The following is a 72,089-nucleotide window of genomic DNA, read 5'->3' on the forward strand; positions in this document are numbered from 1 at the left end:
GCAATGTTAATGATTTTGTCTAGGTCTATTTGTTCTGCAATTGTACATGTAAATTATCCTTTACTTGAAAAAAACAAAGACAAAAAAATATGTAATCACTCCTTGGGTTTAAAAAAATGTTAATCTTGGTGATGTTTCACACTCAAATTATAGTAGTGCAGAGAAATTACATACAAACTACTTACATAAAGCACGCTTACTTATCCAGCAAGATCATGCTCCTTCTCAGATTTCAACAGTGACTGAAACATGAGAGACTCCCGTTGTTTTAAAGGGGAGGAGTTGGGAGTAGTAAGTGTGCCTCTCCCATTCACACACGTCTCACACCAGCATACACAGATGGAGGCTACTCGGTCTTGACAGTTGAGACCGTGGAAGCTTTGCTGGACACAAGGACCTGAAGGAAGAGAAGGAGAAGAAAGGAGAGAAGGAGAGGGGGATAATAATGGAGTGCAAGGAGAATGTGATCCACTACCTCAGCTGGGGCTTCATCGTCGGTGCGGTGGCGTATCTTCTTCAGCAGACCAGGACCCAGACCCCGTACGGACGCTACGTGACCTTGGATGGGACCCCAGGGAGGACCTGCCCTGCCAAGCTGGCCTGGTTCCTTCAGGAACTGCCTTCTTTCTTGGTGCCCATGCTCCTTCTGCTCTCCACCGACACACAGCCCAGCCTGGGAAAAGACCTGCTTCTCTGGACCTTCTGTCTGCACTACTTCCAAAGGTATGTGTACACATTAGATTGGTCCCCGATCTGTAAGTATTGTCTAGCCAGCAGAATTAGATCTGTGATGGTGGGACCAGACTATGTCCACATACCAACTTTCAATGGAGTCTTGGATCTTTTAACTCATAAATCAGCTGAAACATATGGACACATTTTTTAGGGCAACAGCAGATATATTTCACTTAAAAGGTGTTGAACATACAGTTGAAGTCGGAAGTTTACATACACTTTGGTTGGTGTCATTAAAACTCATTTTTCAACCACTCCACAAATTTCTTGTTAACAAACTATAGTTTTGGCAAGTCGGTTAGGACATCTACTTTGTGCATGACACAAGTAATTTTTCTAACAATTGTTTACAGACAGATTATTTCACTTATCATTCACTGTATCACAATTCCAGTGGGTCAGAAGTTTACATACACTAAGTTGACTGTGCCTTTAAACATTTTGGAAAATTCCAGAAAATGATGTAATGGCTTTAGAAGGTTCTGAGAGGCTAATTGACATCATTTGAGTCAATTGTACGTGTACCTGTGGATGTATTTCAAGGCCTACCTTCAATCCCAGTGCCTCTTTGCTTGACATCATGGGAAAATCTGAAGAAATCAGCCAAGACCTCAGAAAGAAAATTGTAGACCTCCACAAGTCTGGTTCATCCTTGGGAGCAATTTCCAAACACCTGAAGGTACCCCGTTCATCTGTACAAACAATAGTACGCAAGTATTAACACCATGGGACCACGCAGCCGTCATACCGCTCAGGAAGGAGACGCGTTCTGTCTCCTAGAGAAAAGTGCAAATCAATCCCAGAGCAACAGCAAAGGACCTTGTGAAGATGCTGGAGGAAACAGGTACAAAAGTATCTATACCCACAGTAAAACGAGTCCTATATCGACATAACCTGAAAGGCCTCTCAGCAAGGAAGAAGCCACTGCTCCTAAACCGCCATAAAAAAGCCAGACTGCGGTTTGCAACTGCACATGGGGACAAAGATCGTACTTTTTGGAGAAATGTCCTCTGGTCTGATGAAACAAAAATTGAACTTTTTGGCCGTAATGACCATCGTTATGTTTGGAGGACAAAGGGGGATGCTTGCAACCCGAAGAACACCATCCCAACCGTGAAGCACATGGGTGGCAGCAGACTTTAATGCAAGGACACTTAAATCAGTTCTACCAAATTTCCATCAACATGTTAAATGTGCAACCAGAGGGAAAGCAATTCTAGATCACTTGTACTCCACACACAGAGATGCGTACAAAGCTCTCCCTCGCCCTCCATTTGGTAAATCTGACCACAACTCTATCCTCCTGATTCCTGCTTACAAGCAGAAAAAATAAGCAGGAAGCAGCAGTGACTCGGTCTATAAAAAAGTGGTCAGATGAAGCAGATGCTAAACTACAGGACTGTTTTGCTATCACAGACTGGAAAATGTTCCGGGATTCTTCCGATGGCATTGAGGAGTACACCACATCAGTCACTGGCTTTATCAATAAGTGCATCGAGGACGTCGTCCCCACAGTGACTGTACGTACATATCCCAACCAGAAGCCATGGAGTACAGGCAACATTCGCACAGAGCTAAAGGGTAGAGCTGCCACTTTCAAGGTACGGAACTTTAACCCGGAAGCTTACAAGAAATCCTGCTATGCCCTGCGACGGACCATCAAACAGGCAAAGCGTCAATACAGGGCTAAGATTGAATCATACTACACGGGCTCCGACGCTCGTCTTATGTGGTAGGGCTTGCAAACTATTACAGACTACAAAGGGAAGCACAGCCGCGAGCTGCCCAGTGACACGAGCCTACCAGACGAGCTAAATCACTTCTATGCTCGCATCGAGGCAAGCAACACTGAGGCATGCATGAGAGCATCAGCTGTTCCAGGTGACTGTGTGATCACGCTCTCCGTAGCTGACGTGAGTAAGAGCTTTAACTTCATACGGGTACCTGAGTCAATCACCACCTTCCGGAGACACCTGAAACCCCACCTCTTTAAGGAATACCTGGGATAGGATAAAGTAATCCTTCTAACCCCCCCCAAAAAAGATTTAGACGCACTATTGTAAAGTGGTTGTTCCACTGGATATCATAAGGTGAATGCACCAATTTGTAAGTCGCTCTGGATAAGAGCGTCTGCTAAATGACTTAAATGTAAAAATGTTAAATGTGAGACGGTAGCGTCCCACCTGGCCAACATCAAGTGAAATTGCAGAGCGCGAAATTCAAAAATACTCAATTCAAATATTTAACATTCTTGATAATATATGTGTTATACATCAAAATAAAGCTTAACTTCTTGTTAATACAGCCGCCATGTCAGATTTCAAAAAGGCTTTACGGCAAAAGCAAACCATACGATTATCTGAGGACAGCGCTCAGCACACAAAACATTACGTACAGTTACCAGCCAAGTAGATTAGTCACGAAAGTCAGAAATAGCAATAAAATGAATCACTTACCTTTGATGATCTTCATATGGTTGCACTCACAAGACTCCATGTTCCACAATAAATGTTTATTTTGTTTGATAAAGTCCCTCTTTATATCCAAAAACCTCCATTTTGTTGGCGTGTTTTGTTCAGTAATCCAATGGCTCAAATGCGGTCACAAGAGGCAGACGAAAATTCCAAATAGTATCCGTAAAGTTCGTAGAAACATGTCAAACAATGTTTATAATCAATCCTCAGGTTGTTTTTAGCATAAATAATCGATAATATTTCAACCGGACAAAAGCTTTGTCAATATAAAAGGAAAACAAGAAAGGCGTGCTCTCGGTTGCGCACAGTAACCAGCTCTGAGGACATCCCAGGGTCCACTCACTCAATGTTGTCATTCTCCCTCATTTTTCAGAATAAAAGCCTGAAACAATGTCTAAAGACTGTTCACAACTAGTGGAAGCCATAGGGAATGGAATCTGGGTCCTATCCCTTTAAATGGTGGATAGACTTTCATTGGAAAAACAGCCATTTCAAAGTAATGGCACTTCCTGGATGGATATTCCTCAGGTTTTCGCCTGCCATTTCAGTTCTGTTATACTCACATATATTATAATCTACTAATTATATGCATATCCTAGCTTCTGAGCCTGAGTAGCAGGCAGTTTACTTTGGGTACGCTTTTCATCCGGATGTGAAAATAGTGCCCCCTACCCTAGTGAGGTTAAACAGGTCAACATAAACAAGGCTGCGGGGCCAGACGGATTACCAAGATGTGTGCTCCGGGCATGTGCTGACCAACTGGCAGGTGTCTTCACTGACATTTTCAACATGTCCCTGATTAAGTCTATAATACCAGCATGTTTCAAGCAGACCACCATAGTCCCTGTGCCCAAGAACACAAAGGCAACCTGCCTAAATGACTACAGACCTGTAGCACTCACATCTGTAGCCATGAAGTGCTTTGAAATGTTGGTAATGGCTCACATCAACACCCTTATCCCAGAAATCCTAGACCCACTCCAATTTGCATACCGCCCAAACAGATCCACAGATGATGCAATCTCTATTGCACTCCACACTGCCCTTTCCCACCTGGACAAAAGGAACACTTACGTGAGAATGCTATTCATTGACTACAGCTCAGCGTTCAACACCATAGTACCCTCGAAGCTCATCACTAAGCTAAGGATCCTGGGACTAAACACCTCCCTCTGCAACTGGATCCTGGACTTCCTGACGGGCCGCCCCCAGGTGGTGAGGGTAGGTATAAACACATCTGCCATGCTGATCCTCAACACTGGAGCTCCCCAGGGGTGCGTGCTCAGTCCCCTCCTGTACTCCCTGTTCACTCATGACTGCATGGCCAGGCACGACTCCAACACCATCATTAAGTTTGCAGACGACACAACAGTGGTAGGCCTGATCAACGACGAGACAGCCTATATGGAGGAAGTCAGAGACCTGACTTGGTGCCAGAACAACAACCTCTCCCTCAACGTAACCAAGACTAAGGAGATTATTGTGGACTACAGGAAAAGGAGGACCGAGCACGCCCCCATTCTCATTGACGGGGCTGTAGTGGAGCAGTTTGAGAGCTTCAAGTTCCTTGGTGTCCACATCAACAACAAACTAGAATGGTCCAAACACACCAAGACAGTCGTGAAGAGGGCACGACAAAGCCTATTCCCCCTCAGGAAACTAAAAAGATTTGACATGGGTCCTCAGATCCTCAAAAGGTTCTATAGCTGCAACATCGAGAGCATCCTGACTGGTTGCATCACTGCCTGGTACGGCAACTGCTCGGCCTCTGACCACAAGGCACTACAAAGGGTAGTGCGTACGGCCGTGTACATCACTGGGGCTAAGCTGCCTGCCATCCAGGACCTCTACACCAGGCGGTGTCAGAGGAAGGCCCTAAAAATTGTCAAAGACCCCAGCCACCCCAGTCATAGACTGTTCTCTCTAATACCGCATGGCAAGCGGTACCAGAGTGCCAAGTCTAGGACAAAAAGGCTTCTCAAAAGTTTTTACCCCCAAGCCATAAGACTCCTGAACAACCCCTCTTTTTATGCTGCTGCTACTCTCTGTTTATCATATATGCATAGTCACTTTAGCTATACATTTATGTACATACTACCTCAATTGGGCCGACCAACCAGTGCCCCCGCACAGTGGCTAACCGGGCTATCTGCATTGTGTCCCACCCACCACCCACCACCCGCCAACCCCTCTTTTACGCTACTGCTACTCTCTGTTCATCATATATGCATAGTCACTTTAACCATATCTACATGTACATACTACCTCAATCAGCCTGACTAACCGGTGTCTGTATGTAGCCTCGCTACTTTTATAGCCTCACTACTGTATATAGCCTGTCTTTTTACTGTTGTTTTATTTCTTTACCTACCTGTTGTTCACCTAATACATTCTTTGCACTATTGGTTAGAGCCTGTAAGTAAGCATTTCACTGTAAGGTCTACACCTGTTGTATTCAGCACACGTGACAAATACACTTTGATTTGATTTTATCATGTTGTGGGGGTGCTTTGCTGCAGGAGGGACTGGTGCACTTCACAAAATAGATGGCATCATGAGGGAGGAAAACTATGTGGATATATTGAAGCAACATCAAGACATCAGTCAGGAAGTTGAAGCTTGGTCGCAAATGGGTCTTCCAAATGGACAATGACCCCAAGCATACTTCTAAAGTTGTGGCAAAATGGCTTAAGGACAACAAAGTCAAGGTATTGGAGTGGCCATCACAAAGCCCTGACCTCAATCCCATAGAACATTTGTGGGCAGAACTGAAAAAGCGTGTGTGTTACACCAGCTCTGTCTGGAGGAATGGGCCAAAATTCACCCAATTTATTGTGGGAAGCTTGTGGAAGGCTCCCCAAAATGTTTGACCCAAGTTAAACAATTTAAAGGCAATGCTACCAAATACTAATTGAGTGTATGTAAACTTCTGACTCACTAGGAATGTGATGAAAGAAATAAAAGCTGAAATAAATCATTATCTCTACTATTATTCTGACATTTCACATTCTTAAAATAAAGTGGTGATCCTAACTGACCTAAGACAGGGAATTTTTACTAGGATTAAATGTCAGGAATTGTGAAAACTGAGTTTAAATGTATTTGGCTAAGGTGTATGTAAACTTCTGACTTCAACTATATAGCATTCTGTTGGTGGCGAGAATTTGATATCATTTAAATTGAAAAACTCTAAGTGTTGGGTCAAGTGTAGTTTTTTGTACCAGTTTATAAACCATGTGCCATGGAATTGGTACATCGAAAATCTCCTCCCATTTATTTTGCAGCCTGTATGGTGCAGCTGTCCAAATTTTTGTCCTCAGATGAAACTGGTATATTTTTCTATTTATGCCAGTTCCTTTCAGCCAATTTGATATAAAGCAGGCAAACAACTTCCCTACCTTCTCCCTTTTCCAATTGCCTCCTCCATTTGTGTGGTAGTGCTGCAATCAGTTGGTTGTAAATTTGGATTGAGCAGATATTCCCATATATTTTCGATAACTGCATATGTGACATAACTCCTCCATTTCTATTCATAATATAATTAATAAATATTTTAAATGTAAATAATTTTCCATAATGTTTTTTTATTAATCAATGTATTTGAGTTTAACCATAACATTTGTTGTATTATTTGTTTTATCTTTTCTGGAGGATAAAACTCAAATTGTAACCAGCTTTGTATGGCTTGTTTAAGAAAGTGTAACGAGTGCGCTGAGAGTCGGGAAGCAAGTTCAGGGAGTGAGAGTTTTAATAACAAACAAAAAAAACCCCCACAAAACACCAACATGAAAACAAAGTCAATAACACCTGAGGAAAGAACCAAGGGGATTGACAGATATAGGGAAGATAATCAAGGTGGTGATGAAGTCCAGGTGAGTGTCATGAGGCGCATGTGCGCGAGACGATGGTGACAGGTGTGTGGGATAATCAGCAGCCTGATGACCTAGAGGCCGGAGAGGGAGTATACATGACAGAAAGGGCAATACTTTAAACAAAATGTTATTTTAAATTCGTCGGAAATGAGAAGTTGTAATCTATATGAAGGCTAAAAAAACATTTTTGAACAAAGGATGAACTTTTCTTAATAATCTACTGGAGAATCATTTTGGTTTAAGTATAGTTTATGTATGAGTGAACCTTTTAGTGAGAGGTTTAAAGCTTTAATATTTTATAATTTTAGCACCCAAAACTGGGGCGGCAGGTAGCCTAGTGGTTAGAGCGTTGGACTAGTAACCGAAAGGTTGCCAGATCGAATCCCCAAGCTGACAAGGTAAAAATCTGTCGTTCTGCCCCTGAACAAGGCAGTTAACCCACTATTCCTAGGCTGTCATTGAAAATAAGAATTTGTTCTTAACTGACTTGCCTAGTTAAAAAGGAAAAATATAAATAGGCACGTTTAATTTTGTCTGGCTTAACATTCCAAATAAAATGAAATATTTTTTGCTCATATGATTTTAAAAATGAATCATCTGGAGTAGGCAATGCCATCAGTAAGAAATAAACTGTAATAGGACCAAAGAGTTAATCAATGTAATTTTTCCATAAATAGACAAGTATTTACCTCTATTTTTGCTAACTTTCGATTGAAATTAATTGTAGTAAGTTCAGCACAAGAGCTAGCTAGTTAGCGAAACATGCTAACAATTTAGCACATTTTTGCCAGCTAGCTAAAATGTATCTATGGGCTGTATGCAATTATGGAGTGTCAATCAAATAGTTTCTTTGTCATCTTGCTAGTTAGTTATATTGCTATTTATTATCAGCAAGGGCTTTCTACAACAATAGTAACAATAGCGCAGCTAGCTAACATTGACTCGACCATAAAGCAACACACATGGACATGGCTTGCCAAACATTGCAACTGCCACCTTCTGGTTTGCAGTATTTTTACAAGGCTGAGTGGCCCATGACTTCAAGGTCTTTGCTGTATGAACACAAAAGAGATTGACTACCAACACTGGTCAAAGGTGTTAAGCACTGTCGGCAGGCAAACATTTGACAATCCTACTGTTGTCTGATCTCTTACATAGTCAAAACCTGTGGAGAACTCTCAAAAGTGACCAGGTGTGAACATATTTACATAGTAGGGAATTGAACGTGCGTCAATCTGACAACTGCCCTTAAACCAGGTCAGCACACTTCCATGAATGTATGTTAGTCACCGCATTTCTTCTCGTCACCATATCTGCTGCCATATCAAACTTCACTCAACAGGGTCATGTCCAGTATGGAGAAAATGTTTCGAAACGGGGAGGTAATACCTGAACTTGTCCAATAAGAAACTATATTTTTAGTTCTGTTGCAATATTGTGTGCCCCACTGAACATGAGCCACCAATCACATAAGCCCTTACCTTGAGTTCACTCATAACAGTTGAGGAAGGAGCAGAAGTCAGAACAGAAGTGCCCCAGGATGTAACTAAAATCATGTTCCATTGTTTACTAGTGTTACAGGGAATGGGAAGTATGTATGTAGATTGACTAGAGGCCCAGGGTGTAAGGAGAAGGGAGGGGAACCGTTCGTTAAACAGTACCCACTCGATCAGTATAGGGCACAACTTTGTAGAACTTCGCAGATACAAATGTAATGAAGAGATGACGTGATCCCTTATTCTTCTTGTTACAAGGGACTGTTTGTTCTACAAAATCTATTTCTATCTACGTTAAGAAACACAGCCCTGCATGGCTTCCAGGTACTCACAGTTTGTACACAGCAGTGCTATATAGACCCATCTTTGACTTGATTTCTTAAATCAATATTTTTCTATTTTTTGCAAGAACGTTCATCTACTCCTTGCTGACCAAAGGCCGCCCTTCCCCTCTCTACATTGTCTTCTCTGCGGTAGTCTTCTGTTCCGTCAACGGTTTTCTCCAAGGCCACTACATGCTCCACTGTGCCACGTACGATGACGCGTGGCAGACCGACATTCGTCTAGGCACCGGTAAGTGAGATCTGAGATCCAAGCGGAAATGGTTTAGCAGTCTTTTCCCAGCCCTTATTCAGAATATTACAGTGCATGGATGATGTTCACGGACATTTGGCAGTCATTTGGTATCCTATGTCGAAGCCCTAAATAAATGCTATAGATTTATTTACAAAGTAATGTAATTTCAACCTTTAAAGGGTAACATTTGATAACTGCTAGAGCTACTGTAGATTAAGTCTGAGATCAATTAACATTTTTTTAAATTGGTTAGGAAAACACATAACAGGAAAACCAGCCATGCAGTCTGGGAGACTCTAATCTGGCCAGAGAACTTTGAGGCTTTCAGCCTGGAACTGTGAAGTTGGCATTTGTTGGCATTTGCTTCCTCCTTGCCAATATTCTGTGTTTATTGGTCAGTTAATGAGGCTAGATTCTTCAGAACATGCATTTTTTGGTCCCAGCAGGATATGGGACGACTATTTTGACAACATTCTTCCACAAGAATAGAAATAATGATTTGTTGACAAAGTCTGAGTTTGGGGTCGCATTGTACAAGCTTCTGCCAGCATGAAAGCTTTTAACAGCTCATACATTTGAGTTTTTTTATAGAACTAGAATGTGGTTTGCATTAAGCACCTGTATTGTTTTTTTTCAGGTTTGCTGATGTTTTTCCTGGGAATGGCCATCAACATTCACAGCGATCACATTCTTCTAAATTTGAGAAAACCCGGAGAGGTTGTTTACAAGATTCCAAAAGGTATCAGATGGAATTCTGGATAACAGATGTCCAGCAGTGTTTCGGCATATGTTCCAGTCTTGTGAAACGATAGCAAAAACGTGGATCTTTAGCCAAATAACCATGTTACAGTTTTACATTTGTTTGACATTTTAGTCATTTTAGCAGACGCTCTTATTCAGAGCGACTTACAGTAGTGAATGCATACATTTCATACATTTTTTTTTTCTCCGTTCGATATGTTCTTTACTTAGTCACTGTCTGCACAGCCATGTGATGATAAACGGAACACGCAGAGCATATTCAGAACATTCTGGTGTCAATGTGACCTTTTGCATTTATCTCTACTTCCTTTTGCTTTGCTGATCGAAAGATGTTTAAAGGCCCAGTGCAGTCAACATTTTTTCCTGTGTTTTAGATCATACTGTACAACAGCTAATGACACTAATATTGTAAATGTGTGAAAAAACTATTTCCTGATAATTGCTGGTTTTGGCTTTCCATGGTGACATCGCCTTGTGGTAAATTGGTTAATAGACCAATAACAGAGTTCCAAACCTCTCTGCCAATAACAGCTATTTTTCAGTTTCCCCCTCCTCACTCAGACCACTCACAGATGGTCCTGGGAAAATTCTAGCTTGAAAGAGTTTTTGTTGCTAAAAAGCTGTTTTTGCCCATTTTAATAGAAATCTATTACAGTAAGGTACTTAATTGTTACCCAGAAATGATTTGATATTGATATAAAAAACTTCTGCATTGGGCCTTTAATTGCTAATGTAATCACCAGGGTCATAGAAGATTGAATGCCTTGTGTACGTTGCTCACAAAGTTTGGCAAAGAAACTTCAGACACAGGAAGCAAACATTCCAGCTTTCTGGGCCATTACCTCATGGAAAGGTTCAAAAGGAACATCTTGCAACTATTATCAGAACCATGCGGAAAAAGCTGGAGAAAAATTAAACAGAGATGAAGGCTACAGCAGATCTGTTTTCACCCACCTTCGGGTTGAATTAACTATCCAAGTAGTATATTCAAACATGGATCCCTTGACATGGGGTGCTGGGTCAAAAAAATGTAGCAGATATGAAGTAGGGTCTGAAAGGTCAGGGATTGAAATGTTGTGAACTACTTTTAAGGTATTTGTGTACAGACTCTACTTCATTACTACTGTACTGAATTAACTGTCTGACACTTTATATTCCAGGGGGAATGTTTGAGTATGTCTCCGGAGCAAACTTCTTTGGAGAGATTCTGGAGTGGTGCGGGTATGCCCTAGCAACGTGGTCCCTGACAACGTTCTCCTTTGCCCTTTTCACTATGTGCTCGATTGGACCGCGGGCCTACCACCACCACAGGTACTGACAGTTACAACCTCAAGAGCCTTCTGTAATCTCTTCATGCTCATACACTCATGTTCACTGGTATTGATACAACTATAGATCTTTCAGCAAAGCACTAAGCATGGACTGTCTTGTTTGCATGGTAGTAGGATTCCTTCAATCTGACACTCTTCTCTTTCAGGTACTACCAAGAGAAGTTTGAAGACTACCCTCGGTCGAGGAAAGCTGTGATACCTTTCATATTATAAGAACAGCAAACCAGAGAAGCCTTAATAAATGGACTGACCTAGCTAAAATCATTAGTCATGATATTGGCATTTACTGAACTCTGAAATGCTTGTCCTATATTGCTCTTTTCTATGGAGCCCATTTGACCAGGCTTTAGCTTTCATTAACTAGATATATTGAACCTATCATCTCATTGTACTCAGAGCTATCATATTCCACACTTGCAGCAACATATCTGTAATGCCATACTCCAAAATGCTTGGAGGAATGAATTATGTGGCAGCATTCATCCTGATCAAAGCTCAATGAAGGATAAAGAATTCAAGATGAAGAGAAAGGGGAGTGGTGGGTAGGTCTTCAAAGAATAACATATTTTATGTCGAAGGGATGACGGACAGCCTTTTCTTCTTTGTGCAAAAATGTATCTCTTGGACAGACTAACTACTTCACTTTTGGAAAGGCTCATTAAATCTCTGCTTATTTACCTTGGGTCTGAAAAAAACCTTGGTCTGTTTTTCTTATTCAGTTTATCAAATATGTGATTAATAACTGCTGCATATGTTATTATACTTTTTAATTTCATGCTTGCTTGGTTGATTAGATAAGTCCAAAGGCAATGTCATCCTTCATTAGGTGGGACAAAGGCTCAGCTTACTGGAAATCATGTAACTTGAATATCTGGCTACGCAGTGACATTCATCAATCAAGTTCCAGAGAGATGCCAAACATTGCCACCCTCGGCAACTAGTCGAGCTAGTGCATCACTGAGGTTCTTGACAGACAAGCTTAACAGTACGTGTTATGACACGACAGTAGTTGTAATTCTCCTATTCTACCCCTAGAGGGTAGTATAAGCTTTTTCATGTGGGTATCATGTTTTAGAGAGCGCAACAACATGATAGTCCACTAAAAGCAGACATTGGCCACATCAATATTTCAATCCAAGGTGGCTTTCTAATTTCCTTCATTGGCACTGATCTGGAGAAAGAGCAGTGCCTATGACGGAAAAGATGAAACGCTTTCCACCTTACTGAGCCAGCCGAGCTGTATTGCGCTGGCCTGGTTATGCATTCACCATCGTTTCTGGAACCATGCTGGAAAGGAGCATGTGAAAATAAAATCCCTGAACCAGCACAGCACAGTTTGGGTCAGCACGATAAAGTGAAAAAGGCTTTAGAGATGTTTAAGATGGAACATGTTAAGAATGGAGGTCCCAATATTTACTTGCTTAGTTAAAGGTTAAATAAAAAATGTTGCACTCAATTGCGATGGTACTTAAGCCCACTCCTTGGTCTAATTGAAACAAAACTTGAGATTATATTAAATGGAAAGAATCAAACGTTTGCTTTCATGACCGACATTTTAAATGTAATCGATTATGTGATGTCTGTAAAGTGTCTTGAAATGCAGCCCTGGTCTTCCCTGGGTGAAATATGTTCATACTCCGCACACCTGTTAGCAAGTTACTCTGCAGTTTGACTTATTGTGAAATTCATCGTTTAATTTGATCTCTAACAGAGGAATAACATTTACAGCTAATCAAGCACAGGTAATTACATCATCTTGAGTTCAGAATTCAATTCCATTTTCTCCACACGTGAGTCGTTAAATAGATAGTAGTCCACTGGCAAAACGCCTCACCACCAGTCACTCCTGGGAATCCTTCTCTTTCAGTGCCATCTCAGAGCGAGCAACACTTCTCATAGCCCTCTGCATGAGCCAGGTGGTTAAATGGATGCCAAGAAAGGACCCCCCAACCACCCACAGCCAGTTCTTCCTCAACCAGCTCTGGGGCTTCATAGTCTCAGTCCACTATATAGCTTAGTAGGTGTTGTCCTTTCTGAAGGATGTGTACGTCACTGGAACAAATGAGAGAAAAATTAAGATACAAGATACTCGTGGTTCCCTACCATGTCAACTCAGAAAGAAGGTGATCTACACAACTGAAGGATGTGTCACTTTAAATATGTTTAGGCTACTACAAGACCTTGACATGCCTTTGATTAGAGTACAGAGATAAATTGTTACAGACTACATCAAGATTGATAGGATGATAATCATGATTCATGACATAACAATAATAAAAAGCTCCAACATGCTTACCTCACTCTCCTTCACCAGCTACTTTGCCTTGGCAGGGGCTTGAGATGGTGAAACATATGCCACAATGCCTGGTTCGGGAACATAGTCCTGTTTATTCTTGTGTAGTGCAGGGTGAGACTTGACATTGTACCAACCCCAGTGTATGAGTCCAAGGCTCGTGCCCATAACAATCAAGACTTTGTAATTATTCCAGATAGTCTGCAATCCCATGATTGAAAGGCACTTGGCTCAACTATAACCACAAGCATAAGGAAAACATGTATGTCAAGAAGCATTGATTTGTTAATGCATTATAACCTGCTATTCAGTCAAACTGTAGACTTTTTTAAAAAGGGTGTCATGTCCCATGCATTTATTTTCTCTTGACAGTTTTCAATTGTTCAACCGGTCAGTCATCAAATTGCAATATAGCACGAATTACTGTCTTGCTTGAGTTAGACTTGCCATTTGAGTCATTTAAGCACAAGGCTATTCTCTTCCATAGCACAGCTAGCTAGCTAGCTAGCTAAGTTATGTTTAGCTTTTGCTAGTGAAACAGCTGACTTTATGATACATTCAGAGATCATTAATTCATAATGCTTCATACATACAATGACACACATTTTTCCTGTTGTGACCTTCAGTAATGTCGTATTTCACCAAATGTAAAAGCTAGCAGGCTAACTGAAAGTTTGGTATCAAGTGGCTTGGTTTAGCTAGCTAGCTAGTTCTCACCTTCAGAATCAGCTCTTTCTCGTACGTCCACCATTTCTGGGTCCTCGCAATATTGTCGACTTGAAGATTCCTGAAATGAGCTAATTGTGCAATGTGGATAATATCAGCAAAGAGAATCAACCTCTCTTATATACATATTAGTAAATGATTTGTTTTCACTGAAAACTAATTTTCCACTCAATATTTGAAACAAACGTTTTTAAAAACGAACTAATAATTAAGTAGGCAATATTTTAGCCACCTAGTGGTTAAGAGCTTTGGGCCCATAGAGAATGATAGAGGCCTCTAGCGGCCAAAAGGCAGTTTTCGCATAGGCAATAACACTGAGGGCTGCCATCATTTTAATGAGGTCTACTGTGTGGGACTTCCAACTTCATTGGCTGATCCCTCCTGGTGACCTTGTTGGAGTCATGTGCACCTGGGTCATCAGGAGGGATCAGCCAATCGTGAAGAAGAAAATAGACTACTTCAAAATGGAGTTAGTCTCAATGGCACTGCCCATGCTGTCACAGATGCCATAATGGTACGGATACAATGATGAGGCCTCTTTCCATCTCTATGGGTGGGCCAGTAACTGAAAGCTCACTGGTTTATGTGAAAAATCTGTTGATGTTCCCTTGAGCAAGGCACTTTACCGTATTTGCTCCTGTAAGTCGCTCTGGATAAGAGCGTCAGCTAAATGACTACAATTTTAATGTAAAGAACATTTGTTTGCAACTTTGCCAGGACGAGAAACTGTGTTCACAATGTCATGTTGAAGTGGTAAGCAGAAGCTATGTTCATTTGGCTGGTTAAATGTTGACAATTCATCGTTGTTACATTAATAAACACTTCTCTCTGAAGCTCTATAAAATTGATTAGAGGTTTGGGACACACCCCAATTCTCCAAATAGCTTACCAACAATCTCTCTCTCTCTCTCTCTCTCTCTCTCTCTCTCTCTCTCTCTCCAAAAAATAGAGTGGAATCTACTACTACTGTCTACTACTATCCAGTCTGAACACAAAATGTAGTGTAAAGAGAAGAGGTGTAGCTATACAGAAGATGCTGCATTGTGGTCAGCCATCATTGGACAGGAATGTAGAAGGCTCAAGGCTGTGCAGCACAACAGTTCTACCCCATGTGACACGGGGTAGAAAGATAAGGTTCGGTGGTGGCTCGAACCGCAGATGATGCAGACCAGATACTGACAGAGGATTAGTGTGGAATGAATGAGGAGGCATCTGCTATAGCCTGAACTTGGCCGAGGATGAGTGAAGAGGAGAAGGAGTCACTCGAAGTTGACGACTCCCCCATTCTTTTTGGATCAGATTCAAGATTGCAGACTCACAGAATTGTTCTGATTATTTCTCTGACTGGGACAGTTGGAAACGTGGGGGTACAAGCACAACAACTTATGACTTCAAAGCATTATATATGATCTCATAATAATGCGTATACAGTACCTGTTGGCCTTATTTTAAGTGTTACCAAATAACCTGTTCAGTTAGACCTAAAGCTAACAATATGTGAAAAAAGCTAAGTATATGCTAAATCAGAGATGGGCAACTCCAGTCCTTGGGGGCCTGATTGGTGTCACACTTTTACCCCAGCCCCAGCTAACACACCTTACTCCAGTAATCAACAAATCATGATCTTTTGTTTAGAATGCAATTAGTTTCATCAGTTGTTTTGATTTGGGTTGTGGAAAAAGTGTGACACCACTCCCGCCCCTGAGGACTGGAGTTGCCCATACATGTTCTAAATGCTAACTTTTTTTTGTTATCCGAAAAAATGTCACCTAGGGACACTGCATCAAGTGGGGTTCTGGTTAGTTACAATGTGGTTGGGAACAAAAGGTGCAGCAGTACAATGAAGAAGTTGGCCTTAAGTGGGCAGTGATAGCTGAGCCTCTATCAGTCATAATAGTCCCAACTCCCTGTGCACCACAGTATACATCACTTCTTATGAGAACCAGGAACTAAAGCCACGTTGGCCCATTTAAAGGCTGTGAGAAATGGGAGCTTCTTTCAAACCGGTCCTTTTCAGATGTCTTGGGTGGGACACACTGACGTGTTCTCTCTATTGAAGGAGAAGCTTATCTAGATCTATCTGCCCTGTGGGGCAAGCTACCGACAGTTTTCTAAAGCCATGAAAATATACTTTACTGAATAGCAAGCAACCTCAGGGTGTGAAGAAAATCAAAGTTGTGACTGCACTTCAGTTGGCCTCAATAAATGGACTATTATGCACAAATGTTGTTTGTTTAAACAAACAATGACAACATTTAAAGCCACAACTACATCAAATCAAAAATCTTCGTAAACAACAGGTGTGGACTAATTGCTTACTTACGGGGCCTTCCCAAAAATGCGGAGAGAAATAAAATAGTAGAAAGTACAGGGTCTTGGTCCAGTTACATCGGTTTGGTTTGGTCTTGTTCTAGGCTGTGATGGTCCAGGTTATGACTGATTAAACTTGATATAGCGAATCCCAGACTTCATTTATGGAATACCTATGTTGCCCAAAGCAGCTGTGGCTACTCAAAGAGTTCCTATGGGTGTAGGGAAAAGGGGGGCTTTTCTGGACTGGCCAGACTCTAGCAGTCACATCAGTCTGGCCAACATCCATGTGAGTGTGTGTGAGAGAGAGAGAGTGAGTGAAAGAAAGAGATAGAGAAGGGGGGCTTTAGTGGGGAATTTCATCTGTGCAATGTCAGCCCTTACACCAGAGGAGTCTGGTGGGAGGAGCTATAGGAGGATGTGCTCATTGTAATGGCTGAAAGGGAATCAATGGAACGGAGTCAAACGGGGTTTCCATATTTTTGATGTGTTTACCGTTCCATTTATTCCATTCCAGCCATTACAATGAGCCCATCCTCCTCTGCTCCTCCCACCAGCCTCCTCTGCCCTACACCCCTTTTTGGGTCACCAAGGCGTTTGTCACAAGACGACTATCACTGTACACACACCCACACGTACACACTTTGACACACCCCAATTCTCCAAATAGCTCCCATCTCTCTCTCTCTCTCTCTCTCCCTCTCTCTCTCTCTCACACACACACACACACACACACACACACACACACACACACACACACACACACACACACACACACACACACACACACACACACACACACACACACACACACACACACACACAACCCACTTAGAAATCAAGGAATGTCTTGGGTTCATCATGTCCTGGTATGAATGAGGGATATAAAGAGAGGGAAGAGGGATGGCTGAAAATAACCATTCACTTAGGGCCATGCGATGTTGTAAGCCTAATGGTGTTTGAAGGGCCACTGAGCTCTCCAATACTAACCACTCACCTTTAATCGTTCAAAAATGATTTTAGGTGGTTCAAACTGAACCATCAAAGCCCCATCAATGATGTGACCCATGATGATCCTAGCCTGGTCCCAGATCTGTTTGTGTCTTGCCAACTCCTATGGTCAATGTCACATGCAGAGTTGTGTGACAGCACAAACAGATCTGGGACCCGTTTTGGATGTCAGTGCAATATCAAGAAATGACAAACAACGTTTGTGCGCGAAGTGTGGAGTCAGTCAGTCAGTGCTGATGTTTATGGTTAGCGTGCAAATGGGTCTCTCCACGATCTTGCCGAGAGTAATTCGATAAAAGGGGAGATATTCCAAGCATGGCCCGCAACCTGGATCCCGGCCAAAGGCGAAGCAATGCGGTTTCTTAAACTCGCCACTTATTTCGCTCCCACACGCATTACACATAGTAATGGAGGGAGGCATTTCAGCAACATTCCCGTTGTGTTCCAGTTCTAATATTAGTATTAATTTCAAGAACGCAGGGCATGGCGATGGAGAAAATACTATTAGTGTCACTAGTTGTTTATTAGAATTCATTCATATATTAATTGCTGAGGCTATTCGTGGTTTGAAATGTAACATACATTTGTAATGTGCTGTAACTACATTCTGAAACCACAGCTGCTATTCCTGAAACTTCACTGAATATAGGCTAATATATGTCAATATGAACAAGTCTGGAGAAAATACTTGAAAAGTTCAGTCATTGGCCAGAAATAAAAATAAAAGTATCTCTGTTCTATGGAACTAACTATACCATCATTCATTCCAACGAGCAAGAGAAGAGAGGCATAGAAAAATATCTTCTCTGCATCAATTTGTTGATTTACCACCCAGCCGTATGGCCAAATAGCTCTTATATCCATGACCCACCCATGAAATTCTGTGTCTAACAAGGTTCGCTACGTATCGCATTACATAGACAGTTCATTTTTTTCAATGCAATTCCAGTGGAATATTTTTTATAAAACCACTTACTCAACATTGCATCTGGGGGCTTTTCGGAGAGGGGCTTGACCTTGTTCTGGCTTGTCTTAATGAAAATGAATGTGTGTAAGAAGTTTCAAGACGAGACAGTGGTCTGTGTGGGTGTGCACGGTCTTGCAGGAGAGACTTGGTCTTCCACAAGATGGCGCTGTTCCTTTCATTGGCATGTGACAAGACTGTTCATGGGCTCTCTTTGCATCTTTGTTTACAGGAGGTTGGCAAATTAGCCAAACTTGGTGCAAACTGCCCCTAAATGATAGAATTTTGCCTTTTCGTTGTTTTGAAGACTTGGAAGCACATTTCATTAATTTGATTAGTATTAACTAGTGGAGGCTGCTCATAAAAATGTCTGGAATGGAGCAAATGGAATGGCATGTATTTGATACCATTCCGCAAATTCCGCTCCAGCCATTACCACAAACCCGTCCTTCCCAGTTAAGTTGCCACCAACCTCCTGTGGTCTTATCTGGGCCTTTAGCCTGGTAAAAGTGTCTTGACAAGTGTCTTTCTGCGGAAATCTGCCTACTCTCACATTTGTTCCCACGGTGGATTCCAGTCTAAAATACAGTCATCATTCATACTAACCAGCCAAATGTCAAGGGATTAACTACAAGGTTTGGCCGCACCAAGAAAGTCTTCCACCAATGTAAATGCCCTCATAATTTAGAGTAGATCAATCTTAAATCTAATAGGTTATTTTGCCACAGCTACACCTATTCTCGAAAAGACAAAAATCTAAGAGAGCCATTGCCATTGGTGAATCATCAGAAAATCAGTTATTATCGTTTTACTAGACTCATGAAGCGAAGTTTCCCAGAGATATTATATTTTGCAGTGAGAAGTCTGCAGAGAGTGGGCGGCAACTATTCATCCTTGAAAGAGAAGACAAATCACCTGATCTCATCTCCTTTCTTAATTTCTTTCTTTTTGCCTTTTTAATGGCGTAAATGTTGGTTTTGAGGAGGGGTTTCTTGTAGGGCTGGGAATTGCCAGGAACATCACGATACAATATTATCACGATACTTAGGTGCTGTTACGATATGTATTGTGATTCTCAATGTATTGAAATTCGATACTGCGATTTTCTTGCGATTTGATGTTCCAAACATATTTCTCCCTATATGCCTGCTGCAGAGAGACAAGAAAGAGCCATAATAAAAACTAGTTCTGGTGCCAGTTCAGTCAACTAGCTTCAGCTAACGCTACCAAAAAATAAATCATATTGAGATATGTAACTGGGAAAGGAGAAGGACATAAAGAAAGTGTAACTATGGAAGATGGATGGACAGGTCGTGCGATAAAGATGATGAAAGATGGAGCGAGATGGGGGAGGCAACAGAGAGATTCAAAGAGCAAAACAGACAGAAAGAGAGAGAGAGAGGATAAAAGTGAAATGAATAGAAGAGAGAATAGAGACAGAGAAAGAGTGTGTAAACTATATACAAAGTGGAAATTGAAGAGTATCACAGCCCTGCCTGCTTAGCGGTAGGATATAATCTTGCTCCTATCATTTACGTCTCGCTCTCTTATCCTTGCCACTTATCCCTGTGTGGTGTGTTGTGTGGTGTGTCTTTGTTGTCTGCGGGGGTCGTGCGCATCGCTAACCCGTGGCAGGTCACCCCTCATTGTCTGACAGTGTGGGAACCCTGTAAACTGGTGCATCTTCAGGTTCCACCCCCAGGGGAATAGGCTAAAGACACCAGCTGGTTATCTGAATGGGGTTAGGTAGGAAGATACCATCACCGGGATGGGGGGAGGAGAGTTGCTAACTGCTTGAAAGTTTTCTATTTTCTCCAAAGTGAGAATCTATGAATGTGATAGACTTTGAGGTTGAGTTTCATATGTGTGTTCATTCTGCATTTATAAATTCCATTGCATTTATCATTATGTAGCAAATAAATAGTATTGACTGACTATTGTTTGAATCAGGGTCTGGGTCAATTCCATCTCAACTCCAGTTATATAGTGAATTGAAGTATATCATATTCTTATGGAGAAATTCAATGTCACAATCCACAGACAGGAATTGAACTGGAATTGACTCTAACTCTGGAATTAATCTAAACTTGGGTGACCTAACTATCAGGATTTGATCAACCCAAAAAAGCATGCATACACAAAAACTGTTGCTTGCTCAGACAGAGCAGACAACCGATAGACAGCTTCGAGAGAGAGGTAATGTCTGTGCAGGTATCCACATGGTGACAGGATCATTTTTGTTCCAGCCCAGCACTAACACACATAATTTAGCCGAGGGCTGGATGATCACCTAGTTGAATCATCTAGTTGTATTAGTGCTGGGGGAAAAACTGTGCGGTCCTGGCTGTACACCCCCAGGACTGTCTGGAGTTGATAAACACTGTCTGGCACCGACCCATTCAAAGAAAGAGATAACGGGAGACCAGACCAAAAAATTGGCTGGAAACTCATTAGTAAGTCTAGGTCTAGGTCATCGTTTAACACGACCCCCGTTGTGATAAGTACTCATAAGTAGAGAGAGGAACAGGAAGCGAGGTTCCATTGTCATTAGCATCATTTTGTTTTTAGATTACAGGACACAAAGACTTCATTCCCATCCAATCAAAAAGCCACTTTGTTAGAGACTCGCAGTAGAGACACATGGCAGTTCCACTTAGCAGCCTTGAGGCTATAATGTGTGTGTTTGTGTGTGTGTGTGTGTGTGCCTTTTCAGAGATTGTCATTTAAGCCCCATTTCCTGTTATCTGTGATAAAATCAGCAAGGGACAGAGCTGAGGTTGAAGAAACTTTACACTGTGTGTGTATGTCTGTGCGTGCGTGAGGGCAAGCACACACACATGAAAAAGGGAGACAAAAAGAGATGAGAGAGAAAGAAAGTAGGGAGGGAGGAAGGGAAACATGGTGAAAGCATTTTATTGATGGCCTGGGGGCAGCTTGCTGGTGTTGAGTTCTTGTCTACTGTTGGCATGAATACCATTACACAGAGAGAGACCGGACAACAGTGGCAGACAGCAAAAGATGACTCAGTCAAACACTTAGGACTTGTGTTCCCAGACACAGATTGAGCCTAGTCGTGGACTAAAAGGCATGTTCAATGGAAAATCTCCCTTGAGCATTATTCTTAAGACTAGGTTTAATCTGTGACTCCAACAATCGACAAGTGTCCTAGTCAGATCGCTATGTATTATGTTTGTTCAGATCGGCATGCATGTTACGTCAATGTGATATGACCGAAGGCTACAGTTGCCATTTTGTGTTTAAAGTTAGTAAATAGTGTGTTGAGTTAGAGTTCAAATCCCTTCCCTCAAAGTTGTAGCATTGATGCCTAGGCTACATTAGCTATTTCCCGTCACATTTTGTACAACCGCCCTGAATATGTCACGGGCATTATGAACGTCGTAACAATTTGCTAAATCTTATAATACGAAGCTCAATCTACAACATGGGTAGGGGAACCCTGCGGGCTCACGTGGATGTATGGGCCAATGTTTTGACTGGTCTTTTTCACAAGTGTACACTGTTTGTTTAAACGCTGTGATGGAAGTGAATGAATTCCATAGAGGGAGACTGAGCTCTGTGTGGTTGCTGCTGGTGATTATAGTATAGCGGGCAGCTCACATGCACGTGCGTGCACATGCAACATACACACACACACACACACACACACACACACACACACACACACACACACACACACACACACACACACACACACACACACACACACACACACACACACACACACACACACACACACACACACACACACACACACACACACACACACACACACACACACACAAAAAAACACACAGACAGGCACAAACCACACACACATACCAACAAACTCTCTCTCTCTCTCTCTGTCTGTCTGTCTCTCTCTCTCTCTCTCACGCACACCATTCCAGATGTGTTATTTCCAAGGATTTGGGTTCCATTACATGGTCTCTGCCATGGTCTATATCTCCAAATTGAGAAGGGACTCTTTTTTCCCCCTGTAGATTGACAACTCGGGATCTGTGCAAAAGTGGATGTTCAAAAATGCTTAATGATTTGGTGTAATTAGTGGCTATGATGCAATTATTAGTTGCCTGTAGCAGTCTAGACCATTATTAACATTATTAATGATCAAGCTCCTCTTTAGCAGACTTGCATTTTAATTGCTTTTATTGCATGTTTTGCACAAGGAAGTCACTCTGGATCCAATACTTTTAATTCATATTTTATCAGCATAGAACATCCTGCTGGGCCATAGAGAAAGGTGAAAACACAATACTACGGCATCCATATTAGGAAGTTGTCAGTTGTCAGAGTTTTGTCTGACAACTACCTAATATGGATGCCGTACAATATGTACATTTTGTACATAAAGCATAATTAAGGCCAGAGGTGACTGACTATGTGTTGATATCATGGACATCAAATTGATCCCCTAAAGGGGCAAAAAGAAAAAGTACTGACCAGAAAGCCAGAGATGTATCTGTCCAATCCAAGCTGATTGACTCCCTAAAACTCCCCGAGACTGTGTAAAGGTTTCCCTCTGGTATGTAAACTTGGAGTTCCCATGGATTTAGAAAAGCGAGCAGAAGCTCAATGACCTTAGTGCACCAGCAGCACATGCATACGTTTCCACTCACATCAATTATTATCACAACTTATCTATATGGGAAGCAGAACTTTCAGGGCCTAAAGAGCTCGGTTGCGGTCAATTCCATTTGAACTGAGTCAATACAGCAAATTAATTGAAATTCAATATGTTTGAACTGAGAAATAAAACCTTATTGTTAAAAAATATTATTGAGAGGAATACATCTTATTGTTAAGCATAAATCCTATTCTTAAAGTTATGGGCAATTTCCAATTAGTGTATTAATGTCTTGCATTAAATGGGTTGAAATGGATCTCACTCAACCCTGTTCAAGAGTGAGAAAGAGGTTAAGAAAGGGTGAGGAGGGTGAGGGTGAGAGACGGTAAGGGTAGGTGATTAAATGGGCAGAAAGTCCGGGCTTGACTTCAGCCCTGACCAGAGAGCTACACCCACCCCTTGCCTGATAGGCTGATCTACTGAGTCCTTTGCTGGCAATCACTCACCATGCTTCAAGGGACATACTCTTCTCACTTCGCCAGGTGGGCGGTGCTATACGTCACGGTGGGCGTGGGTTTCAAAGTGCAAGGACTGCCACGTTCTCCTGTGAACCCTCCGCCTGAGATCACATTCATGAATGGGTGGTGGGTTTATACTTTATAGTTTACAATTGCACTTTCACATTAGTTCATAATTTTGCTTTATTTGAACTAAAAACTGTCTGGACCACTTTCCCCAACCAACAACGTCAATGCCGCTATCAAGCCAATCTACTAAATTTAACTGAATAAAATATATGAAACTGATCATGACTAGATTTCAACTAATTTCAATGTGATTGGTTAGTAATACCTATATACTGTGATGCAATAATACCTATATACTGTCAATCAGTCAGATTAATGAATTGCGTTGCTGGCTTCATTAAAAACTGTTAATCTGATTGATTTTGGGTATCCTTGGTCTTATTTATTTGTTCGAGGGCCTATACATGAGGCTAGCTTTACCATGTTATCCTGGAGGCATACTTACACACCCAGTTTCAATACTTTGAGTGAATGATATTCAACGATTACATTTGTTTACTTCATCTTTGTGGCTCCCTGATGAAACAGTAACATCCATTACTGTAATTAGGTTCAGCCAACCTGTACTCTATGGTTTAGCGGTTGTGTGCTTGGCTTGTTCTCAACACTGTGTGCACTCATATGCACGTCTGAAAATCTACACCCATAGTGACGTATAGCACCGGCCACTGGGCGAAATGGCGTGAAAAGAGTGTGTCCTCATGTTTGAAAGGACAAAAAGCGGCAAAAAAAACTCAAGGAAGCAAATGGCTGAAACAGGGAGGGACCTACCTACATTTGTCCAATAAGAAAATCTTGTTTCGTTTTTTAATGCAAACTGTTTTGCTACGGTGCAAACTCATGAATACAACCCTGGTGAGCTACTTGGCCAACTACCTTCCAAAAAAAAAAAACTTTTTAGCAAGACCAGATAGCAACACCTGACCCAACCGTCCTTTGCAGGGATTGATCATCTGACTGACCAGCGCCTAAGGCTTGGGACTAGTCACCAGGTGCCAATGGGGGGGGGGGATCACTGCTTGGGACTGGGGAGTGGAACACCTGCCAGGGCCCTCGGCTGGTCCCTGATAGAGGCACGACTCGCAGCCACTTTCCCAGGCTCCTGGATGAATGGTCACTAATATCCGTGGGAGACGGCTTTTCCCTCAGAGCAGCCCCAGTATTCAGCACAGCACGGTGCGGCACTGCTGACTCCCAGCTTGGCAGTCTTGTGAGGGCTTAAGCCATTCCCTTGGCTGTAACCCCTGGTGGAAAATAACAAGCGGTCCTCGATAGGTTTAAATTAGACAGAGAGAAAGAGAGAGAGAGAGGTTTGCAGAGTTGAATGTAAGGGTTCAAGTGTTAAAGTATTAAAGTGAGTAAGTGTTTATAGAGCTAACGTGAAATAGGTGATAAAACAATTTAAGAAGTACATAAGTTCCAAGAATTTCAGTGCCCTCTTACATTCGCACTTTCTTTTTTTATCTAAGGCTCATATCGAAAGCCCTGCATGTCAATTGCAAACACAGCTCTTGATCCCCAGTGCAACTACAACAACATGAGCGAGTTCATTTTCTTTGGTCGAAAAGAAAGCAAAACACACAAAACGAGCTAATGACATTCAAGTATGCTCCCCCCCGCACCGAAAAAATTCTTCTCTCAATTCAAATCAGATGAAGATATTAGTCTCACGTAGTTGGAACACTAATGTTCCGTAAAAATCGGAGCACATTTTCCAATTTGGATAATTCGATATCGACAGGCTCTTCAGGTCTCGCCAGAGGTTTGGATTTCAAAATGCGGGGAGGGAGAGAGCAGAGCGTGGAAATCGAGGAAAGAGCAACTCCACCGTGACAACACTGCTTCTGCTGCTAATGGTCAAAAGTATTGGCTTTGAATCACTTTAGCCTCCTGCCTCTCTACTGTGGTTCCCCAAGGTCATTTAACTCATTTCCACACCGCCCAGCACTGGGGCTCACCCCAGCCTCACGACCTGGAGCTGTTTGGATAGAGTCATGTTTACAAAATGCCACCAGACACACACAGAAGTGTTTACTTTGCACCCACCCATGCACGCACCCCCCCCCCCCCCCCCCACACACACACACACACACACACACACACACACACACACACACACACACACACACACACACACACACACACACACACACACACACACACACACACACACACACACACACACACACACACACACACACACACCACCCCTACTTCCGGAAGTAATCATTCCCTGTAGCAGGGGGATCTAGCATAGCTGTTGGGGTGGTCAGAGAAGGGAAATGGATACCTCCTATTCAAGTTATTTTTACCTCGTGTTCAGAGACAGCTGTACCATACTTTACCACACAATACCTCAGACCAAACCATGTCATGTCATACCATGCCATGCAGTGGTGGTTCTAGCTTGTATGGCTCCCTGGGCGAACCCCCCATTCAGCTGTTTTGCAAAAGAAAATGAAAAGCATACGTATCCAAGTCTTCATAAAAGCAGCTTATAGTATGTAAACTGAACATATCCCTCCCACGACTAAACTCAGTACCACAAATTCTTAGCATGCTTCAATGTTTTTATTGCAGTTAAATGTCAACACTGCTTATGAGTATAGTATGATGACTGGGCTATATTATGCATGCAGTGGCTTGGTGGCCACGCCAACTACGTTTCCCAGAATTCTGCGACACTTAGCTCCAGGTTTAGCGGCCCCGAGGCCCTGGGCAGACGACCACAGAAGCGCCCGCTGGTGTCACACCATACTGTTTACATACAACCAGACTCTTCCAGAGTAGAGAAAGTGCAGTAGAAAGCAATAGTTTTGAGGTGTTTTCACTCAGCAGCAGCACCTAGTCAGGCAGGCTGGCAAGCAGATACACATACACACGTACGTACGTACGTACGTACGCACGCACGCACGCACGCACGCACGCACGCACGCACACTCTCACACACTCTCACACTCTCACACACACACACACACACACACACACACACACACACACACACACACACACACACACACACACACACACACACACACACACACACACACACACACACACACACACACACACACACACACACACACACACACACACACACACACACACACACAAACTTGTATAAACCTGGTTTGGGTGACTCAGCTAGCACAAGGTAGGTCCTTTCATTTTAGAGTGACGGACCACACAACTGGACAGGTCCAGAGTACAGCAAGCGACATATGGTAGTTGTTAGGAGTGGAATCTTGACTTGGGAAGTTGGGATAAAGACAAGGACTGTTACTTGAATTTACGTGCAAATATCCTGCTGACATCAATGCATGATTCCAGTTAATGTAGGGATTTTACATTTGCAGTTCAAGCCCAACTTTCACTGGAGATTATCCATTGAGCACCCTTTTTTTTGTCAGGGACTAAATCAAATCAAGCTTTGTTTATACAGCACATTTCAGACATGGAATGCAACACAATGTGCTACACAGGAAAAAACTAATGAAAACAATGAAAATAAAAACTGAAATATTTACTACACAACAAACAAAAGAGAGAAAAAAGAAAAGAATAACAATAAAAACAGAATGACTAAAAAGCATGCTAAGGAAATGCAAAGCTACAAAGGTGTGTTTTAAGATCTCTTTTCAAATGTCCAGAGTTTCGGCCCCCCTCGGGTTCTCTGGCAGGCTTAATCTGTGTCTGCGAAATCAGTCCATAGTGTTATATGCTACACTATCTGCTACTCCTTTTAGACACTGTAAAGTTGTTCATACATGCTTATGACAAGTCTTATAATGCATTATGATTGTATCATTGTGAATTATACCTGTTGGGGTTAGACACAGTAAATTCATCTTAAATTATTAAATTATTCTGTGCATTTTATATTTCTAGCAACCAAACAGAGAAATGTTACTCAGATAGGTTCCCAGTCTTTTGTCTGCTCACACAGGTTACACCCATATACTTGTACTGGCAGGTAAAGCATTATACTAACAGCTGTGCCATGACGGATACATGGGAAATGGTGTGTGTGTGTATGTCTCGAAATGTGTGCGTGCACTTGCATGTTTGTCTAGTTGTCTGTGTCTGTGTGTATGTGTCCAACTAAGGTGTGTGTAGGTGGGTGTCTGAGGCTGCAGACGTGGTTGGGTGTGTCAGTGTGTGTCAGTGTGTGTGTGATCTTCTTCCAGTAAAGCCCAAGTAGCTCCTTAAATGGAGGTAATAGATGCAGATGATGACATCCCGAATCCTGCCACACCTGACGGGCGGTGTTCCCGGAAACAAATGACTCGGAATGACTTGGGAATGATTCATTATTTAGGATTCTCAGAGACTTTTGATTCGATTTATTTGACAATTAAAAATATAGACTCAGTGGCAGTCCTGTCAGAGGCAGTCCTGTGGGCGAGAACAGCGCTTTGATGAGAGGTCGAGGGAGAATGGCAAGAATTGTGCAAGCTAACAGGCAAATAACGGCGCAGTGCAACAGTGGTGTGCAGAAGGGCATCTTGGAATGCACAACTCATCAGTCCTTGTCACGGATGGGCTATTGCAGCAGACGACCACACCGGGTTCCACTCCTGTCAGTTAAAAACAAGAAGCGGCTCCATTGGGCACATGATCACAAACACTGGACAATTGACGAGTGGAAAAACATTGCCTGGTCCGAATCACGGTTCCTATTGCGTCATGATGATGGCAGAGTCAGGACTTGGGCCCATCCTGCCTGGTGTCAACGGTACAGGCTGGTGGCGGTGGTGTAATGGTGTGGGGAATGTTTTCCTGGCACACATTAGGTCCCTTGATACCAATTGAGCAACGTTTAAACGCCAAACCTTGTAGAATCCATGCCCAGAATAATTCCTGCTGTTCTGGAGGCAAACGGGGTCCGACCCGGTACTAGATGGGTGTACCTAATAAACTGGCCATTGAGTGTATATAAAACTGCTCCGGCAGGAAGCAAAAATACATCAAAACTTATTGAGGATAAAGCACAATAAAGCACAAAGACTTATTTCTGTTGTAGTCTTCTGACTCCTAGAATAATTTGAAATACCTCCACCCATTCCGAGGTTACGTTCATTCAACGCATTGCTAACGTTGCTAATACACTCCTCTAACGTTCCTTTGAGTCTTCCTCCTGCATGACCTTGCATGCACGTACGGTCAATTAGGGTGCGGTCTCACAATCTACGTATGTACCAGGATTTCCTGTGGCTTAGCAACCTGTGCGGTTAGCCTTCATTAGATAGGGGTTTTGAGAAAAAGTGTTCCATCACCAAGTTCCATGTCAGGATGTTTACATAATAAGAAGTTTAATTATGAGATGGTCATCAGACCTTATGAGGGGGTCATACATCTTCATGGCAATTCTAACTCTACATTATAACGCATCATAATGCATTTTACCTACAGGCTTTAAAAGGATAGTTCACTCAAAAACAATATTCGAGTATTTTGTTCAGTATTCCAAAGTGTGCATGTCATCAGTCAAGTTTTCAAGATAGAGCATGTTTACTGCAGAGCAAACACTGTGGTGATGCGTTTTAGTGAAATTATTCATTAAATTTCAGTGTTACAGGAATGTTAACAGGTTTATAAACACCGTTTTAGGACGTTATAAATACTCATAGTTTTAACAAGCTAAGCGCAGGAAAAATCCTAGAGGAAAACCTGGTTCAGTCTGCTTTCCACCAGACACTGGGAGATTCACCTTTCAGCGGGACAATAACCTAAAATACCAAATCTTGCGGCCGAGTTACAGTTTTGACTTAAATCTACTTGAAAACCTATGGTAAAGACCTGAAAATGGTTGTCTAGCAATGATCAACAACCAATTTGATAGAGCTTGAAGGATTTTGAAAAGAATAATGGGCAAATGTTGCACAATCCAGGTGTGGAAAGCTCTTAGTGACTTACCCAGAAAGACTCACAGCTGTTATTGCTGCCAAAGGTGCTTCTACAAGGTATTGACTCAGGAGTGTGAATACTTACTTATGTATATTTCTGTATTTCATTTTTGATAAATTTGCACACATTTCGAAAAACATGTTTTCACTTTTTCATTAAGGGGTATTGTGTGTATATGGGTGAATTTTTTTTTTTAAATCAATTTTGAATTCAGACTGTAACAATGCGGAATAAGTCAAGGGGTATGAACACTTTCTGAAGGCACTGAATGTAAGGTAACTCTAAGGTGAAACTGTCTCCTCTCAATTAATCTTTCTTCAATGCCTCACATCCTCAACTCCTTCTTAAAACATATTGGAGGAGAAGGTTCAAGGGGAGACCCCTGGACCTTCTCCTCCAATATGGTTGAGAAGGAGGTGAGGAGATAAGACGCGAGGACTTGCCAAAAGATGAATTGAGACTGTGAAAGGAGGAGTGGATTGACATCATGCAGGTCAGAGGTTACGCCTTGAATGATAGGGCAAAATGTAGATTTCCACTTAAATAGACATACCCAAACGTAATACTTTTTCATAAGATGGCCATAAACAATAACTGGTAATGTTACATAGTTTTAGAAAGGTCAGGAACTCACCTTTCTGGTAAAAATAGTTATACATTGCTGAGGTGTACTCATTTTTGAGGACATAGTACAAATATTATAAAAATATGAATAATCATACAGTATATATAGATTTTTTAAAATAAAAAATAAATACAATTCTATTCAACAAAAGGTGGGCAATAGGGCTTGAAATGACTGAAATGCTTTCTAAATATAGCAACAATAAAATTATAAACAATTTACTATAAGATTTCACCTTATAACTGTAAAATAAATATGACCAGACGCGTTTTGGTTCGTGAACACCACTTTCAAAACTACTGGCTGAAATTATACAAAAGTTGTGGAGTGCATCTTTAAGTCGTTTTTTTGGGGGGTATCTGAACTTCACTATTTTATTTATTTATATTTTACTTCAGTCATTTTCTATTAAGTTATCTATAATTTCGGGATTTTTTCCCCCACCACTGCCTGTGTGGCTACCATGTTTTAAAAGCGAGAAGAGAACTCGTGCACATGCGCAGATACTGTGTGTGACTGTGTGGGAGCGAAGTCTTGCATCTTGCTCATTGCAATATCTGCTGGTTTCCTGGACACAGATTAAGACAAATACTGGTCTAAAAAGCAGTGGAGATTCTCCTTTGAAAGTCCAGGACTAAACTTAATCTGAGTCTGTATACTTTAGATTCACTGGCCCCCTAGATGTATAATACGTTAAAAACAAATATTTAAGATTTTCTCGGAAGTCTATAGCTTTGATGTTGTGTGTAGGTTCTCATCTCCGTAACCAAAGCTCTCATTTTCACTTGAAAGAGATCTTATGAGCCATGACTGCCTGATGTATTTTCCCTTTCTGTCTGTTGATTTAGCTGTAATACTTTCTATGGTGATGACATATATTCTTTTATAGTTTTTTCTAAATGTCCTTTGATTTCACATCCAGTAGAAAATGAAACTTTTAGAACAGGTTTTATAATCTGAATCATACAACTGAATCATATTAAAATGGTATAATTCACTACATGAAAATAAGTATATTTAAGCAATAAGAAGAAGAAGAATGAAGAATGAAGAAGAAGAAGAAGAAGAAGGGACGTTCTTCCTTGAGACTGGTAGAGGGTTGACTGTTCAGAATCACAATTACATTTAATAGAAGCATCTAACTTCATAGCTAGAAGAAGAATCAAGCTCTGGAGTAACTGATGGGAGATCGTACAGTGGATCAAAATGGTCCTATGCGGGTGTTGGTGACTGGGGGAACTGGTCTGGTGGGCAGGGCCATAGAACATGTGGTCAAAGAGGAGGGAGGGGCCAGGGAGGGAGAGGAGTGGATCTTCCTCTCGTCTAAGGATGCAAACCTCATGGACATGGGTGAGACACGGGCAGTGTTTCAGAAGCACCAGCCCACCCACATCATCCACCTGGCAGCCATGGTGGGAGGGCTCTTCAAGAACATGAGGGCCAACCTAGACTTCTGGAGGAACAATATCTACATCAATGACAACGTTCTTCAGGCAGCACACGAGGTAGATTCTGTCAGGGTGGTCTCTTGTCTCTCCACCTGCATCTTCCCTGACAAGACCACCTACCCCATCGACGAGACCATGATCCACAACGGCCCTCCTCATGAGTCTAATTATGGTTACGCCTACGCTAAGAGAATGATCGATGTCCACAATAGGGCGTATCACCAGAAGCATGGGCGGTGCTACACAGCAGTGATACCAACAAATGTGTTTGGTCCTCATGATAACTTCAACATTGAGGATGGACATGTACTACCAGGTCTCATACACAAAGCCTACATTGCTCAGAAGGAGGGCAGTCCGCTGGTGGTGTGGGGCTCAGGAACTCCCAGAAGGCAGTTCATCTACTCATTGGACCTGGCTCGTCTCTTCCTCTGGGTGCTGAGAGAGTACCATGAGGTGGACCCCATCATACTGTCTGTTGGTGAGGAGGATGAGGTGTCCATCAAGGAGGCAGCCGAGGCCGTCGTCGAGGCGCTGGGGTTCAAAGGTCAAGTGACTTATGACACTACCAAAGCGGACGGTCAGTTCAAGAAGACTGCCAGCAACGCCAAGCTGCTGCGGTACCATCCCAACTTCACCTTTACCCCCTTCAAACAAGCTTTGAAGCAGACGTGTGATTGGTTCGTGGCCAATTACGACAATGCCCGCAAGTGAATATTCCTTCAATATGATTGAGTCATGGGTAACTGCATACATGGAGTGTGTCTGAAAGTGGGAGGATCAACAGAAGCGGGTGTATGGAAAGCGAATCAGCTAATTGGGCAGATTTGTTGCCACTCAAGACCGTTTTGCGTGGCAGATTGGGCTGCATGACGAGTTGATTGTTGACAACTGTAGCATTTTAGCTAACCCTTTTCCTAACCTACCACCAGGGTTGGGTAGGTTACATTCTAAATGTAATGTTAGGTACTAGGTACCTGTCCAAAATTGTAATCAATGTGAGTGTGTTGCTATGGAATACCTAGGATAGGATAAAGTAATCCTTCTAACCCCCCCTAAAAGATTTAGATGCACTATTGTAAAGTGGTTGTTCCACTGGATATCATAAGGTGAATGCACCAATTTGTAAGTCGCTCTGGATAAGAGCGTCTGCTAAATGACTTAAATGTAAATGTAAATGTAAATGTAATAAGGCCCGAGGTGGTGTGATACATGGCCAATATTCCACGTCTAATGGCTTTTCTTATGCACGACGCGGAGTGCCTGGACACAGCCCTTAGCCGTGGTATATTGGCCATATATCACAAACCCCCGATGTGACTTATTGCTATTATAAACTAGTTACCAATGAAATTAGATAATTCAAAATAAATGTTTTTTCATACCCGTGATATATGGTCTGATATTCCACAGCTGTCAGCCAATCAGCCTTCAGGGCTCGAACCACTCCGTTTATAATTAAGTATTTATCTTAATTACAATACTTATTACCATTCAACAACACTGTGGGGCAATATTCAAGTGGTGTTTTGCAGACATGCTGTCACGTCCTGACCATAGAAAGCTTTTATTTTCTATGGTAGAGTAGGTCAGGGCGTGACAGGGGGTTTTGTCTAGTTTATTTCTTTCTATGTTGGTTCTAGTTTCTTTTTTCTATGTTGGGGGTTTTGTCTAGTTTTTGTAATTCTATGTGGGGTTCTAGTTTCTGTATTTCTATGTTGTTTTTTGGGGGGATGATCTCCAATTAGAGGCAGCTGGTCATCGTTGTCTCTAATTGGGGATCATATTTAAGTTGTTGTTTTTCCCACTAGGTTTTGTCAGAGATTATTTTGAGTAAGTGTATGTTGCACCTCTTCGTCATGGTTTGTTTTGTTTATAAGTTTATTTGTACGTCTTGCATAGTTTCACAGTTTAAATAAAATGTGGAACGATACACACGCTGCGCTTTGGTCCCATTCTTCAGACGAATGTGACAGAATCTCCCACCAACACAGGACCAAGCAGTGTACCCAGGAGGTAATGGCATCCTGGTCTTATGAGGAGATTAGGAGGAGTATATCCGGGGCATGGGATGAAATAGTGGCAGGAGACAAGAGCCTGCCAGGGAAGCAGGCGGAAGCAGAGAAGGAGGGACAGCTACGAAGTCGGGAAGGAAGGCCACAGAAACCCCCCAACAAATGTGTGGGGGGGGCACATGGAGCAGTCGGTGGAGCCGAGGAGTGAACCAGAGCCAATCCGGGAGAAGAGGGAGAATTTGGAGAAGAGAGAAATGGGAGAGATGTTGAGTTGGTGAAGGATGCACAAATTTTTCCCAAAGGAACGTGTTGTCAGTTTGGTGCCACCTGAGTCAGCTCCCCGTACTCGTCCTGAGAAGTGTGTTGAAGTTACGGAACGATTGATACTGGCTACACGCACCAGGTCTCCAGTACGTCCTGTGCCTGCTCCTCGCATTCGCTCTGAAATGCGTGTCACCAGTCTGGTGACACCTGTCCCGGCTCCACGCACTAGGCCTTCAGTGCGCCTGCCCAGTCCGGTGTGTCCTGTTCCTGCTCTCCGCACTCACCCTGAGGTGCGTGTTACCAGTCTGGCGCCACCTGTGCCAGCCCCACGCATCAGGCCTCCAGTGCGCCTTCCCAGTCCAGAGCTTTCGGCGACAGTTCCCAGTCCGGAGCTCCCGGCGACAGTTCCCAGTCCGGAGCTTCCGGCGACAGTTCCCAATCCGGAGCTTCCGGCGACAGTTCCCAGTTCGGAACCTCCGGAGACGGCCCACAGTCCGGAACCTCCTGAGACGGCCCACAGTCCGGAGCCTCCAGAGACGGCCCACAGTCCGGAGCCTCCAGAGACGGCCCACAGTCCGGAGCCTCCTGAGACGGCCCACAGTCCGGAGCCTCCTGAGACGGCCCACAGTCCGGAGCCTCCTGTGACGGCCCACAGTCCGGAGCCTCCTGAGACGGCCCACAGTCCGGAGCCTCCGGCTACGGCCCCCAGTCCGGAGCTTCCGGCGACGGCCCCCAGTCCGGAGCCTCCGGCGACGTTCCCCCAGTCCGGAGTCTCCGGCGGCGGTCCCCCAGTCCGGAGCCTCCGGCGGCGGTCCCCCAGTCCGGAGCCTCCGGCGGCGGTCCCGCAGTCCGGAGCCTCCGGCGATGTTCCTCGGTTCGGTGACACAAAAGCGGAGGGATCAGCTGGCGGAGCAGGGGCTACGCCCCAAACCGGAGCCGCCTCCTATGCTGGCGGATAAGAAGGATGTGAGGGTTCTTCGTCCCGCACCAGAACCGCCTCCGATGCAGGAGGCTCCGTGGGATGTGAAGGTTCTTCGTCCTGCACCAGAGCCGCCACCGACATTAGACACCCACCCTAACCCTCCCTGTTTTTTTGTTGTTGTTTAAGGTTGTGCGTTCGGAGTCCACACCTTTGGGGGGGGGGGGTACTGTCACATCCTGACCATAGAAAGCTTTTATTTTCTATGGTAGAGTAGGGGCGTGACGGGGTTTTGTCTAGTTTATTTATTTCTATGTTGGTTCTAGTTTCTTTTTTCTATGTTGGGGGTTTTGTCTAGTTTTTGTATTTCTATGTGGGGTTCTAGTTTCTGTATTTCTATGTTGTTGTTTTTTGGGGGGATAATCTCCAATTAGAGGCAGCTGGTCATCGTTGTCTCTAATTGGGGATCATATTTAAGTTGTTGTTTTTTCCACTAGGTTTTGTGGGAGATTATTTTGAGTAAGTGTATGTCGCACCTCTTCGTCATGGTTTGTTTTGTTTATTTGTATGTCTTGCATAGTTTCACAGTTTAAATAAAATGTGGAACGATACACACGCTTCGCTTTGGTCCCATTCTTCAGACGAACGTGACACATACCCTTTGTTTTGATATTGTTTTGGATACCTTTGCAGGTTTGAAATTGTTACTAAATTGTTACTAAATTGTTACTACTGATTTGTTTAGTGAGCTTTAATTACATTTCAGTAATCCATTTCTGAAATATTTATACCTCACTGTGAGATACAGTCCAGTAATACCACACTTCGAAATGTAGGTCAGTCAAGCCATCATAATATTACATTTTACCATAACAAAACCATAACATAACACCACAACATCCAAGCTTCATTCATTCAACAAAGAAAAGAGTTGCTCGCTTACAAAAATATATGGGGCGTGTTTGTGAAACCATGTGAAATCACGTTTAAAATGCTAACTGGAAGACACAAGCTTTGAAAGCAGTTGTTGGCACCGAGGATGGTCATTGTCTGTTGTTTCTGACTCCCTCCATCTCTTTCTCTCTCCTTTCTTTCTCCTTCCCTCTCTTTCTGGGTTAGTTCCAGCCTGAGGGAGAGTTGACATCATGAGTCTCTCCTCTCTCCGACTCCTGCAGTTCCCACACACTCTGTCCCAGATTGAGTCATACAGTATGTACTGCCACACACGCACAAGCGTGCACACATACTTGCACACATGAATCCATGCACACGCACACAACTGTGTTTTAATAACACAGACTGCTCTATGAGGGGCGCAGTTTTTGTGTGTGTGTATCTTTCTGAGTAGGCATTTTCCTTCAACAACTTCAAACCCACTCTTTTCTCAGCCAAAGCATTGCTAAGAAGAAGTGACTTAGTTTGATGTCCTTATCAAAATGTAAGGAACTAATTTATCATCAAGCCAGATATGTCGAGCATCTTAACATCTTTGCTCTTGTAATTGAGTATACCAGAATCAGGTTTCTGTGACAATTAAAGTATTGTAATATCAGCCTGGTCTCATAGACTAGACGTAACATAGTAAAAGCAAATCCGGAACACTTAAATTAGTATGATATGTTAGGTAAGGTATGGTTACATAAGACAGATGGTTACATATAAGACAAAAAACTAAAGTAGGGTGATTGGTCGGGGTTGAGGGTTAAGCATATAACTCAAAGGTTGTGAGTTCAAATCTCATCAAAGACAACTTTAGCATTTTAGCAACTTTTCAACTACTTACTACATGTTTCCATTTTACATGTTAGCTAACCATCCCTAATCTTAACCCTTTCAGCTAACCCTTCCCCTAACCTTAACCCTTTTAGCTAACCCTTCCCCTAACCTTAACCCTTTAACCTAACTCCTAAACTTAACCCTAACCTTAACCCTAACCCTTCACCTAGCTAACCTTTGCCAGCTAGCTAACGTTATCCACCTAGTCACCTAGCTAGAATTCATAATACATCATACGTTTTGCAAATTCATGACATATAGCATCTTTGAAAATTCGTGACATATTGTATGTTTTGCAATTTCGTAACATATAATACAAATTGTAATTTGTTACATATCATATGAAATGGGTGATGGACATCCACAAATGATGACATACAATACAAAATGTAACCTATCATACTAAATGGAGGGTCTTGGATTTACATACAGAATAAAACGAAATGCTCTGAGACCAGGTTGGTAATACAGCCACAACAGCATTTGCTTCTCACAAACAGTAACCCACCGAGGTAAAACAGACCAGACATTCAGCTGACTTTCACCATTAGCCAATTTAAACGTTGACAACAATTTCCATTCCTCTCTGATTACTAAAAAGGATCTTTCACAAGCCAATGTTTTAGTTCACTGGCATGAAAGTGCAATTGCTATAAGGGCCTTTGAGGCGGATGATTACGTGCGTCAGTTCCATTGAGGGTTTGAATAATTTGGATTGACTTTGATGTTTCTATGACAATCCATGAAAAAGTTATTGCAGATAAGAGATGTAAATGCAATTTTAGATGATTTGATTATTTCTATCAAATCACTTGTTTTGATGTTTCTATGACAATTTATGCTTTTTTTTGCCAACAAGAGATTGAAATGAATTTCTCAAATAAAAACTCAACTTTTATGCAAATCAAAGGTTGTAAAAGTAGGCCGGACATTTTTACAATAATTTGCACTTGTTTTGATGTTTCTTTGACAAGCCATGAAAAATGGATTGAAGATAAGAGATTTAAATGTATTTGATATGATTTGATTATTTATATTAAATCAACACTTAACTGTTTATGCAAATCAAAGGTTGTAAAAGTAGGCCAGGCTATTTGCTTATCATTTAAATTTATTTGAGGTTTTTGTAACAATCAATAAGAAAGTTATTGCAGTTAAAAGATGAATACAAAATAAAAATTAAATTAAATTAACCACATCACTAACCACATTTCCATCCACAGTTGTTTTTATGCGAGTGAAGTCATACATACCATTTATTTTTAAAATCAGACAGCTGTGATGGGAACAAGAAGTTTCGGTAGAATTTTATAAATGCCGACAGATAATTCCTTCGCTCGACATGGTGGAATCTTTTTGTGTCTGGAAACGCCTTTATGCGCAAATATTGATATAATAACCATCATATTGAAATAAAGTTGGAGTCACACAATATGTTGTGTGGTCCTCCCACTATAACTCGGGAAACCATGCAGTTTATTAGGCTACAGATTGGTGAAAGTGAAAGTGCATGGTGATATTGATGCTTATTTCTCTTGACTTGATGATCGATGCTTGACCGACTTTTGACCCCCCCCAAAAGTATCGCTCTAATCCATAATAATCTCATCATGTAGACTACCTGTATCTGTAAAGTACCAAACCCAGAGTAGGCACATTTGCTATTTAATGCAACAGTTTTCGTTACAAAACTATCCGTAGAGTTGAAAATGCGATGGAAACACATTGAACTTTAGATTTTTATTTGGTACATTGAAAACTTAAGCGATAAAGTACATTTTGTGTGCACTACGTGATCACACACTGATTTTTATATGCAACTAGTCCGTTTGATGGAAACACAAAATTTGCACATTTTCTTTATGCAGATTTTTGAATATTTGCATGAAAATGTGTTGCCAATTGAATGGAAACCTACCTACTGAGACATTCATCTCATGACAAACTGAGACCACACTATTTACCAAGATATTTTTCGTAGCTGTCTATTTACCTCCATAAACCGATATTGGCACTTAGACCGCACTCAATGAGCTGAATAAAGCCATAATCAAACAAGAAAATGCTCATCCGGAGGCGGGGCACCTAGTGGCCGGGGACTTTAATGCAGAAAAAAACGTAAATACATTTTACCTCATTTCTACCAGCATGTTACTTGTGCAACGAGATGGGTACAAAGCTGTCCCTCGCCCTCCATTTGGAAAATCTGACCATAATTCTATCCTCCTGATTCCTGCATACAAGCAAAATAAATAAGCAGGAAGTACCAGTGACTTGCTCAATACGGAAGTGGTCAGATGATGCAGATGCTAAGCTAAAGGACTGTTTTGCTAGCACAGACTGGAATATGTTCTGGGACTCATCCGATGGCATTGAGGAGTATACCACATCAGTGGCCGGCTTCATCAATAAGTGCATCGATGACGTGGTCACCACAGTGACCGTACGTACATACCCCAACCAGAAGCCATGGATTACAGGCAACATCTGCACTGAGCTAAAGGTTAGAGCTGCCGCTTTCAAGGAGCGGGACTCTAACCTGGATGCTTATAAGAAATCCCGCTATGCCCTCTGACGAACCATCAAACAGGCAAAGCGTAAATACAGGACTAAGATTGAATCCTACTACACTGGCAACGATGCTCGTCGGATGTGGCAGGGTTTGCAAACTACTACGGACTACAAAGGGACGCCCATCCGCGAGCTGCCAGTGACACAAGCCTACCAGACAAGCTAAATCACTTCTATGCACGCTTCAAGGCAAGCAACACTGAAGCATATGAGAGCACCAGCTGTTCAGGACAACTGTGTGATCACGCTCGCCGTAGCCGATGTGAGACCTTTACACAGGTCAATATTCATAAGGCCGCAGGGCCAGACGGATTACCAGGATTTGTACTCTGAGCATGCGCTGACCAAATGGTAAGTGTCTCCACTGACATTTTCAACCTGTCCCTGGCCGAGTCTGTAATACCTACATGTTTCAAACAGACCACCATAGTTTCTGTGCCCAAGAACACCAAGGTAACCTGCCTAAATGACTACCGACTCGTAGCACTCACGTCTGTAGCCATGAAGTGCTTTGAAAGGCTGGTCATGGCTCACATTAGCACCATCATCCCAGAAACCCTAGAGCCACTCCAATTTGCATACTGCCTTTACAGATCCATAGATGACGCAATCTCTATTGCACTCAACAATGCCCTTTCCCACCTGGACAAAAGGAGCACCTACGTGAGTATGTTGTTCATTGACTAAAGCTCAGCATTCAACACCATACTGCCCTCAAAGTCCATCACTAAGCTAAGGACTCTGGGACTAAACACCTCCATCTGCAACTGGATCCTGGACTTTCTGACGGGCCGCCCCCAGGTGGTAAGAGTAGGCAATAACACATTTGCCTTGCTGATCATCAACACAGGGGGCCCTCAGGGGTGCGTGCTTAGTCCCCTCCTGTACTCTCTGTTCACCCATGACTGCGTGGCCAAGCGCAACTCCAACACCATCATTAAGTTTGCTGACGACATAACGGTGGTAGGCCTGTTCACCGACAATAATGAGACAGCCTATAAGTGTGGTGCCAGGAAAACAACCTGTCCCTCAATGTGATGAAGACAAAGGAGATGATCGTGGACTACAGGAAAAGGAGGGCCAAGCACGCCCCCATTCTCATCGACGGGGCTGTGGTAGAGCAGCTTGAGAGCTCCAATTCCTTGGTGTACACATCACCAACAAATTAGCATGGACCAAACACACCAAGACAGTCGTGAAGAGGGCACAACAATGCTTATTCCCCAACAGGAGACTGAAAATATTTAGCATGGGTCCTCAGATCCTCAAAATGTTATAAAGCTGCACCATCGAGAGCATCCTGACTGGTTGCATCACCGCATGGTATGGCAACTGCTCGGCCTCCGACGCAAGGCGCTACAGAGGCTAGTGCGTACGGCCCAGTACATCACTGGCGCCAAGCTTCCTGCCATCCAGAACCTCTGTATCAGGCAGTGTCGGAGGAAGGCCCTAAAAATTAGCAAAGACTCCAGCCACCCTAGTCATATACTGTTCTCTCTGGTACCGCACGGCAAGCGGTACTGGAGCGCCAAGTCTAGGTCCAAAAGGCTTCTTAACAGCTTCTACCCCCAAGCCATAAGAAAGCTGAACAGCTAATCAAATGGCTACCCGGACTATTTGCATAGACGCCACCCCACTCCACTTTTTTGAAGCTGCTGCTACTCACAGTTTATTATCTATTATGTATGCATAGTCACTTTACCCCTACCTACATGTACATATTACCTCAATTCCCTCGACTAACCTGTACCCCAGCACATTGATTCGGTACTGGTACCCCCTGTATATAGCCTTATTGTTATTTTATTGTTGCTCTTTTATTTTTTACTGAAGTTTATTTATTAAAAACATTTTCTTAACTCTTATTTTTCTTAAAACTGCATTGTTGGTTAAGGGCTTGTAAGTAAGCATTTCACGGTAAGGTCTACACCTTTTGTATTTGGCGCATGTGACAAATAAAATGATTTGAGTCAACGGCCCTTATAGCAATTGCACTTTCACCACAGTCAAAAAAATGTCAAAATAAATAATTTGCCCGTGAAAGATCCGTCATAGTAATCAGAGAGGAATGGAAATAGTTGTCAACGTTTAAATAGGCTAACGGCGAATGTCTGTTGAATGTCTGATATAAAACCTACTTTACCTCGGTAAATGCAGGGGTGTCTCATTTTGCCCCGGGGGACGCATTCAGTCTTCAATGAGGTCCGGAGGGCCGCATTGAGAATTGGTTATATTTCCTCATCAAAATCTATCCATATAAAAAAAAAAAAATTCAATGCTACCTGACTGTCTAGCTTTCATTTGGGTGATTATTAGCGAGTTGGACATAGTCAAGAAACTGTAGGTCCATTATCATTTCTACACAGTTAAAAAAAAACCCTGGTGTAACCTAATGTAGCAAGCATAAAAAGACACCTGAGCGGAGTCCCCACATTGGTTGAAAATCTGTGTCTTTGGTCTTTGAAATGGTTATAGCCGAGCGGTTTTGATTTCATGACCTAGTAGCCATGAAACGGGTTTCCCAATGTCGATATCAGACATGGGATCAATTGGGTTGTCTCGGGTTTTATACAGGACTATAGGGACCGAGGACAAGACAGGGTGTGTCATGAATGTTTTGATAGAGCTTCCGTTCATACATACATACACCAGATGCATAAATAGACACACAAATGCATAAACAAAGACACACATACATACCCAACCACCCACAAACCTCACCCCCTTTAAAGTGAGACAGGGGCAATAAAAGCACATTTTGCTGAGTCTCCCACTGGCTGAGAAACCAGGAAGAGAGGAATTGGCATTCGTTGGCTGGGTGTCAGCTGAGAGACCACAGTGGAGTGTACATCCCAAACGGCACCCTGTTCCCTATAAAGTGCACTACTTAAGTAGACAGAGGCAATACAAACTTAAGTGCACTATATAAGGAATAGCGTGCCATTTGGGACATACTTTGAGAGTTGGGACCGATGAACTCTGAAGTTTTGCATCCCAAAAGAATAAAAACAGGGGAGGCCGAAATCTCGAAAAGACTAAACATCCACATTCTCTGCTTATACCCCAAATAATCTCCAAATCCTGAAGAAAACTCACTAGTGTCTGACTCCATTTTGTATAAGTAGGCTATCCCTCACCTCCCAATGACAAAGTTTGTGTAATTTGTATAATTGTAAACTTGCGGGTTCGAGCCCTGAATGCTGATTGGCTGACAGTCGTGGTATATCAGACTTCATACCACGGGATGACAAAACATTTCTTGTTGCTGCTCTAATTACATTGGAAACCAGTTTATAATAGCAATAAGGCACCTCGGGGGTTTGCGGTTTATGGCCAATATACCACGGCTAATGGCTGTACCCAGGCACGCCGCATTGCCCCTAAGAACAGCCCTTAGCCGTGGTATATTGGCCATATACCACAACCCTTTGTGCCTTATTGCTTAAATAAAAACACACAAATGCTACTTTCCCATTTTTCAACCGCAGCGTAATTGGTAGAGACAAATCTCAGAGTCAAGTGGGAGGAAAAAGCTTGCTTGTTTTTTCCATTTGGAGTGATTCCTCTATAAATGCATTTGCAAGTGTCTCATGCTGTTTATTTAGGTGAAAGACAGGCTTGTTCCCACGCAGGTTAGGGCTGTGTACAGGCCTTTTAAACTCTCTCACGGGTCTGCTGAGACTGTTCGTGCATGTGTGAGAGGACAGGGATGGTCGAGCCTTGGACAAAGTCGTCATTGTTTGACACTCAACAGCAAATGCGGCTCACCCGGCATGTCGTCTAGTCAACACCCGCCGACTTACGCCACCAGACAGACCCTTTGCCTCAGAAAGCAATGGAAAACACACCAAAGACCAATTTGTTTTTGTACAAAATATTTTAATAAATATTACTTTCCAAAACAAAACAAAGACTTGCCAGGAACAACTGCCCCCCCCCAAATACTTTAATTCTCAAGTTAACACACTAAAGTGAAATGTATACAAATACTTTCTCTTATGTCATGATCTTAAGGGCAAACGAAAAATTATATTTAAAGTTTACAGCCTTGTGGTCTCTGATCTAGAAAGGCTGTGTGTCACATGACAGTTCTACAGTGTTCTTATTGGACCTCCTCTCTTCAAGTATCTCATTGGTCGAGTTCATTTTGCATGGCCTGGGGACCCGAGTTTGCTCATTGCAGACCATTCCATTGAAATCGCCACCCACCCAGGGCACGCAAAACCAATTCCACCATATATTAGAGGTCATTACCATATATGCAAATAAGATGCAAAGTAATCACAAATACATCAAAAACAGCTAAATTTTTTCCAAAGTATCTAGGAATATAATTTTTTCCTGTCCTTGACACGTTATTTTATGCTGTACATGCAAACGTCAAGCTAACAAAAAAAAAGTTCTGTTCCCTTAAAAGTATTTAATTGGCAAGCAATGAGTCTGCCAAACTTAGTTGTTTCAAATGACGTTGCAGCAGCAATATCATCCTCCATGTTATTTTGTCCTTTCCCCTGCCATCCCACTTACATTTAAGTACTTACAAAAGAGTCCTGGCAAAACTACCATAGAAATGGTTTCAAACAGACATCGTACAAAAACATGTTTTTTGTATTTTTTTGGGGGACAAAAATGCCCATCCAAATTGTTAAAAAATAAACTATTCTTTCAAGAACACTTTTGGCATTTATGAAACAAACTGAAGGTCCAAAAGTATTTGGACAGTGAAACATTTTGTTGTTTTGGTTCTGTACTCCAGCACTTTAGATTTGAAATTATACAATGACTGAGGTTAAATTACAGACTGTCAGCTTTAATTTGAGGGTATTTCCATCCATTAATGTGGATGCTACCATGATTACAGAAAATCATGAATGAATCGTGAAAAACTGAGTGAGAAAGTTTGAGGCACAAACATCATACCCTCCCAAAAGATGCTATTCTCCCATTATTGGTAATGGTGAAAGGTCTTTATTCCTCCAACTTTCTCACTCATTATTCATTCAGGATTATCTGTAATCATAGTAGCATCCACATTAATGTAGTGTTCAGAAACATTCTATTCTTATTTACAATAAAAGTGACTCCGAAATGACATTACATTAACATTTAATTCATTTAGCAGACGTTCTTAACCAGAGCGACTTACAGTAGTGAGTGCATACATTTTCGTACTATTTTGTACTGGTCCACCCATGGGAATCGAAACCACAACTCTGGCATTGCAAGCACCATACTCTGAGCCACATGGGACATTATTCATCACTCAATTCTATTGGGCACAAAATCTGAAACAAACAGAAACTGTAACCGCATCCAACAAGTTTGTAGAGTCACAACCTTGATGTAGTCATTGCGTGGTAGGAATATCGGATCAAATACTAAACTTTTAACTACTTTAATACACATAAGTGGATTTGTCCAAATGCTTTTGGTTCCTTGAAATGGGTAGACCATGTTCATAAAGTGGTAATTTTTAACATCGATGAAAATATCCTCAAATTAAAGCTGACCGACCATCTGCACTTTAACCTCAGTCATTGTATCATTTCAAATCCAAAACAAAAATATTCAATGTCCAAATACTTTGACCTGACTGCATATATTGAAACAATATTTTCAAAGTTGTAAGCTTACAAAGCTGTCAAACCTTCAAATCTAAACAATGCATATAAATAAAAGGAATGATATTTTAAGGATCTTGATTATTAAGTTAATAAATCAAATATAAACAATGATTAATAAAAAAAAATATTTACAGATCTATACAACATTCTACATTGACACAAATTCTTCATATTGGCAGCAACTGCTGACAGACTCAACCTGCCCCAAACAAAAATAAATAATATTTTTTGATGGTTGCTGTGGTATGGTGATGCGGAAGCGCGTACAAATACAAAACCAGTTATGAGGCTAAACCCACATTAATATTCATCGTACACAAGACTACCGGGAAAAAGCTTGCAAAAAGCCTTCGACAGCAGCTTACCGAACAACATAGAGACGTTCTTACATGTACATCGATATCACCATTTACAGAAGTGCCGCCTCGAAGTTAACTGGTTTTGCAAAAGACTGCAAGCAAACGCAGCACCCGGAAATCCAGCCAAACCACAGCCAACCGTTATTGCCAGTGTGAGCCAGCTTGTCGAAACATAAATTAAACACATGGAAATTTGTCTTCTTTGTGAAGGGTAAATAACAACTTTTTGATTCAAAAATATGACAACAGTGTCAACAACTTTGGAGCGCCCCTCAGTTGACCTTCCAACAATGATAAACCGGTTGAAGTGGTCGGGCCAAGGTCGCCAAGCTGTGCGCTATACAATGAATTCCATTCGGTTTAAGCTCTGCGTCGACTCCAAGTCTCTGTTATCCTGTTTGTTAGTCCAGTTGGGGTGTTTGCCAGCCATGCCGAGTGGCTGTGGGCTCCGCTCCTCCCGGTCCACTAGAGTATACGGCGTCTGCCTGGGGAACCTAGCCTTCTGAAGCCTCTTCTCAGACTCCTCGTCATCCGAATGGTGGCTACCCACGTCTGAGTTGTTTGTTCTAATTTTGGCGTTGATAAGAGAGTTCTTGTCCTCGTAGTGATAGTGGTTGGGTTGTTCTTTAACTGGGGGTAGGCCGTTGGTCGGACCGTGTTTATCGATGGGGTTCTTGATCTGGTTGAGCTGCTCACGCACGTTGTTGACTGCGTTGTTGGTGTCTTCGGCGGTCGCCGCAGGGGACGTCGACTGGGTGTTGACACCCGTGTGGGTGCTGGGCTTCCGCCGCCGCTTGAGGCACCAGATAAACGCAGAGGCCACAGCCAGGAGCCAGATGACGATGACTACGGACACCAGCAGGGGGACCAAGTAGTCCGCTGGAAGGAAAAAGGGGATGGAGGGAAGGCGTCAGTTATCGAAGACTAGAACAAATGAGGGAGACTCGGATATCAAAAACTATACTCCAAGCAGAAGTTGAGAGCAGCAGCAATGTGATATTCTCCCTCTTCCCATTAACAATTTTCAACTGCAAAATTCCCCAAATCCTTCAACCAGGATTTCTGGAAAACGTTCAGGAATTTTTAAAACCTAGGTACATACAACCATCCCACCACTAGTGAAGGTCAATGTCTTTGCAAAAACAATAAAATGGCTGCCTGTGCTCTCACCATTGGGGTTGTGGCTCTGCCTCCTCTGGACACGGACTTCAACGATGGCTGTGATGATAGTGCTGTTGCCGTTTCGCTTGCTGACCAGGTCTATGAATTTGTCCGTGATCTCCTTGATAGGGGCCTTGCCTCTTCTGGGGTCCTCCGTTGACTAAAAAATAAAAACTAATTGAGTTCTAAGTTCTTCGTACAAGCAAAATAACTATGTAAACTAACTTCCTATATCGCATTAAAATAATAGAGTATACTGTGAGAACAGGACAAATTAATCCTTATGCGAATGTAGTTATTCTTAGGATAAGAGTGTCTGCTAAATGACTAATGTTTCAAAATGGCCATTTGCTTGTTCTTGATAATCATGGAATTGAGAGCAAAATTTGAGCCAAAAAGGTACTTACGATGGCTACATTGATCTCGTTGTTGGCGGTGGCCGATGGCTCGCATGTCATGGACACGGAGTACTCCGACGAGAGGTTCCTCACCACATACAGACTCCTTAGCTCACTGCAGATGTGCTCAACAGTCAAGCCCTGCCACACACACAGAGAGGTCAAAAGGTTCAATGTATAAGTTCACAAGTATCAAAATCATTTTATCCAAAACTGCATACTGCTCCTAGTCTTACCAAGGTATAAGAAATACTGCCAAACTGGATGTGACAATGTTTTGCCATTGGCTAAATTGACTTCCTAGTTTAAGTTTGAATAAATGTTTCTATGATGTGGCTTGCACCAACTCACCTGTGGCATGGTGTCCTTGTTGAAGGTGAAGGTGACATTGGCACAGTTGCTCTCAGGGTGGCACTTTGCGTGGGGCGGGAGACTGTGGGAGGCCGACCAGCACTCGCCCTGACTGGGGCATGGCTTGACGAAACAGCGCTCGTCCCGGACGGGCACACACGTCTGACCAACTGGGCACTCGCCACCGCTGTGACTTTTACTGTGGACCCGGCAGAATTTGGGACCGCACCAGATCTGGAGGGAGACAGGAATGTGGTTAACTGTGGTCAGTGGTGGTGATAATTTGTGGTCATTAATTGCATAGTTAGCTCACATCACAATGGGTATTTAATATGGTACAAAGAAAAAAAGCTTGTCATAAAACCTGTGGTTTCGTACCTTTGTACAGGTGACCTTCCCATTGTGGCACTGGCAGGTGTTGCAATCGTCATCCCATTTGGTCCCGTCCACAGCCACCAGAGTGTTGACAACACAGGGTCTCCCAGTAACTGCAAAGCAAGAGGCGGCCATTTTAGTCTCATCAAGATTGAACCTGAAACATTTGCTATAGATGCCCAAAATCATAGATGTATTGTGTTTTATTCAGGTTGACTGTTTACACCTACATTAACTCTTGTTAAGACTTAGGTTCTTGTGATGTTATGGTAATAAAGCTATTGTACCGTGCACTTATACATTGTTTATCTGATGTCCTGTTTATAGTTAGGTAAACAGCACCTAAAGAGCTATAGCACAAGGAACAAAAATTCAGACCAAGTTTCTGACTAAAATACAGTCCATTGTCATGGCAGAATCCAACAGGGATGATTATGATGGAAAATGTATTTATTGAAGACAGTATGAGCCTAGGCTCCAAAGGAACACATGAAGGCTAGCGGTCTTACCTTCTTGGCATCTGGGGCCGGCCCTCCCTGGTGGACACAGGCAGCGGTAGCCGTTGATCTCGTCTACGCAGGTGGAGCCGAACGCGCAGGGCGACGACTGGCACTCGTTGATGTCTGAGGGGACAAGATAAGCAACTGTTAGGGTACTAGTCCATTTCTGTCACTTCATCTGTTCATCAATCTATATGCATCGGTCCATCTATCCTACTGACTAACAGACTGACTGATGTCTTGGAACCATTTTGCTTAGACTGATATTTCCCAGAGCCACAGACCAAACTGTGCGAACTACAAACACATACATACATATATTTTTACCTTTATTTAACTAGGCAAGTCAGTTAAGAACAAATTCTTATTTTCAATGACAGCCTAGGAACAGTGGGTTAACTGCCTTGTTCAGGGGCAGAACGACAGATTTTTTATTTTTTTTACCTTGTCAGCTCGGGGATTCGATCATGCAACCTTCCGGTTACTAGTCCAACGCTCTAACCACTAGGCTACCTGCCACCCCAAACTATGCTAATTATACTACTTTGTAACTTCATTCCAAGAAAACATTCAAAACTATACCCTAGTTTCATTCCTAGTCCTTGGTGCTAGTTAACAGTTGGACTAACTCTGGGTAGTCAAGTTACCATTGGGAATGAGTGCAGGTGATCAACTTCTCCATCTGAGCTCTCTTTAACTGGATCAAAGGGCTAACAGCAGAGTGAACTTATCTTGCCAACTTATAAGCCTCATCCTCCATTGTGTTGTCCTACAAGCATCACCAAATCCAAAAGACTTAAACCCGATTTAGCCCCAACTTAACTCTGACTTTTGTCACAGCTTAAGAATAGTGAACAAAAAAAAAAAGAAAAAAAGAAAAGAAGAGTGAGGGGGATGGGGGGGTGCAAAGGGTTAATACTCACTAATCCTGCAGTCTGGTCCGGCGAATCCCGCGGCACACTCACACCGGTACCAGTTATCTCCATCCACACAGGTTCCACTGTTATAGCTGCAGAGAAAAGGATAGATAGAGAGAGAGAGAGAGAGGTCAGGGGTCATAGCTCTTAACCAATAAAAAAAAATGTACTAAATGGATGGGAAATATAATTCCATGTCTTAGAAAGTATCTAAATAAGCATCCCTCAGAATTCTCTATTAAATGATTTCACCACAAAAATAGTTTCTTCAGATACATTTATATTATTCTTTAAAAAAAATGGCGTTGGGTAGAGGAGGAAGTGGAACAAGGTAAAATATTTGATTGTGAAGTCTTGAGCAAACAATGTTACGTGAGTTGTTTGTGGCTCTTTGTTGACGCGGAGTGTATATGCGAGTCTGTGTGCGTATTATCAGCAGCAGGACATTCCTGCGGGCAGATATGTTTACTGGGCCTAACTTGGCTTGGGAGTGACTTACCAAGGGTGGGGATTGCAGTCGTTGGAATCTGTCAAATTTGAAATAAAAAGAAAGCTGGGTTAGACACAGAGTGCATGTCAGAATACTAACTCAATATGAATTTGTGGCTAGCTGAGTCCACATACCATTAATCTAAGAAATAAAACAAAAAAAGTATATGTTTTCCTATAGTTAAGATTTAGCTTGATACATTCATTACATAAAAGGACGAAGGCCAAACTGTACTTATCTACTATGGCAGGTTAAATGTAGTTCTAGTGAATATTACACTATCAAGTTATGAACAACTAATAGTGCACAAGACTACAATTCTCTACTAAAGATGTATTAGCTACCCCAGTCACTGGGACAAGTGAGGACACACGGGGACACACACACTGGGGTCACTCACTTTGGTTGCAGGTCAGGCCCTCCCAGCCCTCTTTGCAGACGCAGGTGAAAGAGTCTCCACTGACTACACAGGTGCCTCCGTTCTCACAAGGGCTAGGCAGACAGCTGCTGTTCTTAGCTAGAGAAGCAAACACAACCTTTAGCCATCCTGTTAGCCACCCAATGCTACATGGGCAAACACAACTTTTAGCCTACCTGCTAACTAGCAAATGCTACATGGGCAAAAGCAACCTTTGGCCTAGTTTTGGACCAAGCCTTCAGCTATACCACCAGTTAACAGAGGCAGCTACCTCAGAAACCACAGTTTAGCAATTGAAAATTTAAACTAACTGTTTTGTCAGACTCAAAATGTATATTTTTAGGAATTAAAAAAATGGGGGCATTGCATTACTGTCAAATGTTGAGGGAAAACCAAATCATAGTGGTTGTGGTGAATGCTCAGTTGGAATAGCATTAGCTGCAATAATTTAGCACTGCCGGCTACGCTACATACCTATATTACAGGTGGCACCCTCCCATCCGGCGGCACACATGCATTTGAAGGTGTCCCCTTCATCGTAGCACGTTCCGCCATTGTTGCACGTAGCCTCGTCACACTGGCTCTCCCCTGGAAGCGAAAAATACTACATGTTAGAAACTGTTCATAGTCAATGTCAGGAAACCATTGGGCCTTAAAACCCATTATTGCAGGTATGCGTGTTATTTATGCACATAAACACACCCTTTCGAACACATACAAGCATGCACACGCTTACATCCCACCCACACGCATACTTCACACCACAACACACTTCACATGGCCGCCCCAGGGCGAAAATAACAATGTGTGCGATACTGTAGGAAGGGGGGCTTACTTGAGTGACATGTCTTGCCCTTCCATCCGTTCTTACATTCACAGTAGAAGTCGTTCACCAGGTCCCGGCATGTGCCGCGATTGCGACATGGGTTGGTGTTGCAGTCGTCAATGTCTGAGGAGACAAACATGAAATGACAAAAATAAAAATTGCCTGTTCGGCATCTTCAAGGCCATTTTAGTCCTTGGGCGGGCTGCCTAAACGCACCCCCCCTCCCGGGGTCGCATAAGTCAAATTTTCAGGATGGAAAAACGCTTTAAGTGTACAATTCAATGACTAAAACCAGATGTAAAGTACGTAGAAAATATATTTTTTCCATAACATGATCTTTGTTAATTCTCAAAATCACCAAAATAAAAGCTAGACAGTCCGGGAGAAAATAAAATTCCCAAAAGAATGAACTTAGCAGTATTTATTTTGTTATTATGTTTGAGCAAAAGAACACAATGGCAAAATGCATAGAATTCCAGGAAATTAGTTTTAAAAACTGCAACAAAAAAAAGAATCTCTGCTCCATGGAGAAATGTGTAGAATGGCAGGAAATTGGCTTAAAAATCCAAAAATGTCTCTACAGTGACAAGATGGGGACAATTTTCTCTAAAATGTAGCCGCGCCGACGGCCGACCGCGCTTATTGCCACCCCCAACACCTAATCCCTTTCTTGATCCAGAAAAGTTTCAATATGGGCCTAATGATCATCCATATCCCCAGTCACTTGAAGGCTTGAAACAGTTGGGAGAACATTATGTGGTAGCACTTTCTGTATGTTGCCTATGCATTAGGAATGCAATATGGAAAAGTTATGGTTAGCCTACCAGGCGTTATAATGCTGATAACTCTTCAATATCAAGAAGCAAGTCAGATAAAAAAAAGTCAGTGCACTGTTCCACCTGCATGTAATGCATAAGCACATGTATAGACTTGTGTACCACTGTATGAATACTTCTGAAATAATACAAACAAAAGAACCCTTCACTTTTCGAACACTTGTACTACATTGTGGGGTGATATACAAGTTATTTAGTTGCCTATAACTTCAATAACAATGCATTGTCCACCGGTGGTTCAAAGAAAGTGAAAGCCATTATTCATATAAAACAAATATGACAACATAACAGCATTGAGAAGAAAAATGTACTTACTGGTGTCACAGTTGGGTCCCTCCCAGCCCTCGGCACAGATGCACTGGTACAGGCTGACTTTGTCAATACACGTTCCCCCGTTCTGACACGGGCCGCTTTCACAGTCATTTATATCTGAGAGTGAGTGAAAGAGTGGAAAAAAAGAAGCAAAAGTCTGAGAAAATAAACAATATCAAGCCATGTAATCAAGGTGTGCACCATGAAATCCCTTCAAGGACTTATTTACCATTTCCAATTACAATTTTGTGAACAACTCGCATTGTTTCCACATCCAACAGAGGCCTTGCGGTTTCCCTAGTGTCCCATTTATTTTGACTGTCGTCTCCAGTCAAGTAACCTTCCACCAAAAGCCCTTCCCAAAACTCCTTCTGTCACCCAAAACCACAACAGAGAGCTTGGTGTTGGGTGTGTGTGCGTGGGAGAGACAAGGCCAGGCAAGAATAGGCAGACTTCCTGGCTTAAGAGAATGAGAGTTAGGAGTGGGAAGGCATGGAGCCCCCCCCCCCCTCATTTAACAACTTCCCCACCCCCTGACAGGCTAGCGAAGGCTGGGCAGGGTCATTAATCAAGGCCTGTGTCAGAGACAGCATAGGCCTCGCCTGGGGCCTCCATTAGATAACCCAGTGACTGGCGGGGCCAGGGCTAGCCCGTCTGACCTCTCTGAGCTAGGGAGCCAGCGGCTAAAAACAGCCATCCATCAAACAGGGAGCTAATAATTATCGTCAAGGGGGTCACCACTCTCCCCTGAAAGAACTGTCGGTGAGAACAAAGTCGCTAGGTTTGGAGGGAGCGAGAGCACGCTTTGAACCCAAGGATGCATGTGTCGTGACGGAGCGATATCGTCAAGCAACAGGAAAGATTGTTATAACGGGGAGGGAGATTCTTGTGGTGTATTCATGGTCGGAAACTAAGCAGGGTTTGTAAAGAAGATCCGCTTCTCAAGGGCCCATCCCCGTCCTCTACCACCCCTGCAATAACATTCCCTCTCCACCTCACAATTCTGCCACATTTCCCCCTCTATCCATGCCTCCATCACACCCCCAAACATTGACCCCTTAATTCACACATTAGCCATCCATCATCTATCCAAGGCTCCATCCATCCAACTCCCTAGCCATCCTCCATTCATCTACCGTTCTTCACTCCTTGGTGGAACTGGGGGAAGTCACTTACTCTCATGGCAGTATGTCCCGGTGAAGCCCTCCTGGCACTCGCAGCTGAACTGGCCACCAGCCTGGCTCCGGCAGCGCCCGTGGGGCCCGCACACATTGGACGAAATCAGACGCACGCCCCCAGGGGTGCTGTTGGATGCCACGGCAACCGTGCAGCTGTCAATCACTGAGGGAGAGAGAAAGGGCATATATGGCAATAACATAAATAAATGTTGATATCCATTGCACAGAACTGACGTTACCACACATCGTAAAAACCTTCAAACGCTTTGGGTGCTACAGCTTCCAGTAAATAAATATTCAACAGATACAACATATGCCAAGGCCCTCCTAATTTCTTCAATCTGTGGTGTGTATAGATAAAAGTAGTTAAACTAAGTACAAGGGTATAAACCCTTATCAGACTGTCGTAATTACGCTCAAAAATGCGCACAGACACACGCACGCCACAGAGTGAGAAATTTAAGGGGGTCTATTGAGGATTTAGCAGGAAGAACACACACAGAGCACTTCACAGTTTGCCAGATTTTTCTGAGGCGTTTTGGAGAGACGAACAAAGTCTAGTAGGGAGGAGAGGAACATTTTAAGAAGCTGAGGCAATTTGTCAGAAGCAGGAGGGCGGCGTGGGGGGGGTGTTCTTGAAGGGAGTGTCTTGTCAAAAAAAGTAGTCTGGCAGCAGTAGCGACTCAAAAACATGAAACCAAACCTTAACCCTTCCCATGGTAACGAGGCCCTGGGGGACCGGCGGAGAACGGGTTAGTGCCGTGCGGGCTTGCTAACCCTAGGTCTTCACACACAATGGTGTGACACACACCCAGCACAATGGCCTTGAGTTAGCGGATTAGATTACAGACTCTGCGGGCTAAAAAGCCCCCCTCTCAGATTTACAATTGGCTATAAAAAAAAAAGCAAAGGGAGACAAGTGACCTCAAATTTTTGGGGTTAGCTTTCATTAGCATTAGCCAAGCTAGCCGACACTGGCTAGGCTAACACTGAAAACCAACAGACTTCTACAGCACTGTAAAGACTGCACAAGGCTAAATCAAAACGCTAATATGAACCTTTGCATGGTGTGGTACGACAGTGGTCCTTCAAATGGGAACAGTTCTTGCCCTCGTAGTCTTCGGGACATTTGCAGAAGTAATCGGTAGCCAGGTTGAAACACTGGGCCCTGTTTTGACATGGGCTCGGCATGCAGTAGTCGATATCCAACTGAGAAGGCAAGAACAAAAACAAAAGATTGGTTTAGACACAAGTCATGTAAAGTAATACCTGCCATTTTACCTTTTCCATAATAACCCATTGTGGACTTCACCACGGAAACCTGCTAAAGAACCATAAACAAACACTAAGCGGTGGGGAGTTGGAGGAGGCGGGAAAAGAGAAGACAGCCCAGACGGAAGGTTCACAAGTGTTAACAAGCGCGACAAAGCTCCGGTTTAGAGTTGCAAAGAAAAACGATCGCAGAGAGAAACGCAGGTGCGTTTATAGTGGGGGGGAACGAAAGGTAGCAAAAAAAAAAAAATTAATTAAATAAAATTCAGAATGGGGGAAAGAATAGGAGGGAAACAATTGAAGAGGAGGATATCAATGAAAACATATCATGGTGAGGAGATTCACGCAGGAGAGAGGGTGGTAGTCAAGGAAAGTTGGCCCTAACCACCGATCTAGGATCAGATTACCCCATCTCCAATCCTAAAGTTAAACCATTAAAAAAGGTATGGGGAAATATGGTATCTGACCGTGGATCAGTGGTTTGAGGTGACTGCAACTTACTCTGGATTTACTCAAGATAAGTTGGCCCTAACACCATATCTAGGATCAGCTTATACTACCTCCAAGTCTAACCATAAACCATTACAAGGATGGGGCAATATCTGCTCCTGAATCAGTGTCGTGGTTTAAGGTGACTTGGACCAACTCTGGGTGGGCTCTGGGCACAGTGAGGGGGGTGTGGTGCCAATCTCTGCTCACCTGACAGAAGTTGCCAGAGAAACCGGGCAGGCACAGGCACTGGAAGCCATTGACGTCGTCCTTGCAACGGCCGCCGTTCAAGCACGGGCCACTGGCGCACTCGTCTATGTCCTTCTCGCAGTGCTCGCCGCCGAAGCCCGAGGGACAAAAGCAACGGTACCCATTCACCATGTCCTAGGGAGGGGAGGAAAACAAAAGAAAGGGGAAAAAAAATACAGAGAGAACAGGGTGTTGGGGGTGAGTGTGGGAGGTACGGAACAGGGCGGTGAGGAAAACAAGCCATTGTGAAAGGGTTGGAAAAGAATTAAGCAAGATTTATTTTTCCTGGCAGGGGACGAGAATGTTTATGGTAATCTGATCTATTGTAGTCATGAAGACCTTCCGCCTATTCCCTCCCTCCCTCCCATTCTCCCCTCCTACACAAGCATTCATGTCTTTCTGCCCCTCTCTTTGTTAGCATTGCCCGAGCAACTCTGTCATGCCTGTGTTCTTGAAAGCATGTCTCAGCAGTTTGCCATTTTTAAATCCGCCATAAAGGAAAAAGGGGGAGAAAGAGGGGAAGGGCGAGAGAAAGAAGGCAAAAAACAACTCCAATATGCCAGGAAGTGTCCGGAATATGTATATCGACCAGGATCGGTACATTATGGAAAAATAAGAAAACATCTGTGTTCCTAATGGAACCCTATTCCCCATGATAGGGTTCTGGTCAAAAGTAGTGCACTATATAGGGAATAAGATGCCATTTGGGAGACACCCAATAAACATACCTTGCATTTCCCCCCATTTTGACACTGGTCCTGGCAGTCATTGATATCTGCGGAAACAATTTGTAACAATCGAATAAATAATCATTTAAAAAAATGTATACAATTTGAGCTCCGCCGAGGCGAGGCCTTGATAAGGCTTTCTTGTCAAGATTTCTGACAAGCTTCCTCAAGATAACCCTTGTTTGAGAACGAGTGGGGAGGAAAAAAAAGGTGCGATTCATGCAGGCCTCGTGCACTGGGGCTTCACACAATTGTTTGAGCCCCCATGTTATCTGCACATTATCGTCTGCCCGGCTGTGCAAGCAGACAATGACTTGAGATAAAAAATAAAAAAAAGTGGATTATTTTTTCTTTGTCATCTATTTTCAGACTGACCACTCCAGAACTACTTGTCCAGGTTCAGAGCCTTCATTCTCGTGAACTCACTTCCAAAACTGGCCCTACAACAGTTACTCAAAGTTGCTACTGGCACTTGACAGTGCCATTTCTTCATTTTAGAACAGGGGTGTGCAACTTTGGACTCTCGAGATTGAATGGCAGGGTGAGCAGGTTTTTTTCTCCTACCACAGGCACGAACACACTTCAACTAATCATGCTTTCAATTGCCAACCATGATTAGCTGATTAGCTGAATTACCCATGTTAGCGCTGTGCTGGAACAAAAGCCTGCATCCCCCGCTGCTCCCTGGAACCAGACTTGCCCACCCCTGCATTAGAACAAGTGACAGGCCTTTTCATTGAAAACACTCACTGGTGTCGCAGTTTTGGCCCGTCCAACCGGGGAGGCACTCGCAGAAGTACCCTCCAATCAGGTTGCGGCAGGAGTTGGCATTCAGGCAGGGGTCGCCTTCGCACTCATTGGCGTCTGAAATGCATAAAAACAAACAGGTCAGAAAGACAGAAAAATAAACATTTCGTTCCTTCATTCCTGTTAAAGGGGATTGGGATGAGATTGGAGGGGTCGGCAGCCATAGGAATAGATCATTTAAATGGTTTCCCCCCGTCACCCACCCATTGACTTGGGGATGCCTATTCTAGAAATTATATTTCTATGGTCTTTTCTGGTGGTCTGCTGTGGTTTGCATTCAAACCGCGTTGGGGCCTGTCCCCATGGCAAAAGGCAATTGTGGACAAACACAAATATGCCGGGGGGTGAAGGGTAGTGGATCAAGGCAGCAGTGAAGAGTTAGTGGCACCCATTTTCTTGCTCCTCACACTAAGAAGGGGTGAGGGAGAGGAGGCATAAGAGAAGACAAGGGTGAGAATGAGTGGGGGGGGTAGTTAGAGAATTAAGGCAGAAGTGAATAGTGTTAGTGGCACCCATCCCCTCGCTCCTCATTCTAAGCCCTTTAAAACACACTGCCATTCCTCAAAGGATGATCCCCCGGCTTAGGAAACCCCACTTTATCCCTGCCCTGAGGATTCCCAAAAGCAGCCATGGAATGGAATGCCGAAGGAATTTTTCCCCATCCTGGCATGCCCGCTTCCAAATCTTCACACTAGAGCGCCATCAAAAGTCAAGGGTGGTATGATGAAGAGGAATTTGCACTTAGAAGCTTTTCTAAAGGTCAGTTTTGAGATTTCACCCCCTAATGGATAAGGTTCGGATTTGGAGAGTGTAAGCTGGTTCTAGATCTGTGCGCTAAGGAAATCCTCTAATTGTAGCAAGGTGGTTAGAAGTTGCCCTCAACCGCAGATCTAGGAAACTAACTTTAACCATTAGAGAGAGGAGATATTTGACCCTGTATCAGTATATAATCTACCAACTCCATAGTGGGCATAGAGATCAATACCCTCTCTATGGTAGTAGGTTATAGGATATATAGGTGGTAGTGGGATAGAGGACTAGGCTGTTGTGAGATAGAAGGTAGAGGTTTGTAGGATTTACGAGTACTCAGTCGTTTCTGTGTCAAAAGGGATACAATAGGAGTTGGGTTTTGTGGGATATAGGTATACTTTTTTTAGGATAGAGGATGACAGCGAACTAGGTGGTTGTAGATAGAGTAGGTGCAGGGGTTTGTGGGATATATATATATATATATATATATATTTTTTTAGGGGGGTAAATAGAGGACGAATGAGAGCTCAGTGGCTGTATGAGAGGGTGACCGTATGATAGAGGTGGTGCAGGGTGTTACTGGATAGAGGACTGACTGACCAATGAGGCAGGTCTTGCCGCTCCACTGGGAGGGACAGGTGCACTTGAAGCCGTTGACCTGGTCCTGGCAGGTGCCCCCGTGGCCACAGGGGTTGGGGAAACACTCGTCCACATCTGGAGGGAGGGAGGGAGGAAACAAGTGTGTTAGGACTACACGTGGAATGACAAATCAGAAGTCCATGACTATGGCTAGGTCTCCAGCGCTTGAAAGGCTGATGGTGTCTTGATGACCCAAAATAATTAACTTTTTTTTTTTTTTTTAAATGTCCCCGCCGTCATTGACTTTTCCAAAATAAAGTCTATCGAACACACTGTTGTTGTTAGAATCTTAACCCCTATTAATAATCACAAACAGAACTGGAGTTATAACCCGTTTTAGGAGGGCATGTCATGTTTGTATGGTCCCCCCCGTTGCGCCTCTTTCTCCTGATAGTAGGGCCTGCTCCCCTCCTCCTCTCGACAGTTGGGAGGTGCCGTGCCTAGTTGATAATCCCCCTGATAATTGCCTCGAAACTGAACTATAAGGAAACTCATTTCACACATAAGAGCTGAAGAAAATAAAAATGAAGTAAATGATGATGGGGGAGAATGGGTTGATGAGCGAGGGGAAGCGAACTATGCAATCACCAGTTTGTGAATGAAGAACAGAGCTGGCCATTCTATTCATCTACTCAAATGATAATCTCAAAAACGGTTGAGGAGAGAAATGTCAACACGGACAATTTCTTCACGTCACCGTCATTGGCGAACAAGTTGCTGGCAAAGAAAACAAGCCCGGTTGGCACCATGAACAAAGCGAGGCGGGAGCTTAATATCATGCCGTCTGGTTTGCTTAATATAAGGATTTAAAAAAAAAAATGTATAGCATTTACTTGTACTTTTGATCCTTAAGTATATTTAAATATACTTTGATACTTTTACACTAGTAGTATTTTACTGGGTGACTTTCACTTGAGTAATTTTATATAAAAAAAAAGGTATCTTTACTTTTACTCAAATATAACAATTGGGTATTTTTTCTACCACTGTGCGCGTCGCCATAAATAAAATCAACTTATACAATGCATTATGCTCTTCTGTGTCACACGTGTTGTTTTTCCTATGAGAAAAAGATCCTAATGTTTTCTACTTTATTCTATTCCATAGGTTGTTGTGGATTTTTGGGATCAAATGGCACAGCTGTACACAGTGAAAGGAGGAACTTGCCGCTGGCCTGTCACTGTGTTCTACAACACGCTTGACTTGGCTGCCGTCAACACACACGTGTTGTTTAAGCAGTGCATGAACCCCATGAGCAGGAGAGACTTCATCATGAGTCTAGCACACGGGCTACGCGAGTGACATGAGGGTCAAGGCAGCAGCAAAGATTCCACTAGAGGAATTGCGCAAGCCAAGGAGAAACTGCCAGTTGGGCAGATGCGCTCGCAACAAAACCCACGAAACCCGTTTCAGCTGCAAGCGACTTGTTTGTGCCAAGTGCTGCAAGCGGGCGACGGCAGTTTGTGATGACTGTTAGAGCAAGGGATAGCACCCAAATAAGATCCAACTGATGCCATTACGTGAAGATGAGCACCATACCGTAAGCGCGAGCGAGGCCGCAAATAATGTGTTCAATAACTGACCATTTTTGACTGCCGCCATAAAATCGACACATTCATTATAATGCCATCAATGCTTTTGTGCTGATTTTCACTACTATCAAGCAGAAATGGCGCTAATACTGATGTTTATGCAACTGATATATTCTTCAATTGACCGCGCGTCTTCTTGGTTTAGGTATTTTAATTTGTCTTGTCGTTATAAAAAGAAGCAGTACGGTGTTCCAATGCACATGCTTTTTGTTTCATAGATTTAACAAAAGGCACTCTACAAATAAAATCGATTTTATACTTGAAATTCTGTGTTGTGTTCTCCTCCCACCCCAATTTATTTTTTCCATGTTACCTAAGACCTTCATAAACAGCAACCCAATGATTATTTTTCCGATAGCATATATTACATTTATTTGACTGTTAGAATTTTGACGTCCAAAAGATGTCATTGGTACGAAGGGGCCAGGCTTTTCTAGTGCTAGAGGCCGGTGAATGTACAAGGGTAAACCCACTGAGTATAATATTGAATTCAAAATCACCTAAACCTCAGGTATTACATACTATAATGTATTACTTACTGATACTGCAGGAGGGGCCACTCCAGCCGGGGCCACACTGGCACTCGAAGCCCTGACTGGTCTCCACACAGCTCCCTCCGTTGAAACAGGGCTCCGACAGACAGGCATGCTCTGCTGTGGACCGAGAGACGGAGCGAAACGAGACAGAGAGAGAGAGGTAGATCGAGTGGGTAAAAGGAAGAGGGGAAAGGTAACGAACAGAGAAAGGTAGAGAGAGAGAGGGAGAGGAGAGAGAGGGAGAGAGAGTTAAACTCCTAAACTGTTCTCACACTGCAGGAGGGTGGGGTGGGTTTTCCCCTCGCTGCTGTCGGTTCCCAGCGGCTCTCTGGCCCAGCTAGGCTACAGCCAGTGGAGTGGAAAGCCCCTTTGACCTCTCACTAACCAGCTCTGGACCACACCGCAAGACGAGGAGCGAGAGAGTGAGACAGACAAGGGAGGGAGAGATAGGGAAAGATAAAGGCGCTGAGTGCAAGAGAAATAAACAGAACAAGAGAAAGAATTACATTTCCTCACTGAGAAAAAGACAACCAGACAAAGAATAAAATACACAGAGAGAAAGCAAGAGACAGAAAGACAGGGTCCATTCCCCCACTAGGCCTACTTTGTTAGAAAAAAACATCCCCTCTCCCATTTCACTTTCACTAGCCCCCCAGGGCCCTAGCCCTATAGTCTTAGCATTAACTCTAGCCAGCTAGCAGGAAATCGTCTGTCATGGCACACTGACCTGCAGAGCGACGCGCCATGACTTCCACCCGAACGCAAATCATTGTCCATCCCTCCACGGGAGGACGAGAGAAGAAAGGAGGGAAGAGAATAGCAAACTCACAAGTCACGACGGATTCCTCCGCTCAAATCAATTAGTGCTCTGCATTCTTTGGCAGGCAGACTGACCCGCATCACAAATGGTACCCTAGTCACTATATAATGCACTACGTTTGACCAGAGCCCTATTGGCCCTGGTCAAAAGCAGTGCACTGAAAAGGGTGCCATTTGGGACTATCCCCGAGGAGGGAGGCGAGAAGACTGTTGATTGGTGTCAGCGGGCTAGGGGCAGGGGAGGAAGAGAGAGGGATAGAGGGAGGGAGAGGAGCACAGGAGGGGGGGGTTTAATGTTGTTGGGTCTGGCTGGGAGAGAAAAAGAAAAGGAGAATTCAGGCTTGGTTGGAAGCTGGAATCCCCCTATTCTTTCCCTCGTTCTCTCCCTCCTTCCTCCACTCCCTCCCTCGCTCTCAAGATGACCGGCAATAGTTTTCAAACCCTCGCTACAGAGGTGGCAACTGTCCCAGACAAACACAGAGCGGGCGTGTTTGACTGCCAGCGCCTACAGGGAGCTTCCTCCTCAATTAGCTGAGTCATGTCTCCATTGACCCCCATACAAAACGAGGGCCATCTACTTATCCTAATGAGCGAATCCGACCCAACTTCATCGAAACGTCCACAACTCAAAAATAATGACATACACAACTCATTCCTATGATCAAAACTCAAACTTTATAGAAACCAACCTTGATTCAAACAAATGACACATTTAAACAACTTGAAGATGTGAGGTAACTGTTAGATTTGTTGATGAAGGTAGAATACAATCCACCCTCATAGAAAGGTTAGCTCCGTTACTGGGTCTCCTCCCATTCCCGTTTCCCTTGACGACGCCTTAATGAGGTCGTCACCTCCTGGCCGGAGTGACGCAGGAGACCGCCCTACGAACGGAACCTCCCTGGATGGGGTTAAGCACGGGGCTGACCCCCCCCCCCCCCCCAACCCCTGAACTATGACCCCTCGACTTCCCACCCCGTCTCACCACATGACTCGGATCTCACAGACCGGTCTTGGGAAAACAAATACCTTTTTCTCTCAGTCTTCACCACAAAATAAAAAAGATTGAGTGGGAGACAGGAGAGAGACAGAAAAATTTAAAGTATTCTCCAGTGTAGTAGATCAGCTGCGCTTGAGTGTCCAAGACTGACTTCCCTCTGTTTTCGACTCCAATTTCACTCTCATAAGGAAGAAACATTGAGTGGAACCAGACCCTAGACACTACAAGAGACTTAAAAACAAACACAGGCGACTCACCTTTTTCGCAGTTGACACCAGAGTAGCCGTCAGGACAGGCACAGTGGTACTTGTCAGGTCCAGTGTTGCTGCAGGTCCCCATGTTCAGACAGGGCTGGAGTGTACCACATGTGTTCAGGTCTGGAAGACAGGGAGGGAAAAGTGTGAGTGGGTGAGGGCACGCACCAGTTTATCAGCTGTATATGTACAGACCAAGGGGGTATACTACAAAGCAGGATCAATGAGTTAGCCTGCTAACTTGCTCAAATAAATAAATATATTTCTTTAATAAAAGCTTGAAATGGGCATGTCGTGATTGAAACAACAACCAAAAACATAAGTTTAGCTTTCTTAATGAACCAGAAAACCAGTAGGGCCATTTCTGGTTGTTTATCAAAGTTAGCTGGTCAACTCAATGATCACGCTTTGTAGTATACCTCTCTGGTGTGCGTTTGCTATTCTTGCATGCGTATGCTTACCTTTGTCGCAGAGCTGGCCGCCAAAGTTTGTGTCACAGAGGCACTGCCATGGTTCCACGCAGGTTCCGTGCACACAGCCCGGGTGAGGGATGCACTTATCACAGTACTCGCCCTGCCAGCCGTACAGACACCTGCAGGACACACGCACACACTCGATAAGTACTCAATACCCGGGACGACCGATCTTAACAACAAACAAAAAATAACATGTATTCAGTGCTCAACACCATCCTGCTTAAAAACACACAGACAATGTATCAATCTTTTAACACACACAGGAATGGGTTGGGCAGGGCTAAGGCTGCTCCTTGAGTAAGTAAAAATGCTTGTCTGGACAGTGAACTAGCAGGGGTAAGCTTCTCAATGAGTCATAACAGAGCGAATCAAAACACACTCCCCCCCTTATAATTCATCCCTGGTATCCATGCCCAGCCCACCCTTGCCTGAGGCAATGGATAATTATCCCAGCTACCCAATATATACCTCCTACCTAATTCAAGCCTACTGAAAGGCTTGAATAAGAGCTGCAAAATCTAGCAAAAATGGACGACATGTGAAACCCTCAAAAGTACCCATTTCACTCCAGCCTTCCTTAAGAACCAGATGTGTGTTCAAGTTCAGATAAAGCCATAGAAGCTTCTCCAGAATCTCCACAACATGCTAATGTCTCCTAGCGCCGCTTTCGATTGTTTCTTGGCTGCGAGACTAAAAGGCTAACGCAACATCAAAGCGTGGCGCTGAAGGGAGGTGAAAGAGGGAAGGGAAACAGACAGGTGAAAGAAAGAAAAAAATCCTTTGAATTTGACAGAGGTCTTCGAGACCAGATTCCACCGCCGCCATTAAGCTCTCACCACTCTGGGGGCCCCCGGCAGACGTGTGCAAAGGGGGTCGAGAGGGGTCGCGATAATCTCCAACCACCCCACATACACTCCCTTCCCAAAACACGAAGGTTCGGGCCCTTCTCAGCTCTGGATAATGGGAGGGGGATTCATTGGATTGTGTTTATTAGGGCACGCAATGTAAAACTTTTTAAAACAGTCACTTCCTGCTTCTGTCCGTTTTCTTCTGTTTGGTGCCTAATGAGCACATCACAATCAAGGGTTGTGACTGATTGCCACGTATAGTATAGAATGTATAGTGTTATCTAACAAAGACCCTTCCAAAAATGACTATATCTCCATTGAGTCTGGTGCCAATCCAAAGTGGGCAGAACGCATGGTGTTGGGAATTCCCCCCGTCAATGGTGTTATTTCCATATGGTACAAGGATGTTGCTGTGACAACACAAGTTGCAGCAAGATTTTGAGTCTGGCTCTTTCCAGTGAACGTTTTACTAACTTAGGTTAGCTGCAAAAAATTTAAAAAAAAAGTAAAATAATAAAAATCGGTGCTTACTTGCAATCTCCGGGCAATTTACAGGAACCATGTTCAGTGCTGCAGCCTTGCCTGCAAATAGCTGAGAGAGAGAGAGAGAGAGAGAGAGAAGGAAAATGAGGGAGGAAGTAAAGGAGAAAGAGAGAAAGTCCAAGTGGGGTGACAGTGAGAGTCAGCAAGAAATTCACAGGAAAAAAAAGTAAGAGTGACGAGAGGGAGAGAGAGAAAACACAAAGAGTCAGCATGATGATGTCAGACAGCTCCCCCTCCCCTATCTCATCTCCAAACTCGTGGGAATGTCCTAAGCTCCAACCGGGGCAGTAATCCTACAAAATCCAAGACTTATCCCAGAGCTCTGCCATCGCTCCCCGCTAGGATACTAGGGCCTAGGGGGTGCGCTGGTGCGTTGCAAACAGCCCAAATTCCAAACGGCAACGCTAACTATTTGTACAAGCCTGCCGGGCCGGCCATGGCCAAAATCTGCTGCGTTAAGACAATATGCCCTGGTGTCAATGGGTGAAGAAGCCGGCTTGACCCCACCCCTAAATGATATCATTTAGTCTAGTGTTCATTCTCTCTCTGGTCGGATTCACCTCAACACAATTGCAGTCCATTGTCACTTTCGCTCGTTTTGGACTTCCCTTCCTTGCCTTAATGGTGGCATGCTAACAGAGAGGCACTAAAGCACAACTTGCCCTTAAAAAGGCCCACTGTTATTTATAGAACATTTTGATAATTTAAATTATATATTCCAATTGATTCTTGATGAATGTCACTTATCAATGCCTTTTGAGCTTTGTTCAACCTCGAGGAAAAATATTACCTTAGCGTTTGGCTTCACGTTGCTGTAAAATTACAGACAACTACTTTGGTTAAACCCCACTCTTACCAGTGCTGCATTCTAGTCCGGACCACCCTTCAAGGCAGGTCTTGTTGCCGTTGTGGTCGCAGTTGTAGTGGCCAAAGAAGTCATCGCGCGGACGGCAGAACTTGTTGCAGCCGAAACCGTAGTAATGCTCATCGCAGTTGACCCGGATCTGGTACTCGAACTGGCCCACCGGCCCGTTGTGCTTCAGGCTCTGCCACTGGCGGCTGGGGTTGATCATGCCCGACTGAATGGCCTTCTCGATCATCTCGCCTCCCCCACCTGATGGAGGGAAATGGATTGGGGGGGAGAGAGAGAGAGATGAGTCAGAGGGACTGGTAGGAAACACATGGGCATAAGGGGGAGGCAAAGACATAAATGCAGTCAGACACAATATATATATATATATATATATACACAGAAGTCAACACATGAGTATGAGAATGCCCATTCAAGCGTCTTGTTTTGGGACATTTCTCGGCCTTTACTAGTAAAAGGTCTCCAAATATCAGTGGGTAAATGCCCAAACATGAACTGCCATCCAAATCTACTGCTGCCAACAGACATAAGTGATGCCCCCTTCTGTCCCTGCCCACTTCGCCACCCTCTGCTACCCTTGCACCCAAACAAACTCGACCTCACCGGGGTCAGCGCTCGAGGGAGAGAGGACGCCATCCCTACCATACCAGCGCAGCTATGTCACACTGTGTTAGGGCAGTCGCTGCCTCCTAATCCCATTTTCCATGAAAAAAATCCTCTGGTGCTCTAGAAATACAGAAATGCAAACCCCAACGCAATTTTTTTACAGAAATAGTCTGCCCACTTAAATTCCATTCAGCCTCTGCGAGCTTTGACAAGGGGGCACAAAAACGAACAAAAACGTAAGCTTCGAGTTTGTTTACTCCTCTTTTCTTGGAGGGAAAGCTGCTTTGTTACGGCAGTGTTAGTTGTAGTGGCGGGCCGTAGTAGAAATATTCCAGGCCGTTCTAGAATCCTGAGCTCCAATGTGGTATTTCGCCGGTGGAGTGCAAAGTGTGGTCGGGGTGAGGTGACACCCTCTCACTACCTGAGGTCCGGAATAGTTTGACGGCGAGGGGGTTGTGGTTTAGCGAAATAATGGACAAAATGAACCCAGGGTCCTCAAACCAAATATATATATATAAAAAAAACGACCTGGAAGCAAACTGTGACCCACCATATCAAACAGGAAATTCCTAGACGGTTGACGGTGTGACAAATAGAGCTAATGTAGCATATTTTTTAAATATAGCCAACCTCAAGAAAACCGTACTGGACCATCCTGGAGATTTGACCAAACATTCAAACCTCTCAGTTTCATGGTGAATACTGCTCGGGGCAACGAGTCAAGTCGGCACCGACATGATAGTTACCTCGGTAACTTGTAGTTTAAGCTTACGTATGCACAATTTAGAGACGCCAATTCTAGACTAAGGTTAGCCGTAGCAGTGTATTTGGCTAGCATTAACATCACAAATGTGATAGCCTCCAATAAGCAGACTCATTAAAAGCCTAACTGGCCACATGCCCAGGGCACTTAGTTTGTTGACATTGAGTGAGACGGTCAATATTTGGCCTGTCCTCGTTTGGCCCTCTTCCTTGGCAGACGTTTTCATTGATCCAGCTGGCTTGTTGTGTGTGCTTGTCGGTGGGAGGGCTTTTGAAAAATAAAGTCTTCAACCTCACACTAACCTTTTCGCATTTGGCCTTTATTGGCCCGAATGCGATGCTTAGTTTCATGCTCGATGTAGACTTGGCTGTGGTGGAATAACTGCCCTCCCCTCCTTCTGGGCCAAAGCACACCTGGACAGGGGTCAGCGTACCCTGGGGCCGAATTAACACTGGAACTATAATGGTTCCCTGAGGGATGCCAAATGCAACACACAGCCATAACTCCCACTGACTGCCTAACAGTCGGGCTGAAAACAAACGCTTAAATCTGTAGTGTGATGTCTTTCCATCTCCTCCTCACTCACTCCCTTACCAGTCTATAGTACCGTCATTGTTTTCTGAATGAGACCATTGTGTAACATTACAATTGAGAGCCATATCGATAGTAGGGGAGTTCGAGAGACTCATGCTTGATAGTTCTGCCCAACGTTGGTCAGTAATGCCAACCAATGGCTTTTCAAATGGGGGGGGGAGGGTGCAGGCCATCACCTGCCATCAGTCATAAAGCCTTTAAAAACATTTTTATAAGCACAAGTATAATTTCCCTGCCCCCTAAATGTCCCTTACCAATAAATTAAGCCCCCCACCCAACACACACACACACCTCTTCCCCTTTACACACACGCAAGTAACCGCATTACAGGTTCCTTATTTCTGTCCTGGGACCACCACTTCCAGGTCACGGGGTCGTGTTGCTTTTGTAATGTGAAACCAAATGGAGCAGAGAGAGTGAGAGATGTAACATAATGGTGGGGGATAATACTCACTGCCCGTAGAAGAGTCATTGTTGAAGTCCAAGGCCTCCACGATCAATGTATAGGACCTCTGGAGAGAGATAAGATAGATAAGATCGAGAGAGGTGTGAGGTAAAACAAGTCACAGCTGCATTAACTCCTTCACCGCTGGCTAATACGAGTTTACTTTTAGATTCCTTTCTGCATAGTTCCTGCTAACAGAGTTGGCTGTAGGCTACTTCTTACTTAGCCTACTGTTTGAATGGACATAAAATATTAGCAGAAATCTAAAGAATTGGGGGAGAGAAAGTACCATTTGAGGTAATAACTGTTCTTAGATCTGGCATAACATTAACGCAGTGTGTACCTTTATCAATAAAACAATATATATATATTTTTTATAGGCACACAGTCACAGGGAATAGTGTAAATACAGCCAAACTCCTTCCCATTTGTGAGCACAAACACACCAGAGAGCCGCAAGTAAGTGGGTATGGTGGCGTTTAACTCAGTCTGTCCATTGGCCGTTCTCCATATGTTGCAGATTAGAGAGAGCGCAGCAAGTAACCGCATTACAGGTCGTCGTCGTCCCCCCCCCCCCAAGGCGCCAGCAGCCCTCTGATCCGGTCGGGCTAAGCCACTCTCCCTTACAGCAACCCACCCCAAAACAAACCCACCGCTTTCCTACCCCCTCCCCGGATAGGGATAGATAATTCAAGGGTGGCGATAAAGAGAGCAAACCGCTGGCATTGTTTAAAAACATCCTGGGTTCCTTTCCTTTATTTTTCCCTTCCAGTGCACCGTGAGTAGTTGTGTGGAGCGACTTGAGGGCGCTGTAATAGTTAGAATAGAATGGAGATCTCTGCTGTGTGTGTGTGTGTAAAAATACTATTTCAGTGTGTGTATGCTTGTGTGTGCGTCGTGGAGATGGGGGGGGGTCCATTATTTCGGCACCTCTTTGAACCTCTGTCTCTCTTAAGGCCCCCATCGCTCTCACCGGTATCGGATAACGGACAGCGGAGAGCCGTGGAGGGCTGGGCTGATGGAGGAGTGTGTGTGCCAGTGTGTGTATGCGTGCCTTAATTCATTTGAGACGTTTGTGTACAGTATCATGAGTTTTCATCTGGGTGCAAAATATATTGATTTGTGTGCACAAATAAATGTGCGTGCGTGCTTGAATACAAGTGTGTGTGTCCATACTTGGCTCCAGTCAGAGTGCATGGGCCTCTCTCCACTCGCAACACTCACTTGCCAACATTCACACGAGCACTCCTTGTAGCACTTGTCAATGAAGCTCCAAAAATATGAGAGGGGGGAGGAAAGAGTGTGGTGGTGGAAACAGGGTGATGGGAGGGGGTTGGGGAGGTCGGGGCAGACAGCACTCGCTCTTTCCCCTCCCTCTCCCTTGGAGGCATGCCCGGCCTCTTGTGTGGGGCTTATGGCCTTGCCACTTTGTCCCATTTAAACAAACACGACGCTGGTTCGCTGGCACACATAGCGCTGCACAGCCTAGCAGCGGCTGCAGCTAGCTACATTGTTCCATTGAATCACTGATCGCCATCTTATATGGATGTCAGTCTAATTACTGGTTATTACTCACAGGAAATCCAGATGATGTCAAGATTTGGGGAAAACCACCCAGCAGCTCCAGCTGTGTGTGCAGGCATTTTGCATATGACGATTCATGATCATAACCATTGAAATGGAGACGAGCTAAAACAGTGGTAGCCAAGTCAACTCAAGTTTCTTTTACTATCCAAAGCTTGGGAATTTCACTTGGTTAGCTTCACAATTTAAAAGCACGGTCCTTAAAAAAAACAAAAAAAAAACAACTCCCCTCAAAACTGTCCTTTCCTCACAAATATCAAAGAAAGAGACTTTCAAACCATTTCCAGCTCCCAAACCCATTCGGTTAGTACATGCCACCTTCCGACAGTGCCAAAGTAACGTTTACCAAAACGGTAAATAGCAGCCAGGTAAGAAACCAAAGCACACCATCCCTTCTTTCCCCCAGACTAGTGGTGCCTCTCCAAACATTGTCCCACTTTCTCCCCTACGTCACTACATTCTTGCTGCAATTTGATTGAGTATTTTTGGAACGGTGCCTAACTACATGTTCTGTACCCAGTTTTGGTTGAGGACAGAGGCAGGGCCCAGCGCTTTCACTAGGCTGAGATAAGTGTGGGAAAATAGTTCAAAAGCAAGTGAAACAAGCAGACAAGCCTGGGCACGTCCAGGAAGGGAGTCGGCAGGTTGAGTAAGTGCCTGTGTTTTGCAGAGCGGTAGGAGTAGGGCTCACGCAATGGTGGCCTGATTGGTCTCTACCTATAAAGGGAAACTGATATAAATAAGGCTATTCTTTTTGGGGGAAGAAAGGATAAAATCATAGTTGCCCACATTGAATCAAACCACATTAGTGGATTTATTTTTAATCATGCTTTATTCACCTCCCTTTATCAAAGGTCAACTGATATGGGGCCAGTGTCACACACACAGGTTAAGACTAGTCTTGGACTAAAAAGCATTCAACAGAAATTCTCCATTGAAATCCTTTTTTGGTCCAGGACTAGTCTTAAATCGGTGTCTAGGAAACCGGCCCATAGTGTTTTGACATTTACTAGCTTTCAATGCTTCTGAAACCTAAAATGTCCAGTAAACATTTTATTTATTTAACCTTTATTTAACTAGGCAAGTCAGTTAAGAACAAATTCTTATTTTCAATGAAAGCCTTATTTTCAATGAATTGCCTTGTTCAGGGGCTGAACGACAGATTAGTACCTTGTCAGCTCAGGGATTTGAACTTGCAACCTTTCAGTTACTAGTCCAACACTCTAACCACTAGGCTACGCTGAGTTGGGTGAAAATGTCCAGTTTGACATAGAAGTTTATTTTTAGTCTATCTGGACATGTTGTGTTGAATGTCCACCGATGAAATACAGAGAAGATAAAAGCAGGCTGTTCTGATTACCCTCACCTCATAAGTCACTGTGTGCTTATCAGTTCTGTACTGTCGGACCTCTCTCTGCTCATCCCTCTTTCCATCTCTCCCTCTTTATTACACATTCCCCCTGCCTCTCCTGAACACACCCCCCCCCCCACGTTAGATGAGGCTTTTACGACAGTAAGGGAGATAGAGAGAAACAGAAAAAGAGATAGGGGAAACAGAGGCAGACCGATGGATTGGAGAGAGAAAAGACAGTGAGAGAGCAGTGAGACTAAGAATAATCCTTTCGCTAAATGAACAGAAAAAAAGTACAAGCATCAACGTTGTCACTCTGGCTGAACTCCAGCCCGCTGTTTGACTGTGGGTGGGTGGGTGGGGGGGGTCTATGTCGATGTCCCGTCAGAGTCAACTATCCCCACTGGCCTCTATCCTTCTCTAGGCTTTGGCTCTGGGGACTGTTGGCTGGCGGGTGGTGGAATAATAGGCCTACCGGCATTACGTGAGTAAGGCGACCGATGGGCAATAGGGGCCGAACTTCAAAATAATGGCAACTTCAGCACAACGGTTTAGTCTGGGAGCCACGAACGAACCGCGGCACTGCTGAGTCTACTGCTGCATCCTGTTGCTTCCCCCCCAGCCACATTATTCCCGTCCTGGCCTCCCATTATCTCCCATAATCCTCGCTGCCAGCCCGGCCGGGCCGAGGCTATTGTTCAGCCCCCCCCCCGCCCCCGTTAACATAAGCTGTCACTGCTTCTGTCTGGCTAGGGCCGTCGAGCCAGGGGCCGAGAGAGAGAGAGTAGAGAGCTCCTCTCTCCAAGCTCTAAAAAGAAAGAGAGAGGAGAACAGTGGCCTGTGTCACATGCGAGAGTAAAAAAAAAAAAAAAGAGGGGGAATGAAAGTTCAACAACCGCAAGTGAGATGTTGGCGATACTTTTGGCCACGGCAAGAGGCTGCCATTCGAGGGCCCAATAAACAGACTGACGCACATAGTGAGGTTGTTTTGGTTCGCCCGTGCCAATTTGGGGGTCGGGGTTTAGACGTATAAAACAGACCCAGGGCCACTCTAGCCTAGCCCAAAACGTCTAGCCAAGTCTGGGGTGTATTCTTCAATAGGAACCAACAGAGGCAAACTGGACAAAATGGGGAGGGACCTATCTAAAGTCATCCAATAAGAAACACATTTTTGTTGCAACGCGTTTTCCGTTGTTAAATGTTTTGCTACAGTGTGCACTAATAAACACGCCCCTGCTTCTTCGAAGTAAGGGGACGGTGACTGCTTCATTTAACACGCCAGTTACTATAGGGTGGCAGGGTTAAAAGATGGAATGTCTTGGGTCCAGTCAAGCACAACCGCCCAGGCCCAGGTTGACAAAGGGCGGTGGGGGAACAAGAGGCCTTTATACTGCCTGTGTTAAGGTCAGGGGCGAGGGTACACGGCCAGACCTTTGTGAATTAAGCAATGTCGACTGTCCCTATACAGTAGTGGCATAGATGCTGGCTGACTGTCCAGTTTATGGAATATTTGGGAATATTCAAGAATCTCAAGTGTCCACACGTGTGCCCTGTGCCACCAACTAAACAGAACAAGATGGCATAGTTCCAAAAGCCCCCTATTTCTAGGGATATCCTCTTTGCAATCCACCTAGAATTTAAAAAATAATAAATCACAAAAAAAAAAAAAAAAAATCCAAATTCTATGTGGAAATCTATACAAATCCAACATTGCCCTTCTACAACACACATCATTATTCACCCATTAGGTCTAGCCATGGAGAACACTGTAAGCAAAGGGTCTGGAGGGGAAAAAAAGCTGGCTCCAACTATGCCCCCCTTGCAGGTGCACTCCTCCCTCTCTCTTGCTCCCAGTGGGAGGCCTCGTTACCTAGCAACTCT

General features: G+C 43.6%; 3 protein-coding genes and 1 long non-coding RNA gene across 5 annotated transcripts in view; 2 read left to right on the top strand and 2 right to left on the bottom strand.

Annotated features, from left to right (window-relative positions):
* Positions 1-263: 263 nt before the first annotated feature.
* Positions 264-11,928, top strand: LOC106564819 (3-oxo-5-alpha-steroid 4-dehydrogenase 2). Of its 2 annotated transcripts, XM_014131247.2 has the most exons (5): positions 265-723; positions 8,987-9,150; positions 9,791-9,892; positions 11,076-11,226; positions 11,393-11,928. In XM_014131247.2, exons 1-5 carry the CDS (start codon positions 446-448, stop codon positions 11,457-11,459), a joined length of 762 nt encoding a protein of 253 aa, XP_013986722.1. In that variant the 5' UTR covers positions 265-445; the 3' UTR covers positions 11,460-11,928. The 2 variants fall into 2 exon arrangements, with proteins under 2 accessions (XP_013986724.1, XP_013986722.1); XM_014131249.2 differs by lacking the exon at positions 9,791-9,892 and having other exon boundaries at positions 264-723.
* Positions 11,929-12,919: 991 nt separating this feature from the next.
* On the bottom strand, positions 12,920-14,550 carry LOC106564820 (uncharacterized). The gene is made up of 3 exons (XR_001319551.2): positions 14,257-14,550; positions 13,543-13,774; positions 12,920-13,298 (listed from the first exon to the last, which is right to left on the bottom strand). It is a non-coding gene; the product is annotated as an uncharacterized lncRNA (long non-coding RNA).
* Positions 14,551-31,310: 16,760 nt separating this feature from the next.
* On the top strand, positions 31,311-32,777 carry LOC106564818 (GDP-L-fucose synthase-like). Its single transcript, XM_014131246.2, has one exon. It carries the CDS (start codon positions 31,436-31,438, stop codon positions 32,414-32,416), a length of 981 nt encoding a protein of 326 aa, XP_013986721.1. The 5' UTR covers positions 31,311-31,435; the 3' UTR covers positions 32,417-32,777.
* An 11,559-nt stretch (positions 32,778-44,336) lies between these two features.
* LOC106564817 (protein jagged-1b) overlaps positions 44,337-72,089 on the bottom strand; it is a 30,173-nt gene continuing 2,420 nt past the window's right edge. The window contains exons 3-26 of the mRNA XM_014131245.2: positions 67,283-67,340; positions 64,851-65,108; positions 63,983-64,043; positions 62,589-62,719; positions 62,131-62,250; positions 60,058-60,171; positions 57,888-58,001; positions 56,481-56,594; positions 55,731-55,777; positions 54,964-55,137; positions 54,051-54,201; positions 52,991-53,155; positions 51,818-51,931; positions 50,676-50,789; positions 50,315-50,428; positions 49,823-49,939; positions 49,432-49,459; positions 48,939-49,024; positions 48,025-48,138; positions 47,519-47,628; positions 47,141-47,374; positions 46,799-46,930; positions 46,401-46,551; positions 44,337-46,109 (exon numbers count right to left, since the gene is read on the bottom strand). Of these exons, the coding sequence (XP_013986720.1) occupies positions 45,568-46,109; positions 46,401-46,551; positions 46,799-46,930; positions 47,141-47,374; positions 47,519-47,628; positions 48,025-48,138; positions 48,939-49,024; positions 49,432-49,459; positions 49,823-49,939; positions 50,315-50,428; positions 50,676-50,789; positions 51,818-51,931; positions 52,991-53,155; positions 54,051-54,201; positions 54,964-55,137; positions 55,731-55,777; positions 56,481-56,594; positions 57,888-58,001; positions 60,058-60,171; positions 62,131-62,250; positions 62,589-62,719; positions 63,983-64,043; positions 64,851-65,108; positions 67,283-67,340 (3,363 nt within the window). The 3' untranslated portion in view covers positions 44,337-45,567. The remainder of the gene's footprint in view (positions 46,110-46,400; positions 46,552-46,798; positions 46,931-47,140; positions 47,375-47,518; positions 47,629-48,024; positions 48,139-48,938; positions 49,025-49,431; positions 49,460-49,822; positions 49,940-50,314; positions 50,429-50,675; positions 50,790-51,817; positions 51,932-52,990; positions 53,156-54,050; positions 54,202-54,963; positions 55,138-55,730; positions 55,778-56,480; positions 56,595-57,887; positions 58,002-60,057; positions 60,172-62,130; positions 62,251-62,588; positions 62,720-63,982; positions 64,044-64,850; positions 65,109-67,282; positions 67,341-72,089) is intronic.

Source organism: Salmo salar, chromosome ssa12, assembly GCF_905237065.1.
Source record: "Salmo salar chromosome ssa12, Ssal_v3.1, whole genome shotgun sequence".
NCBI lineage: Eukaryota > Metazoa > Chordata > Actinopteri > Salmoniformes > Salmonidae > Salmo > Salmo salar.

Bases quoted from the DNA above. Each gene is read 5' to 3' on its own strand.
- LOC106564819 (XM_014131247.2), top strand. From the start codon at position 446: ATGGAGTGCAAGGAGAATGTGATCCACTACCTCAGCTGGGGCTTCATC. The intron at 9,151-9,790 runs GTAAGTGAGATC...GTTTTTTTTCAG, and splicing joins CGACATTCGTCTAGGCACCG to GTTTGCTGATGTTTTTCCTG. The intron at 9,893-11,075 runs GTATCAGATGGA...TTTATATTCCAG, and splicing joins TGTTTACAAGATTCCAAAAG to GGGGAATGTTTGAGTATGTC.
- LOC106564818 (XM_014131246.2), top strand. From the start codon at position 31,436: ATGGGAGATCGTACAGTGGATCAAAATGGTCCTATGCGGGTGTTGGTG.